General features: G+C 43.4%; 1 protein-coding gene across 1 annotated transcript; it reads right to left on the bottom strand.

Annotated features, from left to right (window-relative positions):
• Positions 1-14907: 14907 nt before the first annotated feature.
• On the bottom strand, positions 14908-58917 carry RAB38 (RAB38, member RAS oncogene family). Its single transcript, XM_034414885.3, has 3 exons — positions 58582-58917; positions 28532-28812; positions 14908-15175 (listed from the first exon to the last, which is right to left on the bottom strand). Exons 1-3 carry the CDS (start codon positions 58790-58792, stop codon positions 15023-15025), a joined length of 645 nt encoding a protein of 214 aa, XP_034270776.1. The 5' UTR covers positions 58793-58917; the 3' UTR covers positions 14908-15022.
• Between the last annotated feature and the right edge of the window lie 13172 nt (positions 58918-72089).

Consider the following 72089-nt stretch of genomic DNA (forward strand, 5'->3'; position numbering starts at 1 on the left):
GCTACAACGTCTTACCTGTCAATGACTTCCTCAGCTTCAACGTCAATAATACACGGGCAAACAATCGATACAAACTCAAGGTAAACCGCTCCAAACTCGATTGCAGAAAATACGACTTCAGCAACAGAGTGGTCAACGCCTGGAATGCTCTACCCGACTCCGTTGTTACATCCTCAAACCCCCATAGCTTCAGTCTCAAACTGTCTGCTGTGGACTTCATCCCATTCCTAAGAGGTCCGTAAAGGGGGCATGCATAAGTGACCAGCGTGCCTACCGTCCCTGTCCTACTGTCCCCATTTATCTGTATTTACTTCCTTTGTTCATGTTTATGTTCGTACTTATACGTGCTACCTTGTACATGTTTGACAAATAAATGAAGAGAAGAGAAGAGAAGAGAAGAGAAGAGAAGAGAAGAGAAGAGAAGAGAAGAGAAGAGAAGAGAAGAGAAGAGAGGCAGCATTGAAGCTTCCGGTTTTCTGGAACGCTGACAAAGAGAAGAGAAGCATTTTTCTTAACTCCAACAAGCATAAAGTTTCCCCCGACAGATTGCAAAGGGATTTTTCTACTCAGATGGCAGCTGGCTTTGAATCAACTTTCTAAGAAGCTCTACCTGTCTTCGTATAATTAATGAAAACTTGGCCGTGTCTTTTTCCCACCTTGCCTTCACTGCTCCATCTTCCTGAGCCAAAGACACAATAAGGAGTTTTCAACATGGTCTTGCTTTCCAGTACTGCCTGGTTTCTTCTTACAAGGGGCCTATTTTTAGCAGCTGGTTTCTGCCAAAGATCCGAATTCTAATTTACTGGAGCTTGTTGCAGAGTTGTTCAAATTAGCCCCAAGCATGGTTTGCTCCCTGTGGGATTAAACCTGGAGTTTTGTAGTTTAAAGAGAAACCTATACTCTGTGTTTTTGCTCCCTCCCCCAAAAAGGAGGCTCCAATACATGTTATAATTTTATAATACATGTTATAATTGTATGTTATATACATACAGGAGATGTGGTGGCTCAGTGGCTAAGACGCTAAGCTTGTCCATCCGAAGGTTGGCAGTTCAGCGGTTTGAATCCCTAGTGCCGCATAACGGGGTGAGCTCCCGTTACTTGTCCCAGCTTCTGCCAACCTAGCAGTTCGAAAGGACGTGAAAAATGCAAGTAGAAAAATAGGGACCGCTAAGATGTTCCCCAAAAGCTCATCAATATGTTGGAAATGGAACAAGATCTATGGAATATATTATCATATGGACTTATTTGGTGGACTTGTCCAGCTGCAAAAAAGTTTTGGGCTAAAATCAAGAAATAACAGAAAAAATAAAAGATCAACCTATTGCTGCGAAACCAGAGACATTTTTATTAGGAATATTCACTAGAAAATATACTAAAGAAATAAAATACTTGATTTTAGATATTATAACGGCCGCACAAATATCATATGCACAAAATTGGAAAAGAAAAAACACACCAACAGAGGAAGAATTGATTAAAAAAATCCTAGAATGTGCCGAGATGGACAAATTAACAAAAGAACTTAAAGAAAAGGAAGTTATGGAATATTATGTAATATGGAACCAATGGTACAATTGGCTGGAGACCAGAAATAGTGAACAATAAGGACAGGGGAGAAGCTATAAATGTTAAATGTTTATAGGACAATGTATAATATGTATAAAATGAATATTATGATTGTTAGGAATTATACTGTAAATAAGAATGAAAGGGACAAGAAGAAAATGAATCGAATAAAGGGAATTGGAGGGAAATGTAAATATTAGAAGATGACCGTTATGAAACAGTTGTAAAAAGGGAATATATATTATGTGTTTTGTGTTTGTTATGTTGTGTTGTGTTATAAATAAAAACAATTTTAAAAAAAGAAAAATAGGGACCACCTTTGGTGGGAAGGTAACAGCGTTCCGTGTGCCTTTGGCATTGAGTCATGCTGACCACATGACCATGGAGATGTCTTCGGACAGTGCTGGCTCTTCAGCTTTGAAACGGAGATGAGCACCACCCCCTAGATTCGGGAACGACTAGCACATATGTGCGAAGGGAACCTTTACCTTTACCAATACATGAGATGCCCAGGCCATGACTCTATCTATCTAGGCTCCAAAACTGAACTGAATGCAATTGGGAAGAGCTTTCTTTAAAAAAAAAAAAAAAAAACCTACCCAGAAGAGACAAACAGAAATGCATGACACCATTTGCAAGTCAGGGGAAAAGGAGGTGAGTATTAAAAGAAAAGCTCATCTGATTTTCCGATGAATGTGGCACCTATTGTTTTTTTTCAGATTGAGGAAACTCGTTCTCAATTTACGAGTCCAGATTTTCTGCTGCTAAGCGAGACAGTTGTTAAGTGAATATTGCCCCATTTTATCACCTTTCTTGCTGCGGTTGTTAAGTGAATAACTGCAGTGGTTAATTAACAGAGAATAGAATAATAATAATAATAATAATAATTTTATTTCTATACCGCCCTTCTCCCGAACGACTCAGGGCGGTGTACAGCCAATTTAAAAACAAGGACACAACAATGATTAAAAATTAAAATAATTAAATAAATTTGGCCGATTTAAAACCCCAAAAATTAAAATACCCCAATTTAAAAATTATCATGTCGATAGCCCGGCCTGGCGGAACAACAGGGTCTTCAGTGCGCAGTGAAACACCCGGAGGTCGGAGATCTTATGTATTTCCGGGGGCAGTTCATTCCACAGGGCAGGGGCTCCCACAGAGAAGGCCCTCCCCCTGGGTGTCGCCAGCCGACATAACTTGGCTGATCGCACCCTGAGGAGACCCTCTCTGTGGGAACGGACTGGTCGGTGGGAGGCTATTGGTGGCAGAAGACGGTCTCAAAGGTACCCGGGTCCTATGCCATGGAGCGCTTTAAAGGTGGGGACCAACACCTTGAATCGCACCCAGAAGACCACTGGGAGCCAGTGCAGTTCGCGCAGGAGGGGTGTCACGCGGGCACAACGAGTTGCGCCCATAACCACCCGTGCGGCCGCATTCTGGACCAGTTGGAGCCTCCGGGTGATCTTCAAGGGGAGCCCCATGTAGAGAGCATTACAATAGTCCAGCCGGGAGGTGACAAGGGCATGAGTGACTGTGCACAAGGCGTCCCAGTCCAGAAAGAATAGAATAGAATAGAATAGAATAGAATAGAATGGAATGGAATGGAACGGAACGGAACGGAACGGAACAGAACAGAACAGAACAGAACAGAACAGAACAGAACAGAACGGAATGGAACGGAACATAGAATGGAATGGAATGGAATGGAATGGAATGGAATGGAATAGAATAGAATAGAATAGAATAGAATAGAATAGAATAGAATAGAATAGAATAGAATAGAATAGAATAGAATAGATTTCTTTATTGGCCAAGTGTGATTGGACACACAAGGAATTTGTCCTTGGTGCATACGCTCTCTGTGTACATAAAAGAAAAGATACATTCGTCAAGGATCATAAGGTACAACACTTAATGATAGTCATAGGAAAACAGTCAATATAAGTCTTAAGGATACCAGCAACAAGTCATACAGTCATAAGTGGGAGGAGATGGCTGATAGGAACGATGAGAAGATTAATAGTAATGCAGAAGGATAGAATCAAGATCACGTGAAGTGTTAATATCACTTTATAATGCCTTGGTAAGGCCACACTTGGACTACTGCATCCAGTTTTGGTTGCCATGATGTAAAAAAGATGTGGAGACTCTGGGTAGAATGCAGAGAAGAGCAACCAAGATGATTAGGGGACTGGAGGCTAAAACATATGAAGAACGGTTGCAGGAACTGGGTATGTCTAGTTTAATGAAAAGAAGGACTAGGGGAGACATGATAGCAGTGTTCCAATATCTCAGAGGCTGCCACAAAGCAGAGGGAGTCAAGCTATTCTCCAAATACCCTGAGGGCAGGACAAGAAGCAATGGATGGAAACTAATCAAGGAGAGAAGCAACCTAGAACTAAGGAGAAATTTCCTGACAGTTAGAACAATTAATCAGTGGAACAACTTGCTTCCAGAAGTTGTGAATGCTCCAACACTGGACGTTTTTAAGAAGAGATAGGACAACCATTTGTCTCAAATGGTAGAGAGTTTTCTGCCTAAGCAGGGGGTTGGACTAGAAGACCTCCAAGATCCCTTCCAACTCTGTTATTCTATTTGTGATTCTGTTTGTGAGTTGTGAAAATGAAAGCGATTCTTCCGTGAGTTTCCTGCAAAAGGGAAGCTCAAACCCCTTCTCCACGTTTGCCGAGAAAAGTACTTAAACGCCTCCATCAATTCAGACTCTGAATATCGGTAAAACACTTGATTGAAGCGGCTTCCTGCATATGCTAAAACTGAGATTGATTAGGGAAAGTTGGATTCCCTTGCTCCTCTTTTGCAGAGAGTTAAAGCTTAATTAAATCCTTTGGAAGTAATTAATTCATCTGTAGCAGGGGGTTGATAATATTTTCAGGTAACAGCCCAGGGGCCTTCCCTCTTTAACTTAAATCACGCAAGCTCTTGCATTCTTTCATGGGGTTTCTCCTTCCCAAAATATATCGGGACATGCAGGCATCTGAACCAGTGTTGGGTTTCAAAATTTTTTATTACCGGTTCTGTGGGTGTGTCTTGCTGGGCAGGGGAAGGATACTGTAGAATCTCCATTCCCTCCCCACTCCAGGGGAAGGTTACTGCAAAATCCCCATTTCCTCCTGATCAGCTTGGACTTGGGAGGCAGAGAATAGATGGGGGCGGGGCCAGTCAGAGGTGGTATTTGCCAGTTCTCAGAATTACTCAAAATTTCCGCTACCGGTTCTCCAGAACTGGTCAGAACCTGCTGAAACCCACCACTGATCTGAACGCTCCCCTGGGGCAGAGTTGAAATTTTGTTTTGGGGTTGCTGTGGCGATGACAACTGGCTGCTACAAATTTCTTTAAACACAACCGCATTTATTACAATCTTGAAAAACGATGCAATAAGTACAGGTTACAACCATTCATTTAAAGACCGTTCAAAGCAGGGGTGAAATCCAGCAGGTTCTGACAGGTTCGGGAGAACCGGTAGCGGAAATTTTGAGCAGTTCGGAGAACCGGTAGAGGAAAAACTGGTGATCATTCGAAGTTACAATGGCACTGAAAAAATTCAGTTCAATTCAGAATAGAGCTGGAAGGGACCTTGAGGGTCATCTAGTCCAACCCCCGGCTCAAGCAAGAGACCCTGTACCATTTGAGACAAGTGATTGTCCAGGGTCTTCTTAAAAACTTCCAGCTCCTTCAGAACTCTGGGATGTAATCCATCAGGTCCCAGTGATTTATATTCATCAAGATCAGACAGGTAATCTATTGCCATTTTCTTATTTTAATTTTTATTTCTAGTATGTCTTTTATGGTTATGTTTTTGGTAATTGGGCTACAATTTCTTTTTGCGTGAAGATGGAATGAATTGCCAAGGGTCGGATTTTTTGATCACGTGACCATGGGGATGTTTCAGGGTCATAAGTGTGAAAAACGATCATGTCACTTCTTTCAGTGTCATTGTAACTTCGAGTATTCACTAAACGAACTGTTGTAAGTCGACGGCTACCTGTATCTGCTGCGAACTTTGCATAGGCATCAGGAAGGGCATCCAGCCAGTAAATGCTCAGCTCCATCCAGTCGCCCAGACTCTACCCCAAATGAAGGGATTACAGGGTCATAAAAAGGGTGTTTATTGTGGAGAAAATCTACGCAGTTGCCAAGAGCAACTAGAACTGGATAGCACATTGTCAGTCAGTCAGTCAGTCAGTCAATCAATCAATCAATCAGATGAATCCTGTCAAATGTTCTCCAAATATTCAGAGATAGGTTTTGTCCAAGTCCTGCCTGGAGACAGTCAGATCGAACCAAACATCTTTAATATGCAGAACAGGTGTGTGACCACTGCGCTATAGCATTTCCACAGCTCAGTGTGAAGTTATTAGGTGATATTTGCATAGAGACCAGTTCAGAAGAGTCTCAGCAGGCATTCGGTTTTTTCGGGTAACTCACAGTAAGTTTTGTGGATAGAAGAATACGCACATAATTCCTGCTTTCAACCTTACTACTCCCTTCACTTCTTTATTTTCCTATTCTGAGCTGGACAGAATTAGGGGGGCTTTGATAACTGCAGATGTTAGTAGCCAGCTCATGTGTTCTACACTTTGAGGAAGTTCTGATTAGCTACAACTCTCATTTATCTACACACACACACACTGGCATATATATAAAATTCCACATGGGAGTGCAATGGCTCAGCGGTTAAAGATGCTGAGCTTGTCAGCCAGAAAGCTGACAGCCTGGGTTCAAGACCCAACTGCCCGCCTGGCATGGGGAGCTCCCGTTCCTTGCCCCAGCTCCTGCCAACCTAGCAGTTCAAAAGCATGCAGATGCGAGTAGATAAATAGGTATCATTTTGGCGGGAAGGTAACAGCGTTCCATGCGCCTCAGTGAATAATCATGCCAGCCACATGACCCCGAAAGTGTCTTCAGACAACGCTGATTCTCTCAGCTAAGAAATGGATATGAGCATCGGGCCCTACAGTCAGATATGACTGGACAGGGGAAACCTTTACCTATACCTCCTTCACAGAGTCATGAATTGGTCTTCCATTTTGATTGTGCGCAACCTAAAAACAGAAATTGCTCCTTTGTTCCTTTGGATGTAGTTTAAAAACTTGAAACTAAGGATATTTGTGTTGTGACCTAGGCTTACTGAGTCATTACAATACACAATTAGTCCCAAAAAACCCCCTATTTTATTGTAACATCTGAGAATTACGTTCATTCCCAGCTGAGTCCCAGTTAGTTGCAAAAAAAGTCGTTTGGAAGAAGTCCTTTGGGATAATCACCAATCTTTATCTTCTTTGACACCCTGCCAAAGGCCCTACTTTGCAAAGCCCCACGAAGTTCAGAAACAAGCAAGAGATGCCAACTAGAAACAATGTTAGCAACGTTGCTTTCCTGCAAAAGGCCCAAGTGCCTTTGTTTCTCTTTTAAGCCTTATGGGAGGGGCCAATCAGCTCGTGGCCTTACTCCCAAGTTGTCCCTTTTGCTTTAGCTGCTCTTGCCTTCTGGCAGCTCTGTGCATGCATGCACTAGGAACAGGCTCCTCCTGTTCCTCTGCCTCTCTGCTGTCCAACTCGGGGGGCTCCGGAGTCTGTGCATTGCTCCCAGATGGCCCTGGCCCCATCTCTGGCTCTGACACAGAGCCCTCGTCCAGGCCTTCCCCAGACTCCAGGACTGGCCCATGCTCCTCCCCAACCTCCTCACTGTCCAACTCCGCTGCCAGCTCTGCAGGCTGCTGGTGGAGCACAACAATTTGTACCACCTCCTCATCATGAGTAGAGGTTGGAGTTATCTAATCTTTTCCCCCAATTTAACTTAGTAAAATATTGGAAGGTATGGAAGAAGAAGAAGAAGGAATACAATTAAGGGGAAACTGATTTATGGTTTTGAGTCCATTGAACAAACATCTCTATATGTACCAACTGGAGTGTATCATTTCAGCATAATAATATGAGTTAGAGGCAACGTACAATCAAATTATCAAACTGCGGTAGCTCTTCAGCTAAAATTGCATCCTTAAAAGCAGTAGTACATTTTTAGGAGAGCAAACAAAAAAATGAAACTAAACTGCCCCTCTGCATGTCCAGCTGAGATAAGCAGGTATTTTTCTCCTGATGAACAAGCAGGAAAAACCAAGGTGGAAAGCATTAAAGCTGCAATCTTCCCCAACTCTGAATATATTACAGTCAGGGGTAGGATTCTTGGGGTTTGCAGAGGTTTGGGAGAACCTCTAGTTAAGATTCTGTGCAAGTCAGAGAACCCCCAAATCCACTCCTGATTGGCCCTGCCCCTCCCAGGAGTCCCCACACGGCCTGTTTTGGATGCAGGTAAGTGCAGGGCATGCACGGAGGCTCAGGAAGGGCAAAAAACAGGCCTAGCAGAAGTTCAGGAAGGCCTCCAGAACCTGAGGAGGCTGTTTTCACCCTCCCGGAGGCTCAAGGAAAGCCTCCGGAGCCCGGGGAGGGCAAAAATGCCCCCCCCATGGTGCAGCTTTATCATCTAGGTGACCCTTATCCCCGCTCCTCCCCACACATTAATCATTGTTCCCTTAGATACTGCAATTAGGTGGAGGGGCGTGGCCAACGTCGCAGCAGCACAACGGACTCTTTGGGGGCTCCTAAAGAGTAGTCGATATCCCCGATGACCAGATTAGTCATTTATATAAATGGCTAATCTGGTCATTGGGGATATAGACTACTCTTTATAGAAATAAATGGCTTTATATAAATGGCTAATTTGGTCATCGGGGATATAGACTACTCTTTAGGAGCCCCCAAAGAGTCTGTTGTGCTGCTGCGACATTGGCCATGCCCCTCCACCTAATTGCAGTATCTAAGGGAACAATGATTAATGTGTGGGGAGGAGCAGGGATAAGGGTCACCTAGATGATAAAGCTTTATAAGGTGGTGGGGAGCACAAAGTATTAGCTCCAACAAAATTTTTCTGTGTTGATTTATGGATGTTAGTTCGTGCCGGTAAAGGATTCAAACCATCATTTATGTGTTTGGAGTTTTCCTTATACCTGACACTATGATGTGGGAACCGGAATTTCAGTCGGCTCCAGAATTGAACGGGGGCTTCTGGTTAGGACCTTTGTGGCTCTTTGAGTGCTTAAGGTTGCCGACCCCTGGTTTAGTCCACCACCACAACTCAAAAACATTAATTCTTCAGCACTCAGCCTCTCTTACGGTCCAGTCCTCACAGCCGTACATTCCTCCTGGTAAAAGCCCAGCTTTGGCAATACAAATTAAAGCATCCCAAACTGATGGGTTTACGGCCTTTATCTGAACGTACAGTATGAGCAGTCCTCAATCTTATGACCATTGGTTCAATGATGGCTTGAAGTTATGACGGTGCTGAAGAAAGTGACTCACCACCCGCTCTCGAAATTATGACCTTCACATCAACCGCGGATTCATGCGATCACAATCTGGGCACTTGGCAACTGGCTGGCTTTGACCACAGTTGCAGCATCCTGCAGTTACGTGAACACAATGTGTGACTTTCCCAGCTGGATTCTGACAAGCGAAGCCAATGGAGAAAGTCAGATTCAATTTCACGACCACAGGATTCACTTAACGACTGTGGCCACGAAAGGTTGTAATGGGGTGCAGTCGTGCGTTACCTCACTTAACAATGAATTTTCTGACTCCCATTATGGTTATAACTTGAGGACTAAGCATATTTGGTAAATGCTTCCACTTTGTTGCTTGTATCCTTACGATTTATATTGATATTGTTTCCTGATTGCTTATTTGTACCCTATGACTATCATTAAGTGTTGTACCTTATGATTCTTGATGAACGTATCTTTTCTTTTATGTACACTGAGAGCATATGCATCAAAGACAAATTCCTTGTTTGTTCCTTTACTTGGCCAATAAAGAATTCTATTCTATTCTATTCTATTCTATTCTATTCTATTCTATTCTATTCTATTCTATTCTATTCCATTCCATTCCATTCCATTCCATTCCATTCCATTCCATTCCATTCTATTCTTTTCTTTCAAATTGTTTTTATGGATAATGATGTTTTAATTTGCATGCCTTTCCAAAATTTAGATTTTTTTTTAAAGTTTTTTTTTAACCTCTGGGATAATAGATTACATATCTTGATTTTATTCTCTGTGACACGTTTTCAAATAATTTGAAGGATGCTATTTCTCCTTCCGTCGGCCCGCGAATACCAAAATGAGCCATCAAAATAGTGGACAATGCTACTGGAATATAGCATTCTTCACTGGGCTGCCATGCAAAATAGATATTCTACACCCTTCCTTAAAAAATCCCTAGAAAAATTATTGCAAACCACTCCATCATGCGTATCTCCAAATTGCCATGAAAATATTCAGTTCCATTATTGTTGTTGCTTTTTGTAGATAGCGTTGCATACAAAGGTTTAAGCAGCTCTGGTCAAATTGTATGCTTCATTGAATCCTTAAGTGAACAGAAGCTGACACTGCCTTTCTACACAGTGAGAGATAAGCGCAGCAACTTTCTGCAAATGCAGACTTATTATTTATGTGCAATTGCTTGCAGATTCAAAATAAGAAAACAGCGAATGTGGCAGGTGTAGAGATTTGGACATCCTTCCAGTTAATTCAGTATTTTTTTTTAAAAAAAACTCTTAAAACTATTAATAAGGCCCGCAAAGACTTAGTAAGTCTACCATGATCTAGGCGCAGACAATTTGGCAGAAGAAATAGTCAGATCCTTCCAACTTTTCAGAGTCTTAATATTGTTCTGTAGCAGGGGTGGGTTCTAAATTTTTTTACTACCGGTTCTGTGGGCGTGGCTTGTTTTGTGGGTGTGGCTTGGAGGTCATGTGACTAGGTGGGCGTGGCTAGCTGGTCAGAGTCATTTCTGGAAGGTCCTCACACTTACGACCAGTCCTCACACTTACGACCCGACTCATTTGTTTGCTTTTAACACTGATCAGCTGTAGGATGGCCCTTTGAAGCCCCACGGCAAGAGTTTAAACAGTTTTTTTTTCCCTCTAGTCATCAGCTGGGACTCAGGAGGCAGCAATAGATTGGGGGTGGGACCAAATAAAAGGTAAGAATAACGTGGGTGGGGGGGGAGGGAGGGCGGGGGGGGGAGAACTGGTTCGGTGACGTCATATCGTCACCACTACCAGCTCGGCCGAACCAGACCGAACCAGGAGGAACCCACCACTGTTCTGTAGGAAGTTAGCACCCACTCATCTCCTAGGAAAATGAGATATTTTAGGAAATATTAAAAGGGCAGAATATTTCCCCTAAAAGGGAGGCAGAAACTCAGTCCCCACACTGTTGTCAATGGGCCATTAAGGCCTGGGCCAGTCTATTCTACATAACAAAGATCTACCTCCTTCAGGCAGAGCCATAATAGGAATTGCCCAAAGCCCCTTTCATTATATCATCACCCAGCAAAAGTCAACCAAACTTGGGATTCAGGACAACCTACAGAGTTGCCCCCTGCATGGCCCCATGGGAGTCTGACAACCAATCAGAATGCAAGCTCAAAATCAAAAGCCCAGAGAGGGTATAAAACTCAGGCACTCTCAGCATCTCTTCCCTTTTTTTCTCTTCACCCAACTTCTTCAAGGCATGTGATCCTGTCCACCATTAAAACCATCTTTCCAAGCAGCCCCCATGTTTCCAGTGTCTTTTTCCTCACTTGGATCCGAACCCAGAAGGACATTTCTTCCAACAATTCTGTCTACATACAGCAGCTGTGGGTTTTCCTAAGCAGCTTCTGAAAATAAATATATTTCTTCCCTCTTACAGCATGAGAAAGCTATTCAAAAAAATATCTAAATGTTTCTGGCCATCAATTTAAAAAAACAGTGTTTGGGAATGGAAGTTCATGAAACTGTTGAAATCAGGAGCCAATCTGGAACACTAAGAATAATCTCTTAGTATGTATGTACTGATATTTAATATTACATGTTGTAACAGCAGAGAGGGTTATATTCGCACAGTACCGGGAAAATGAAGAAACACTGCAAGATGAAGAGATAATTAAGAAAACACTAGACCATTATACTGGACTTGTATAATGGCAAAGAAGGATTGGAGAAGGATTAGGAATTGGATTAAGGAAATTACTAATGTGGACCTCCAATGGAAACCTGAGATATATTTACTAGGTATTCGCCCAGAGGGGCTGAGTAAGAAAAAATGGTGTCTCACTCTACATATTTTAGCCGCATCTAGAATAGCGTTCGACCAACAGTGGAAAGAAAAAGAGATACCAGCTAGTGCCCAAATTATAAATAAAGTATTAGAGTGCGCTGAGGCGGATAGAATGACGTATACGTTGAAAGAAAAGGAGGATTCTGAATTTTTTCCAAAGTTGGGACAGTTGGTATCGGTGGTTGAATAAAAGGATTGAGATGAAGTGAGAGCCTAAGTCAATATGAGGAGAGATATATTTATCTAGATTGAAAGATAATTGTATGAAAACCATATTTGGAGATTATTTACTTTATTCTGTGTTGTGGGCATAATTATTTATTAATGAGAACAGGAACATTATTTGCCGGGATAGATGTGTTTGTATGTTTAGTGTTATGAATGGGGGAGGGAGGGAGGGAGGGGAATGTATCGTTTTTGTTGTTATGTATAATCAATGTTTTTGTCTTATATTGATTTTAAACTTGGAAAAATTAATAAAATTTATTTATTTTTTTTTAAAAAAAGAAAACACTAGACCAGTGATGGCTAACCTTTTTGTCATCGCGTGCCGAAAGCGTGCGCGTGCGACAGTGTGCGCATGTGTGCTGGTACCCATAATGCAATGTGCTCGCGATCCTCCCCGCACTACCCCCGCCCTCCCACACATGTGCACACAACCCCCCTGTGCTTCGTTTTGGGCCTACCAGGCCTCCCTGCAGTCTCCTGGGACCAAAAATGGGCTGCGAGGGGGCACACCGCACCCCTGCACTCCCCCTACCCCCACACCTGTGCCCGTGACCCCCCATCCCCTCACACATGCGCCCACAACTCCCGCATGGACCCCCCCCATGTGTGGCAGAGACCCAAAAATCAGCTGGCTGGCGGGAGGTGCACGTGCCTGTGTGGTGGAGCTGAGCTGGGGTGACGGCTCGCGTGCCCGCAGAGAGGGCTCTGCGTGCCACCTTCGCCATCACGGCACTAGACTGTGGAGAAATGGATATATTGACATTGAAAAATTAAGCAGAAAGAAGACACAGAATACTATCAAACATGGAATGTATTTTACCAGTGGTTGGAAAAAAGATTAAGAATATAATCAGAATTGTTAAGCAAATTAAATACCCAGACAACACAATGTTTATTAAGCACTAAGAAATGTAATTAATAAAAAAATCAATAAAATTTGAAAAAAAAAGAGAAGAAGAATTTCTGCTACAGCTGTCTCCCCCACCCCCCAAACTGATCGGGTTTTGGTAACGGTATGTGGGAATTACTTTGAGAGACCCTTGGCCCACGGCCATAGTTCCCCACTCCTGTTTTACAAGCAAGACTAGAAAGATTCTACGTTGACTGCAGGACACTTCTGGAAGCTGTTATTTCTGTGAAAGAGGTTGGCTGAAAGGATAGCCATACTTCTGTATTCACTATTTTCTTATTCCAAATCTGTGAATAAGGGCCCAGAATAATAGCAATAGCAATAGAACTTAGACTTATATACCGCTTTACAGTGCTTTTACAGCCCTCCCTAAGCGGTTTACAGAGTCAGCCTCTTGCCCCCAACAATCTGGGTCCTCATTTTACCCACCTCAGAAGGATGGGAGGCTGAGTCAACCTTGAGCCTGGTATGATTTGAACTGCTAAATTGCAGGCAACATATTGACCCCAACAATCTGGGTCCTCATTTTACGCACCTTGGAAGAAAGGAAGTCAACTTTGAGTTGGTCAGGATTAAACCAACCTTCCTTCCTTCCTTCCTTCCTTCCTTCCTTCCTTCCTTCCTTCCTTCCTTCCTTCCTTCCTTCCTTCCTTCCTTCCTCCCTCCCTCCCTCCCTCCCTCCCTCCCTTCCTTCCTTCCCAATAGCACTTAGACTTACATACCGCTTCACAGTGCTTTGCAGCCCTCTCTAAGTGGTTTACAGAGTCAGCCTATTGCCCCCAACAATTTGTCTCTTCATTTTACCCACCTCGGAAGGATGGGAGGCTGAGTCAACCTTGAGCCTGGTGTGATCTGAAATGTTAAATTGCAGGCAGCCGGCAGGCAGCGGAAGCATCCTGCAGTACTGCACTCTAACCACTGCGTCACCGCGGCTCAATATAGGTAAATCCTCAACTTATGATTGCAACTGAGCCCAAAATTTCTGTTGGTAAGGGAGATATTTGTGAAGAGAGCTTTGTCCCATTTTACGGCCTTTCTTGCCACAGTTGTTAAGTGAATCATCTCCGTTGTTAAGTTAGTAACACATTTGTTAAATGAATCAAGCTTCCCCATTGACTTTGCTTGTCAGAAAATCTCAAAAGCTGATTACATGACCCTGGGACACTGCAACTATCATAAATATAAGTAAAATGCCCAAATGTCCGAATTTTGATTATGTGGCCATGGGGATGCCACCACGATCCTAAGTATGAAAAGCGGTCATAAGTCACTTTTTTCAGTGCCGTTGTAACTTTGAATGGGTCATGAAACAAACGGTTGTAAATTGAGGGCTTACAATACATGCGTTCAGGAAGAATGTCAGGTTTAACTTTATACCATGTTGAGGTTATGTCAGTTTCTCTCCAGTTAGAGATTCATGGAAACATACCATTAAACCAAGATTTACAAGGACTGAGATGCACGATGAGAAAATCTTCAAGGTAGCCATCTTTAACAGGGATGAAATCTACTTACTTTCCCTACTGGTTCGGAAGTGTGTGCGCCACATCTTCACGTTAGATTTTGGACCCTCTGCGCATGCGCAAAGTCTTCTGCGCATGCACAGAGGGTCAAAAACAGGTTACTTCCTGGTTAAAACCAGGAAGTAACAATGTCCGGGCAGGTGGGCGGAGCCTTGCACTGCCGCCGCGACGGTTCACCGAATCACACACCGCCGCTACCAGTTCGCCCGAATTGGAGCAAATTGGTAGCATTTCACCCCTGATCTTCAAGAGAGTTAACTCTCACACCATGAAAGTGACAAACAATATGTTCAGACACCTTAGTTTTTTAAGGAAAGCACTTTGGCTGAGCAAGTATAATTAACATAAATTACCCAGGTACTAACCCCTATTTGCATAAGATTCTCGAAGAAACTACTCGAAGGAATAATAATAAAAAAATATTTGTTTTAAACATTTGGGCTTTTTTCTTTTTTCTTCCCAGCCATATGTTGAGGAAGGATACACATTTTCTAATCTTGGTTTCTGTTTGTTCAAGAGCAACTGCCTTGCATTGGAGAGATCCTGCTTCATGGGTTATTCATGAGTTCTTATGGGCTCAGTTCCAATGTCCATAAACAACTTGGAGATGGCTTAGGTTCTGAAACAAGCTGAGCAGGGATGGCGTTTGGAGGGATTCAGGTGAAGGTTAATGACATCTGGCTTGATAGGCTGCCCAGGTTCACTGTTGCTGGAAATTATGTGCTTCACCAAGCACCGAGCAGCTTCCTCAATGTTGATGTTGTCCTGAATGGGGGGGGGGGGCAAAAGACAAGAAAAGGAGAAGAATGAGTTATAGTAGCCGGTTCCTGATGTTTTCTGGACATCTTGGGGTTGCAATCCACAACATTCCTAGAAAACAATACAACCCCCAAGAACTTTTAGCCAACATTTGAATGCCCAGAACTCTTATGGCCAATAATACCCCAAGCAGATATTCTCAAATATCTAATGTGCTACAACACTCAGAATTCCTAGACTGCACAACCAAATTTCTGGACAATGTAAGTGACTAAATTAGAGAGTCTCCGTTGAATGAAGTCAATCTGAAACTCATTATCTTCTTCTTCTTCTTCTTCTTCTTCTTCTTCTTCTTCTTCTTCTTCTTCTTCTTCTCCTTCTTCTTCTTCTTCTTCTTCTTCTTCTTCTTCTTCTTCTTCTTCTTCTTCTTCTTCTTCTTCTTCTTCTTCTTCTTCTTCTTCTTCTTCTTCTTCTTCCTCCTCCTCCTCCTCTGCTCCTTCTCCTCCTCCTCCTCTTCCTCCTCCTCCTCCTCCTCCTCCTCCTCTCCCTCTTCCCTCCTTGTAAAAGATACTTATGTCAGTGGCAAGAAATCCATGCTAAATACAATTCTACTTCCAGTACCACCCCCAAGTTTAAACTTCAGGAAACTGCCAAGTAACGCAACATGATTTTCTACAATTGTGGAGCCAATAAATGAATAAAATATATGCTCTAAGCCTAAATTAATTTGATACCTATGGCAGTTCACCTCCAGGCTAAAAAATTATTTTCCATGCGGCTCTGAGCTACTTTATATATATTATATACAGAGAATTTAAAATGAGTTCTCAGGAAAAAAAAATACCCATGCTTACTTAAGGCTGAATTTGAAGTACATTGTTTGGTAATTCTGAATGATTTGGCTTTAAGTTCATTTCAGAATCAGTGGCACCAAGGAATCACAGTTGTTAAGTGAATCTGGCTTCCCCATTGACTTTGCTTGTCAAAAGGTCGCAAAAGATGATCACATGACCCGAGGACATTGCAACCGTCATAAATATGAACCAGTTGCCAAGCGAGCAAATTTTGATCACGTGACTATGGGGATGCTACAATGGTCGCAAGCGTGAAAAACAGTCATCAGTCACTTTTTCAGCGCCGTAGTAATTTTGAACAATCACTAAACAAATGGTTGTAAATCAAGGATTACCTGTACATCGTAATAATGGAGGCATGTACATCAGTGGTGGAACTCAATTTTTTTACTACCAGTTCTGTGGGTGTGGCTTAGTGGGCATGATATGGCTTGGTGGGTGTGGCAGGGGAAGGATACTGCAAAATCTCCATTCCCACCCCACTCCAGGGGAAGGATACTGCAAAATCCCCATTCCCTCTCCACTCCTGGAGAAAGGATATTGCAAAATCTCCATTCCCACCCCACTCTGGGCCCAGCCAGAGGTGGTATTTGCCGGGTCTCTGAACTACTCAAAATTTCCGCTACCGGTTCTCCAGAACCTGTCAGAATTTGCTGACTAGCACCCCTGATGTAGATTATAATGAAACAGTAATATTGATACAATATTATTTTAAATTGTCCTCATCCAGCCATCCATTTGGGAAGTTGTAGCACTGGATTTTTCCTGGACAAAGTATCTTGGAAGCTGCTTGCAATTCTATCTGTTTACACATTCTTGCAGGAGAACCTGGCTTATAAACTATGAAAATTTGTACATATCACAATCCAATGCTAGGTCTCAATTAGCCAGCGACTCAACTTTGGTATTTAACGATTTGCCAACTGATACTGAACAAACAAGAGGCACTAACCATTGGCAATCACAGACAACAAAAATTGATGGAGTGATTTTCTGAACAGACCTGGCAAATTCCACTGGTTGACATGTAGCTATTTTCAAGTTGCTGTGAAATGCCACGAGAAAAAGTCACATAAATTTAAAAACTGTTTTTCAAGTCCAGCTGAGAGTGCTAGAGAGAAAAGAGAATTTCACCAGAAGTCTGGATTTAATATCTGCTGCCAAAGATTCGGGCCAAGGTTAGAGAACCAATTCTGCATGGAAAAGATTTCAATTCAAATTCGCAGCATCGTTAGATACAACTGAAAGAACAAAAACTCTGTCAGAACCTCTGGAGAATTGCTACCATTATTAACAAGGCCATCTTCCTAAGAACAGTCAAATCTTTTACCTAGGTTTATAAACTAGAATCATAGAGCTGGAAGAGACCTTGGAGCAGTGGTGGGGTTCAGCTGGTTCGGGCCGGTTCGGGCGAGCCAGTAGTTAAATTGCTGCTGGCCCTGCCCCTTCCAGGAGTCCCCCCCATGGCCCATTTTTGCTCCCAGGAGGCTTCAGGGAGGCCTCCTAGGCCCAAAACGGGGCGAGGCTGGCCGATGCGCCCCCCCACAGCCCATTTTAGCTCCCAGGAGGCTTTGGGGAGGTCTACTAGGCCCAAAACAGGGTACAGGAGTGGTGGTGTGGGGCCCCCGTGTCCCATTTTTGCTCCCAGGAGGAAGGCGTACTAGGCCAAAAATGGGGTGCAGGGGCGCAGCGTGTCCCCCCCAGCAGCCCATTTTTGCTCCCAGTGGGGTGCAGGAGGCCAAGTGCTGCCTGTCACACCCTCTGGCCATGCCTACCATGGCCACACCCACCGAGCCGGTCATTAGGACAGAGACCCAGTTGTTAAATTATTTGAATCCCATCACTGCCCTGGAGGTCTTCTATCCAAACCCCTGCTCAAGGCAACAGGCCTTATATAAATTCCCAGGGGTTTTTAAGGGGAGTTTTAATGGTTTTTAACACTTAATATTGATTTTATCTGTTTTTATTGCTGTGAGCCACCCTGAGTCCTTTCCGGAGAGAGGGCGGCATATAAGCTTCATAAATAAATGAATGAATGAATGAATGAATGAATGAATGAATGAATGAATGAATGAATGAAATGAATAAATAAAGAAATAAATGGTTGTCCAATTCTTTCTTGAAAACCTTCAGTGATTGAGCATCCACAATTTTGGGAGGGAGGCTGTTCCATTGATTAATTGTTCTCACGGTCAGAAAATTTTTCCTTATTACTCTTTCACAAACTTCCACCCAATACTTCTTGTCCTGCCTTCTGGTGCTTTGGAGATTAAGTCCATCCCCTCTTCTCTGAAACAGCCCCTCAAGTATTGGAAGACAGTGATCAGGTCCCCACAATCCTTCCCTTCCATTGGCGAGACATACTTAGCTCTCTAAACCATTCATAGCAATAGCACTTAGACTTATATACCGCTTCACAGTACTTTTACAGCCCTCTCTAAGCGGTTTACAGAGTCAGCCTATTGCCCCCCAACAATCTGGGTCCTCATTTTACCCACCTCGGAAGGATGGAAGGCTGAGTCAACCTTGATCCTGATGAGATTTGAATTCATCATACAACTTAGCCTCCAGACCAGTGGTGAAATCCAATTTTTTTTACTACCAGTTCTGTGGGTGTGGCTTGGTGGGCATGGCAGGGGAAGGATACTGCAAAATCCCCATTCCTTCCTCACCCTGGCCCTGATTTGCCGGTCCTCCGAACTACTCAAAATTTCTGCTACCGGTTCTCCGAACTACTCAAAATTTCTGCTACCGGTTCTCCGAACTACTCAAAATTTCCGTTACCGGTTCTCCAGAACCTGTCAGAACCTGCTGGATTTCACCCCTGCTCCAGACCCTTTATTATCTTTGTTGATACAAAATCTTTGTTGATTTTGATTTTGTTTTCTGTTGGTCTAAAAAGGTTGTTGATACAACTACTGTAAGCAGGACTGAAAAGCAGGACAAATTAATATATTATCATATTACGTATGAACCACATTTGCTCATTGCTCCAAGTGGCTCAAAGCTACGTACAGAGGTGAACAATTATCAAATCCTTTCCAATTTGATGTACACTGTATGATTTGAATGAGATCTCTCAAAATTCCCAACATGGACTGTAATTTGTGAGAACACTTCCATAGGGCATGAGGTCACAGAAGACTGATACACAATGTGTAATTTTTAATTTTTTTTTTGCATAAATACTCTTTGTATCTTTGCTGCCAAAAAAACCCCCAAAATACTGATTAAACTTTGAGCCAGTGTGCAATTTATTTCTGGATAAGTGGGATATAGTTAATGTCCCAAAGATACTTTTTCCAAAAGGTAACTAGACTTTCTTGATTTTTTTTTCTTTGAAAACATTTTGTTAAATTTGCTATTTCCTAAACTTCTAAAATATGACTTCTGTCTCCATGGAATACAGCAATTCAGTAATTGAAAAACTCCTGGTTTATCTTCAGTCAGGTCTATGCTGTAGCTGGGATCTCATATGATCTTTGTGCTGCAGCTGCCAAAAAAGCCAACACCAGCTGCATTAACAGAGGGTTAGAATCAGTGGTGGGATTAATTTTTTTTTTACTACCGATTCTGTGGGTGTGGATTTGTGGGCGTGTGACAGGCAGCACTTAGCCTCCTGCACCCCACTGGGAGCAAAAACGGGCTGCGGGGAAGGAGGCGTGCCCCACATGCCATTTTGGGCCTAGGAGGCCTCCCTGGATTTACCTGAGAGCCAAAGTGGGGTGCGTGGGGACCCCTGGAAGGAGTGGGGCAGGAAGGAGTGGGACCAGCCATCAATTTAACTACTGGTTTGCCCAAACCATCCCGAACCGGCTGAATCCCACCACTGGTTAGAATCAAGATCACATGTAGGCCAGTTCCACTAAAGAAGCTTCTTGGATGAAAAGTGAAACATTTTCAAAGACAAAACTTAGAAAGTCCACTTGCCTTCAATAGAATTGAAGAAGCTTCTTTGATGAGAAGCAAAACATTTTCAAGGGGGGGGAAAAAACACCAAGAAAATTTGGAAAAAGCAACTTTGGGACAACCATGACCTGGATGACTGAGAAGCTCCATAGATATAGTTTATTATTTAAAATTATTTATTTATTTATTATTTAAATTTCTATACCGCCCTTCTCCAAAATAGGACGCAGGGCGGTGAACAGCCAGAATAAAAAACAATACATACAAAATTTAAAAACAATTTAAAATAATTAAATATTTTTGGCCGTAAATTAAAATAACCCAATTTAAAATCAATTTAAAATTAACTCAAGTCAGCCCCGCTAATTGAAATAAATGGGTTTTCAGGGCCCGACGAAAAATCCGGAGGTCTGTTATTGTACGTATCTCCGGGGGGAGGTTGTTCCAGAGGGTGGGCGCCGCCACAGAGAAGGCTCTCCCCCTGGGGGTCGTCAGCCAACATTGTCTGGTGGACGGCACCCTGAGGAGGCCCACTCTGTGCGAGCGTACTGGCCGGTGGGAGGCTATTGGTGGCAGAAGGCGGTCTCGTAAGTACCCCGGCCCTAAGCCATGGAGTGCTTTAAAGGTGGTCACCAACACCTTGAAGCGCACCCGGAAGACCACCGGGAGCCAGTGCAGCTCGCGCAGGAGAGGTGTTACGTGGGAGCGCCTCGTCGCCCCCATAATAGTTAATGGAAAGTTTTCTTGGCAAAAAATAAATAAATTTTAAAAAACTAAGATGACTGCTGTAAGTTACATATGTGGTGATTCGATCTGATTTCTATGTTTAATCCCTCTCCAGTCCCCCCAAATATAAATGATAAGACTCTTTGATTATTGATAATGTTGGAAGAAATATCCATCTGGTTCAGTTCCAAGCTGGGAGAAAGGCACTGGAGACAAAATGGAGGCTAGAGGCTGACTGGAAAAAGGGTCCATTTATTGATGAAGCAGTACCGCCAAGCACGTGTGAATCTGGGCGGCTGACCAAATGAAGTTGAGAGTGAGGGGTTTTTATACCTTCTCTTGGGCTTTGCACTTGAGCTTCCTGTTCCTGTGCAAGAACGTGTATTCTCTTGGTTGTTGTCAGACTCCCATGGTGCCATGTACAAATCCTAGGAGTTTGTCTGAGCTAGGTTTGGTTGAAGTTTGGGCTGATGCAATGAAGGGGCTTGTTGGGCAATTCCTATTGTGGCTGTGGGATAACCCTACTTTTCTTCAGACCTTACTGCAGGGAGTAATGGATTACCAAATCTGCATTTTAAAAATCTGGCTTCAGCTTAGTATCTGCTTGGGGACAGGGAGCTGGGGCTCTGAGTTTCTGTCTCCTTTAAGATTTTTAATTTCTCTTTTGCGGGAAATATTTTATTTTGCTTTTTTAAAATATTTCTCAATATTGTTCATTCTTCTAGGAGAGGGATGGTTGGGTGCTAACTTTCTACAGTAATAAAACTGACTGCGCAAGCAGCAAAGGTAAAAAAAAGATGGAGTGATTTTATGTTAACGTGAAATAAACACTTTATTGAATACACCCTCAAGCAATCTTAAAAGCAGTTTAGTGTTTGTCTTTGCATTGTTCTTCCTGCCTCTAGATCAGACCTTAAAAGTTCTCCGTTGTAATCCCTGAAATAAATTCCCTTAAATCCGAGTAGCTGGTTTTCTTTTACTTGACATAATGGGCCTTTATTAGTTTTTATGGGCCATTCTCTCTTCCAGATGAAATATTTTATGACTAGCCATGCAAATCTTTTATAGGATTTATGACGCTGCGATCCCAAGATATAAAACTATGCCTAGTTTCATACCGAACGGTAGTTTTACTTTACGATAGCAGGAAATTCTGTTGGTTTTGAAGCTCAAGAGGAAGCGTTATTTTAGGCAATCCGGGTTTTTGATATAGTACCTGTTTATAGAATGACATGCCTGGTGTTGCCTTCTAAATTTGAAGTTTTGGCACACACTATAAAAAACACAACACTATAAAAAAGATGTTGAGACACTAGAAAAAGTGCAGAGGAGAGCAACCAGGATGATTAGGGGACTGGAGACTAAAACATATGAAGAATCGTTACAAGAACTGGGTGTGACTAGTCTAGTGAAGAGAAGAAGGACCAGGGCAGACATGATAGCAGTCTTCCAATATTTGAGGGGCTGCCACAGAGAGGAGCAGGTCAAGCTGTTTTCCAAGGCACCTGAAGGCCAGACAAGGAATAATGGATGGGAACTGAACAAGGAGAGATTTAACCTAGAAATAAGGAGAATTTTTCTGACAGTGAGAGCAATCAACCAATGGAACAAAAGTTGCCTTCAGAAGTTGTGGGAGCTTCATCACTTGAGACTTTCAAGAAGAGATTGGACTGCCATTTGTCAGAAATGGTGTAGGGTCTCCTGCTTGAGTGGGGGGTTGGACTAGATGACCTATAAGGCCCCTTCCAACTCTGTTAATCTGTTATCTGTTATCCCTCTGAAGGAATCTGGTAGCACCTGTTCCAATTAGCAATTTTTATTACAAGGCATAAGCTTTGGTAAATCTCATGCATTTGAATTTCATGAGCTACAGTTAGTTTCCTGCTGAAGTGTTGTTGCTATAGAGCAGTGATGGCGAACCTTAGTGCCGGAAAGGTCGTGCGGAAATGTTGTGCGCACGTGCTCGTTGGGGCCTCACTCTGGAAGAGCCGAACTTCTGGGTTCTAGCGTGCATGCACAGCCAATGATCAGCTGGTTGGTGTGCATGCGCAGGCCAGTTTTTGGCACTGCCGCACACGCAAAGATATCACGCTCTGGAAAAGCTAAACTTCTGGGTTCTGGTGCACATGCGCACCTGACAATCAGCTGGCCGGCACTCACGCGCACACCAGTTTTTGGCACTGCCACGCATGAAGGACATCTGATCATCGCACACGCATGTGCGCCAGAAACCCGGAAGACAAACAGGCAAGGCCGTGCGTGCTGTGCGACATGGCTTCACGTGCCACTTTGGGCATGCGGCTATAGAGTGTAACCTTACTCGTCTCTCCTCTGAGCCTTCTGCTACAGTACAGATAATCCTTGATTTAAAATGATTATTCTGTCTGGCAGCATCCAAGTCTTCAATTTAAGACCACAATTAGGGCTGGAATTGGGGTCATTAAGTAGCTGGACCAGTGGTGGGTTGCTCCCGATTCGCACCGGTTCACAAGAACCGGTAGTAAAAAATTTTAGTAGTTCAGAGAACTGGTAATAACATTGGCTGGCCACGCCCCCGAACCAGTCCCCAGCCCAGTCGCCGCTTGCTTATCCCGCCCACCTCATCAGAGGCTTTTTAAAAAAAAACTTTTAAAAGCATTTTTTCTACAACCTCTTCGGCTGAAAAAATGCTTTTAAAAGTTAAAAAAAAAAGCCTCTGATGATTGCGCGGCTAAACTGGGATCTTCAGAGGCTTCTGAAAACATTTTTTCTGCAACCTCTTCAGCCGAGGAGGTTATAGGAAAAAAAAATCCCTTTAAAAGCCTCTGGCGATCCCAGCAGATTTGCCTGATCGTCAGAAGCTTCTAAAAGCATTTTTTTTCTGCAACCTCTTAAGGTTGTAGAAATAATGCTTTTAAAAGTAAAAAAAAAAAAAGAAGAAGTTGGCCACGCCCACCCAGTCACATTACCCCCCAAGCCATGCCCACAAAATAAGCCACGCCCACAGAACTGGTAGTAAAAAATTTTAGAACCCACCCCTGAGCCGAACCTAATTTTATTATCATGTTTACCACAGTCGTAAAATGGGGCAAAGCTCACTTAACAAGTGTTTCACTTAAGAACAGAAATTCTGGGCTCAATTATGGTCGTAAGTCAAGGACTACCTGTACTGTAAAGTTAGTTACAGAAGAAAATTTGCTGCCTCTTTTGAACTGATCAAAACTCAAGAAAAAAAAAAACTCAAATAAAGTGCAGGCGATCCCCAACGAGAATGGTCTTTCCATTTCACATGACTTCATGAGTAGTGCAGCAGCCATAACTTTGAAGATGGGTCGTAAACTTTTTCAAGTCCATCGTAATTTCAAACAGTCTTAAGCAACCAGTCATAAATCAAGAACTACCTGTACTTTGTCCCAAAGGTGCTTTTTCGAGAGGCAACTGGACTTTCTGGTTTTTCTTTGAAGACATTTCACATCAGAAGCTTCTTCACAGATGAGAAGCGAAACACTTTCAAAGAAAAAAAATCAGACAGTCTAGTTGCCTCTTGAAAAAGCACCTTTGAGATAACCATGACCTAGATGACTGAGAATCTCCATAGACATTTACCTGTACTTTGCTTTAGAAAGATTTGGTAAGGATGTTTGAATCGGTTAATAAATGACTAACAGATTTGTTTTCTCAAATTTCAAAGACGAGAGCAAAGAACATAATTTGGCTGTGAAAAATGAGCTATATATGGAAAAGTTCAAAAACACTTACTCACGTTAGATTGGATTGGATTGATATTCGGAAACAGAAATAATTTGAGAATTAGAGGCATTAGGAAACATGCAGTAAAGACTAATTAAATCGGGTATCTTATCTCAAAAATTTAATTACAAGCTACTAGGTTTAAAACTTCGAGGTAATGATGTGAAACTCACCCATAAATTCTTCCCTTCTGAGTTCAACCAAATGCCAAACCCAAAAGATATGCTAATAAGATTTCTAAAATAATCAAGCGAAAGAAGGGAAATCTGCAAAAAGCGCATGGAACGAAAGAGATAAATTGGGATGGAGATAAAGTTTCTTTTTTAAAAACACTAGTTGTGCCATGATACAAATTCTTCAAAGCAATGGGAGAAGAATGATTAAATGTTTCCCTGTCAGCCATATTCAACTCTAAAGGTCAGTGCCCATCTCCGTTTCTTGGCTGAGGGAGCCAGCATTGTCCAAAGACAATTTCCATGGTCATGTGGCCAGCATGACTATATTCTGAGGTGCATGGAATGTTGTTACCTAAAATGGTACCTATTTATCCAGGGCTAAATGCTCTGAAGTCTGCTACCATTTGCTTCGCTACTGGTTCGAAAGCAGGATTTCCTGCTTTCTAGCGAATATAAATCGCGCGGCACAGCTGATCGTCAGAAATATCGATTCATCTGAACTGGTAGCATTTTTTTTACTACCAGTTCACGCGAACTGGTAGCTTTTATTACTACCGGTTCAGGCGAACCGGTCCGAACCGGTAGCATTTCACCCTTGCTATTTATCTAGTTGCATTTGCATGCTTTCGAACTGCTAGATGGGCAAGAGCTGGAGCAAGGAACGTGCGCTCACCCTGTTGCGCAGAATTTGGGTCTCAAACTCGGGCGGTTAGCTTTCCAGCTGACAAGTTCCAGCGTCTTTAACCGATGGCCCACTGCACCCCTCAAAATGAAGCCTGTCAGAAGTGGGATACAAATTCACACCTCTATTCGGAGACTAGGAACAAATTAAAAGGAGCAAGATATAAATGGAGCTATCTTTTCAAGCTAATTATATTTCAACCACAAAGAAGAGAGGTCATCTTTTATGCTTTCTGATGATCTGGGAGGGGAGAAGTTAATGTTCGATGTAGCATTGCCTAAACTAGACCAATTAGAGTAGTGTTATACTTAAAGTATAACACTAGCAATGTCATAATTAAAGTAGAGGGATGCGGTGGCTCAGTGGCTAAGATGCTGAGCTTGTTGATCGAAAGATCGACAGTTCAGCAGTTCGAATCCCTAGTGCCGCGTAACGGGGTGAGCTCCCGTGACTTGTCCCAGCTTCTGCCAACCTAGCAGTTCGAAAGCATGTAAAAAATGCAAGTAGAAAGATAGGGACCACTTGGTGGGAAGGTAACAGTGTTCTGTGAGCCTTTGGCATTTAACCATGCTGGCCACATGACCATGGAGACATCTGGCTCTTCAGCTTTGAAACAGAGATGAGAACCGCCCCCTAGAGTTGGGAACAACTAGCACATATGTGCGAGCGGAACCTTTACCTTTTTATACTTAAAGTGTGGCTCAAGGACTCCTGAGCGTCTCAAACACCCTTTCAGGTGTCTGTGACATCAAAAGAATTTTCCAGGTACTAAAGGCATTTGCGAACATTTAAAACCATGCTGCTCTTCTCATTATTAAATTTAGTTTGTTAAAAAAAAGTAAAGAGCTTTCTCATGAAAATATATTCATGTTAATGCAGGGTAATCTTTGACTTGCAACAGTTCATTTAGCGACTGTTCAAAGTATGACTGTTTTTTGCACTTACGACCACTGCAACATCCCCATATCATGTGATCAAAAGTAAGATCCTGGGCAACTGGCATGTATTTATGACGGTTGCAGTGTCCCGGGGTCATGTGATCCCTTTTGCAACCTTCTGACAAGCAAAGTCAATGGGGAAGCCAGATTCACTTAACAACCGGGTTACTAACTTAACAACTGCACTGACTAGCCAGAAAGGCTGTAAAACTGGGCAAAAGTCACATGTCTCGCTTCGCAACAAAAATTTTGGGATCAATTGCTGTTGTACCTGTATCTAATGGGTTTAATATTGTTATTTTTACACGATTCAACAAAAGAATATTCTACAAATTCATCAAATTTAATGTTAAACATGGTGAATATTTATATGGTTGGTAGTTCAGCAGTTCGAATCCCTAGTGCCACGTAACGGGATGAGCTCACTTCTCTCTCATCCCAACCTATCTCTCAGGATTGTTGTTATGGGAAAAACAGGAAGAGGCAGGAGTATTAAATCTGTTCACTGCCTTGAGTTATTTATAAAGTAATAAAAGGGACATGGTGGCTTAGTGGCTAAAACGCTGAGCTTGCCGATTGAAAGGTCGGCAGTTCAGCGGTTCGAATCCCTAGTGCCGCGTAACGGGGTGAGCTCCCGTTACTTGTCCCAGCTTCTGCCAACCTAGCAGTTTGAAAGCACGTAAAAAATGCAAGTAGAAAAATAGGGACCAACTTTGGTGGGAAGGGAACAGTGTTCCATGTGCCTTTGGCATTTAGTCATGCCGGCCACATGACCACAGAGATGTCTTCAGACAGCGGTGGCTCTTCGGCTTTGAAACGGAGATGAGCACCGCCCCCTAGAGTCAGGAACGACTAGCACATGTGTGCAAGGGGAACCTTTACCTTTATGGTGAATATTAGTAAATATATCCCATATAAATGAAAGCACTTTTCGGATCCTCTATTATTTTTAAAAATGGGGCAGGGTCCTGAAAGCAAAATGTTTAATAATTGGTCTCACAGTGGACTTCCTATCAGAGCAGCCCTAGGTTAGCTCTTAAGCAAAACAAGCAGGTACTTAGGCCATCATGGGAAAGAGGAGACCACAGAGATTTCCCCCTCTAGCGATCGTACCCTTAATGCTTTCATTGTCATACTTGGCTGTAGTTTTCAGCCCTTGTTGAGTCTTAATGTCTTGTTAGATAAGCAATAGAAGGGATAAGGGGCTGTGCTTAGGGGATCCATTGGCCATAATCTGGCCCTTCAGTGGATAGTAGAATCTAATAACAGAATAACAGAGTTGGTAGGGACCTTGGAGGTCTTCTAGTCCAACCCCTTGCTCAGGCAGAAAACCCTATACCATTTCAGATAAATGGTTGTCCAATCTCTTCTTAAAACTTCCAGTATTGGGCAGTGGTGAAATTCAATTTTTTTTCTACCAGTTTTGTGGGTGTGGCGTGGCGGGCGTGGCTTGGTGGGCATGGCAGGGGAAGGATATTGGAAAATCTCCATTCCCACCCGACTCTGGGGCCAGCCAGAGGTGGTATTTGCCGGTTCTCCAAACTACTCAAAATTTCCGCTACCGGTTCTCCAGAACCTGTCAGAACCTGCTAGATTTCACCCCTGGTATTGCACCACCCACAACTTCTGGAGGCAAGTCACTGCACTGATTAATTGTTCTACCGAGAAATTTCTTTTTAGTTCTAGGTTGCTTCTCTCCTTGATTAGTTTCCATCCATTGCTTCTTGTTCTTCTACCCTCAGGTGCTTTGGAGAATAGCTTGACTCCCTCTTCTTTGTGGCAGCCCCTGAGATATTGGAACACTGCTATCATGTCACCCCTAGTCCTTCTTTTCATTAAACTAGACATACCCAATTCCAGCAACCGTTCTTCATATGTCCCCTCATCGTCTTTGTTGCTCTTCTCTGAATTCTTTCTAGAGTTTCAACATCTTTTTTACATATTTTTTATAATGAGTGATGACCAGGGGTGAAATCCAGCAGGTTCTTACAGATTCTGGAGAAGTGGCAGCAGAAATTTTGAGTAGTTCGGAGAACCGGCAAATACCACCTCCGGCTGGCCCCAGAGTGGGATGAGAATGGAGATTTTGCAATATCCTTCCCCCAGGAGTGGGGAGGGAATGGGGATTTTGCAGTATCCTTCCCCTGGAGTAGGGTGGGAATGGGGATTTTGCAGTATCCTTCCCCTGGAGTAGGGTGGGAATGGGGATTTTGCAGTATCCTTCCCCTGCCATGCCCACCAAGCCACGCCCACAGAACCAGTAGTAAAAAAATTTGGATTTCACCACTGACGATGACCAAGCCTAACTCAATGGGTCAATACTATTACCTGACACAGAAGGGAGTTACCTTAGCTGATGTTTCGAACCATCCCACAAAACCATTGTCCTTGCAGAACTGGTCCATCTTGAAGCCATTATTCACCAGTAACTCTTGGTCTTGATCACATTTGTTTGCTAATAGGACAGTTGGCACCACCTGGCCATTAGGGAGAGTCAATTTAGTGTCCAAATCCTGCTTCCACTTGGTTACGGCTTCAAAGGTAGCTGGCCTTGTAACATCGAAGACGATAAAAGCTCCCACGGCGTCTCGGTAATAGACTCGGGTCATGTTCCCAAACCTTTCTTGACCTATAAAGGATAAAAGGACACTTTTTAACATATCCACACCTATTACACTGTGAGAGATCTGTAGGGAAGCTGAAAAAGGAAGGGAAAGGAACACAGAAATAAGCAATCAAGAGGTAATGGATGAGTTTATCTTGGAGGTATTCTAGTCCAACTCCCTGCTTAAGCAGGAAACCGTACACCATTTCTTCATGGTAACCCTTCAAATATTGGAACAGCCATGAAGAAGAGAGGTTCAACCAGGGGTGGGCTTCAAAAATTTTAGCAAGGGGTTCTCTGCCCGGTTGCTGGGTGGGCATGGCCTAGTCGACCTCCTGAACCATGGGGGGGGCATTTTTGCCCTCCCCGGGCTCCGGAGGCTTTCTTCGAGCCTCCAGGAGGGTGAAAATGGTCTCCCAAGGCTCCGGAGGCCCTCTGGAGGCCAGAAATAGGCCCGTTTCTGGCCTTTCCGAACTTCCGGTAGGCCCGTTTTTCGCCCTCCCTGAGTCTCCACATGCATCCTGCACTTACCTACATTCACAATAGGCCGCGTGGGGATTCCTGGGAGGGGAAGGGAGGGGTAGGCGGGACCCGCCTGTACTGGGATTTGGGGGTTCTCCAAACTGCACAGAATCTTAGCTAGAGGTCCTTCCGAACCCCTGCAAAGCCCCAGCAGCCCACCCCTGGGTTCAAACCTATTTCCCAAAGCACCAGAAGACAAGACAAGAAATAGTAGATGAAAAGTAAACAAGGAGAGAAGCAATCTAGAACTAGGGAGACATTTCCTAACAGTGAGAACAATTAACCAGTGAAATGGCTTGCCTTCAGACATTGTAGCTTTTAAGAAGAGATTGGCCAGTCACTTGTTTGAAATGGTATAGAGCAGGGGTGTCAAACTCATGCCCCGCGGGCTGGATATGTCATGCGCTAGCCACCCCCACCCCCATTTTAGCAAAGGGAAAAAATTTGCGATATGTCACATGACGACAACGTGATGTTCAGAGGTGGGTTTCAGCAGGTTCTGACCAGTTCTGGAGAACTGGTAGCAGAAATTTTGAGTAGTTCAGAGAACTGGTAACTACCACCTCTGACTGGCCCCGCCCCCATCTATTCTCTGCCTCTCGAGTCTCAGCTGATCAGGAGGAAATGGGGATTTTGCAGTAACCTTCCCCTGGAGTGGGGAGGGAATGGAGAGTTTACAGTATCTTTCCCCTGGAGTTCGCTGGGAATGGAGATTTTACAGTATCCTTCCCCTGCCATGCCCACCAAGCCACGCCCACCAAGCCACGCCATGCCCACCAAGCCACACCCACAGAACCAGTAGTAACATTTTTTGAATCCCACCACTGGCAATGACATAAGTTTGACACCCCTGGTATAGAGACTCCTGCTTGAGCAGGAGGTTGGACGAGAAGACCTCCAAGGTCTCTTTTACCTCTACTATTCTCCATTCTATACAGTTTAACTTATAAGCAATTTAATCCCCATGAAAAAAAAAATCTGAGAAGACTTTTGAAGCATGAAACAGAATCTCACCTTACTTAACATAGACAAAAAGAGGCATCAACCATTGTGATACAGAAAACACTGTCTGAACGTTGCAAATTTGGCAAAGGGCAAAACAAACCGAGAAACTGTTTTGTAGAATTCTGAAAGAAAACCTTCCGAAGAAGACTCTTAACAGAGACAGATTTAGCATTTAGGTGAACATTTGAAATAGTTATCTCCATGGAAACAGTTGCTAGAAATACTATAAAGCTGCAATCAGTAGTGGAAACACAACTAAGCTTGCAATAGTATATGTTCAAAGAGTGACAGGCCCAAATGAACTGAGTTATTGTTGTGGCAGAGGTTCACACATGCTGGTTCAATGCAGATTTAAAGATGAAAGCTTCCAAAATGCAGGTATGATATCTTCAAACAGCTTGTTACACAGGGGAAAAAAATACCCCCCAACCATACCTCACGATAACAACCAAATCATGACTTTAAAATGGAATCCAGTTGTGCAAGAAGAAGAATTTGGTAAGCATTATAAAATAGGGATAACTAATTTTTAATTTTTTAAAAGTAATTTTTATTCTTAAACAACTTTTTTTTTTTTTTTGAAAAACAATGCATTGTCAGGGTGTACCATTTACAAATAAAAAAGACCAAAAAAGGAGAGTGGTGTTAAACATTGACATACATTCCATTGGCATCCTTCAGTCTCAAGAGACTATGGTATCGTGCTCTGGAAAAAGGTCCTAAAACAGCATCTAGTGTGACCAAAAAGGCCAATTCGAGAGTGGCAATCCCTTCCACACTGAGGGCAGATACATTCTGTCCCTGGCCCAGCCCCCAGATTTCGCTGGTTCCGGGACTGCCTCTTTGCCTCAGCCTGCCGAACAAGTGTCTCTTCGAATTGGAGAAGGCCATGCTGCGTCTTTAGCCTCCAAGCTGAATGATCGGAGGTCAAGGTTTCCCAGTTGTTGATGTCCATTCCCAGGGCCTTTAGGTCCCTCTTGCAGATATCCTTATATCGCAGCTGTGGTCTCCCTCTGAGGCACTTTCCCTGCACTAATTCTCCATACAGGAGATCTTTCGGAATCCGACCATCAGCCATTCTCACGACATGCCCAAACCAGCGAAGACGTCACTGTTTCAATAGTGTATACATGCTAGAAATTCCAGTACGTTCCAAGACTGCGCTATTTAGAATGTTGTCCTGCCAGGTGATGCCAAGAAAATGTCGGAGACAGTGCATATGAAAGGTGTTCAACTTTCTCTCCTGCCGTGCGTAAAGGGTCCAAGACTCACTGCAGTACAAGAGTGTGCTCAGGATGCAGGCTCTATAGATCTGGATCTCTGTAAGTTCCGTCAGCTTCTTATTAAGCCATACTCTCTTTGTAAGTCTGGAAAATGTGGTGGCTGCTTTACCAATACGTTTATTCAGCTCAATACCTAAAGAGAGAGTGTCAGAGATAGTTGAGCCGAAGTACACAAAGTCATGGATGACCTCCAGTTATTGTGCATACAAGCTAATAACAATATAATTGACAATACAATTGGCATGGTGAGTTGGGCATGGTGAGTTGGGCATGGTGAGTTGGCCACGGTGAGTTGGCCATGGTGAATTGGGTATGGTGAGTTGGCCACGGTGAGTTGGCCACGGTGAGTTGGCCACGGTGAGTTGGCCATGGTGAATTGGGCATGGTGAGTTGGCCATGGTGAATTGGGCATGGTGAATTGGCCACGGTAAGTTGGCCACGGTGAGTTGGGCATGGTGAATTAGCCATGGTGAGTTGGGCATGGTGAGTTGGCCATGGTGAATTGGGCATGGTGAGTTGTCCTTGACGAGTTGGCCGTGTTGAGTTGGTGTGGTGAATTATCATAGACTCGTTGAAGACAAGCTATATTGAGTGACAGTCCACCCAATTGTAGCCAGATAATTACCAACCTGAAAAAGAATGGACTCAGACCTATAACACCAACCCATATTTCAGTAGTGGCCAAAATTGTGGAAACCTTTTGGGAAAAGTGTTATTTTCTAAAAGTAGCTAATAACACCACTTTTTTGGGGAGTAGTGCCATAAAATTATATATCAGTGGAAAGATAATTTAATTGAGAATGTAATGCAATAACTTTTATGAAGGATTTGCTATTAGAATAGCAGTTACAGTATAAAGAAGAAAAGTGAAACACGTAGAAAAAATGTGATATACAAAAATTATCATCATAGAAAAAACGAGATATACAAAAATGATCACCATGTCAATGAATACTTAGTTGGGTAACCTTTAGCATGAATTATGGCCTTACAATGTCTTCCCATGGAGTGAGACAAGTCTTTTAGTTCTGCAGCTGGTATCATGTGAAACCAAGATTGAATGATTGCTTCTATTAACTGGGTTTGATTGCTGGGTTGCTTCTTCTTCTTCTTTTTTTTAATTTGATTTATATGCCGCCCTTCTCCGGAGACTCAGGGCGGCTTACAATGCGTTAAGCAATAGCCTTCATTCTTTTGTATATTTTATACAGTCAGCTTATTGCCCCCACAAACTGGGTCCTCATTTCACCTACCTTAGAAAGGATGGAAGGCTGAGTCAACCTTGAGCCTTGGAGAGATTCGAACCAGCAGAAATTGCAGGCAGCTGTGTTAATAACAGGGTGCACTAAACCACTGTACTATCAAGGCTTCTGACTAACAAGTTTCTTTAGTCGGCTCCATAGATTTTCAATTGGGTTAAGGTCTGGGCTATTCCCAGGCCATTCCAACAGTGGAATATGAGTATCTTGAAACTCCCCCCAAAAGTGATGTTATTAGACATCAAACCTCAAAAATACACTTTCCCCAAAAGGTTTTCACAATTTAGGCCACTACTGTATTCAGCTACAAATGGGCTGGCTGCAATGTTTGTTCAAAGTCTCAAGACTGCTTTGTCTAGAGAAAGGTTCACACTTGTGTCAAATACTTGCTATACTTTTATTTACCGATTGCAACACCCCACACAGACAATAATAATTCAAAGGCCAGCAGGCTTGTTCTTTGCTCTCACTTTATGTTCAAGGTTGGACCTTCTCAAATCTAATTTAAGCAGAGTTCAGAAAAACAGCTAACGCAACTGAGATAGATCCTTATCCAGAGCATCAGCATATTGTCCTGCTGAAGGAAACAAAACCACTAAAATAATTTAAGACTGATGCGGCTGAACTCAACTCTAAACTCTTGAATTACTAGCAGCTGCTCCTGAAACCAACTCAGAACCAGTGGCTTCTCCCTGATCACCACACGGTCCTCTACTTATGACCTATCCTCGCACTTACAGCCACACGGTTGCAGTTTCCCTACAGTTGTGTGATCAAAATTCAGGCACTTGCCTCCTCCCGACATGTATTTCTGTTAGGAAATGGTTATTTGTCTAACTAGTTGGTCAGGCAATATATAAACCAACAATGTATATCTGCAGTCAGAAAGGTATTATGTTGCTTTAAGACTGTATTGCATCATTCTGTATCCTGATTGGCTAAGCTCTGTAGCCAATGTATTTAAGGGAAGTCAGGATCATGGCTTGTGTGGATATTACACCATTTTACCTGCTTATTTGCTGTAACTCTCTACCTGATCTCTCTGCATGATCACTGTTTGATCATAGCTACATGTTGCTTTCTACTATTTATTGAATGTTTTATATTGAACTTGTTCCTGTTTTGGAACTCAAGAAGAACTGCTTTATTGTGTATGACTACAACTGGTAAGAAGACTTTGTACTTGAAATATCCCTGGATTGATCTTTTAACTCTCGTCTTATCTGTGTATGACTTGGATTGTTTTTGGACTTTGCTTTACTTTTTTCTAAAAGTAAAAGACTACAACAACTCAGTGTGTTTGTATGTTAACTGTGATTGTTCACAACCACTCCCAGTCGCTTTTCATGCGTTTACTCAAAGGGTACTCTGCTCAACAACCCACAACATCAGTTATGAGCCAAGAACATCCTTAACAATTTCCAACCCTTAAGAAGATATAGCTTCAAAAAGACGTATTGTCCAGCTATTTGAACGTCCTGGTTTTTGTGTTGATTTTCACCACAATAGTCACACAAGCTTTTTGTGTACTGTGTCCTTGTCAATTTCTCTTCCTTCCTCTCTTTCTTCTGCTGACAGGCGCCACAGTCTGGTTTTACACCATTCAATTTATTTCCTGATTCCACCAGTGGGCTTCGGTCCAGTTCCTTCAAATCTACGAACATTGTAGTGTGAAGATCTCATGACTTGTCACACATTTGTCTGGTGAAATCTGGAAAGTGTATTGTCGTCAGTTCTACATTATTGCTAGCATATGTTTTTGAAAATAAAAAAAAAATTGTTGGAACAATACTGCGGTTGAAAAAAACAACCAGACTTTCTGATTGATGGAGAAAGAAATTTCAAATAGATGTAGACATCAGAATGTGCATTTTGGGAGTTTTTCACTAATTTTAATCACAGATGCCAAGAAAGCACAAGTAGTCCTCGACTTAGGACCACAACTGAGCTCAGAATTTATGTTGCTAAACGAGACAGTGGTTAACAGTGAATTTTGGCCCATTTTACAACCTTTCTTGCCACAGTTGCAAAGCGAATCACCGCGGCTGTTTGGTTAGTAGCACCGTTGTTAAGTGAATCTGGTTTCCCCATTGATTTTGCTGGTCAGAAGATCGGAAAAGGGAATCACGTGACCCCGGGACATGGCAACCGTCATAAATACGAGCCAGTTGTCGAGCATCTGAATTTTGATCATGTGACCATGGAGGATACCGCAACTTGCTCATCACGCTACACCCACAGAACCGGTAGTAAAAATTTTTTGAATCCCACCACTGGTGGGAGGGCTTCATTTTCATAACCTGGTGGCTGTTTTTTGTCTCGATTTTTTTTTTCCTATCATTGTGCAGCTATTTTGGCTGCCTCGCTTTGTCATCTCAAAAAAAGATCTATTCTAAAAAAAAAAACACACCACACACCTCCTCCCGCCATAGACTGCTGGAGGAGACATGGTTGCATCACAAAATTCTCAATCCACAATTTTCCTTTCTGCAATTCTATAAGTTAATGCAAGGATTCTCTATTAGCCCCATGAGAAATCCATGGGACTCTTTTGACGGATTTTGAAAAAGTACCAACACTTGAGGAGTCCAGAAACACCACTACCCCTTCTGACAGCTGTATTTCTCTTTTCTTTCTTTCTTTCTTTCTTTCTTTCTTTCTTTCTTTCTTTCTTTCTTTCTTTCTTTCTTTCTTTCTTTCTTTCTTTCTTCCTTTCCTCTTTCCTCTTTCCTCTTTCCTCTTTCCTCTTTTCTCCCTTTCTTAAAAAATAACCTCCACAAAGCATAATAGGCCAAAAGCCAGTGCATCTGAGGACACAACAGTCTTTTCATTTACAGATCATATCACAGATTCTAGTATCATACTTTTATCTTCTTTTTTTAGCAGGGGAAAAAATTGTTTTCACATGATTTTGAAATTCCGTAATTAACATCTTGGCTTTAGATTTTTTCTGATATAACAATGCTGTCCTTTGATAAAGCTAAACTCAAGCTTTGCTTATGATTAGTCTCGATGGGATAATCTGAGGAGTACATATATCATGTGTTAGTCAATCATATCGTTGTAGCGATGGCTTCCTTGTGCCTTGAGGTTCCTCCATTGCGAAACCTCAATATGTCTGAGCTTCCAGCATCATTCCCTAAGAAAATTTTTGTCTTAGAAATCATTATGCTGGGAAAAAAAGGAGTAAAAGTTCTCTAAATATTTTGGAATGAAAAGAAATTTATTTTGTGCAAACAAGGTCCAAGACTCTAACAGTTCAGATTCATATGGAGTATATATGCAAGGCTATGAAACTGCAAAATATAAATGTCAAACAAGAATTGTAGGAAGAAGACAATAATTCAAATTATTATTTTTGGTTGGTAAATAAGGAACTAACCTGACTCGGAGGATATGCTATTTTTATTTATTTATTAGATGTTTATCCCCCTTTATTACTTTGTAAATAACTCAAGGTTGTGAACATACCTAATTCTCCTTCTTTCTTCTATTCTCTCCACAACAACCCTGTGAGTTGGGCTGGGCTGAGAGAGAATGACTGGGTCAATGTCACTCAGCCGGCTTTTGTGCATAAGGTGGGACTAGAACTCCCAGTCTCCTGATGATTAGGTCAAAGTCACTCAGCTGGCTTTTGTGCCTAAGGCGGGACTAAAACTCTCAGTCTCCTGGTGATTGGCCCAAAGTCACTCAGCCGGCTTTCGTGCCTAAGGTAGGACTAGAACTCACAGTCTCCTGGTGATTAGCCCAAAGTCATCCAGCCGGCTTTTGTGCCTAAGGTGGGACTAGATCTCACAATCTCCTAGTGGTTGACCTAAAGTCACTCAGCCGGCTTTCACACCTAAAACAGGACCAGAACTCACAGTTTCTTGGTTACTCTTGTCTGCTAGACAAATTGACTTTTTATTTCTTCATGATGTCAGAATGATCATCCATGTCCTTCCTTCATCTGTTTTGCTTACTATACAATCCTTTCGTTGTGGTCTGCAGGCAGCCTGCGGAGCTGGCAGAAAGTCGGACAGTGAGGAGGCGGGGGGTGGGGAACATGGGCCAATCCTGGAGTCTGGGGAAGGCTCGGATGAGGGCTCTGTGTCGGAGGCAGAGATGGGGCCAGGGCCATCTGGGAATTATGTGTGGACTCCGGAGCCTCCAGAGTCAGACATCAGAGAGGCAGAGGAACAGGGGGAGCCTGTTCCCAGTGCGCGCATGCGCAGAGCTGCCAGAAGGCACGAACAGTTAAAACAAAAGGGGCGACTCGGGAGTAAGGCCTGGAGATGATTGGCCCCTTCCATAAGGCTTAAAAGAGGAGCAAATGCACGTGGACCCTTTGCAGGAAAGCAACTGATGTTCGTGCTGGCCGGTTTCATGTCTGCAGTTCCGTGTTGACTCTGTGTTCTGTGTGGCCTTGCAAAGTTAATTGCCAATTAGGTCTTGGCAGTGTGTCAAGGGAGATAAAGGTGGGTGTTTATCAGCCTTATCAGAAGAACTGAGGCAGATTTCTGTCGGACTCTTTACAACTGTTTGGGACTCATCTGTGAATGAACAGATTGAGAATGAAGAGGCTCTGAATGAGCAGAATTCACAGCCGTTGAAATAAAAAGAGGGCGTTTTTGGGACTCATTGTGTGCTTTTATCAGGAAGCCTAGGTCAAAACACCTTTAAGGTTACCGCCCTTCTCTTTTTAATCATCTTTGGGACCTGTTGTGGCCCATCAGCAGCCTGTGCAGTTAGTAGCTGATTCCGACAGCGAGGAGGCTGGTGTTGTGTTGTGCCAGCAGCCTGTGCAGCTGGCGCTCAAGTCAGACAATGAGGAGGCTGGAGAAGAGGTGGTGCCAGAGGCGGGGATTCAGCCAGGGCCTTCAGAACCTCCAGAATCTCCCATAAGTGAAGAGGAAGAGCCTCTTCTCAATGCACGAGTGCACAGAGCTGTTAAAAGGCAGAAGTGGCTCCTCAGGAGGAGGTCTCCTTGAGAGTAAGGCTAGGGGCTAATTGGTCACTCCCCTAACCTATTTAAGGAAGGACGACGACTGATGTAATTTGCAGGAAACAACTTCATTCACATTCCTTCGCGTCTTGATTCCAGAAACGTTTGATTCGGCTCTTCTTTCTCTCTTGTCAGTTTTCCTGCAAATTGCTTCTGGACATTCTGCCAACCACAGTAAGATTACGGTTATCTGAAATACTGTGCCTCAGAATTGAGTTATTATTCTTTGGATTCTTGTCGGCTGTTAATGAAGTTAAATTAACAGCCCTTGTTCAGAAAAGACTGATTTAAACTGTACTTGTGTTCGAATAACTACTAAGAAAGCTCATTAGTAGTCCTTAATTAGTAAACTAAGGTTTGTACGGACTTTGTGTGTACTGCATTCTTTGGGGTCCATAGCTGGGGCAGAACAGGACCAGGACATGAAAGATGGAAGGAAATGGAAGGTTCTCCTTTATCAAGGACTCTCTAAACCAGGCATTTTTGATATGTGGCATCACTCTCTCGTCTAGCCAGTTTTATCACAATAGTTTTGTAGGAAGTTAGCACCCACCCCTCTCCCAGAAGAATGAAATATTCTAGGAAATATTAAAAAGGCAGAATATTATATTTCTCTGGATGAGAAATGGAGAAACATGTTTTTTAGGCAGGAAGCAGACTCACTCTTAATAGCCCCCACCCTTCTCAATAGCCCACAGCAGATGTCAGCACTTAAGAGATAAAGAGATAGCTAGGTCTATTCATAAGCAAATGCCCTCACCCAAGATCCAACAGAGGTAGGATTAGCCCTCAGCCAATAAACAAATCTTCAAAATAGAAAAATATTTAGCTGTGCCTTTGTTTCCCGTCCTGAGAAGATTCTTTACAAAACTGAGGTTGGACCAACTTGGAACAAATATGCTCTGGGGTAGATATAAGGGTATTCCAGTAAGGGAAAGGGTCTGTCTATGTGGGACGGGGGAAGTCGAAACAACGTCCCACGTAATTTTTGATTGCCCCCTATATTCAGACCTGAGGGAACATCAACTGGGCAGGATCTTTTATACCAGTACCCCTAAGTCTAAAGAGCACTTTTTGCGATATTGTTTGTTAGGTTCCAACTTGCAGTTGGTAAAATGGATTGCTAAATTTGTGGTAAAGTTGATGGGAAGGAGGACAAAGTTGGTGCAGCAAAATGCGGTAGATTGTAAGAATGATCACTTGATCTAACAATGTAATTTTAAGAGCAGTTAACACTGATTGGGTAGATGCAGGGGCGACATTACAATATAAATTTAATTATATTTAAATGGTACTTTAAATTATTGTATTTTATCCTGATTTTATTTTAGATCGTATTTTATTCTAATTGTATTTTAATTGCGAGTTATTCCAATCTTACTTAATTTGTTTTACCAAACCTTTGTAATGATTTGTCTTTGTAATTCTGCACTTGATATGGCCCAAAGGGCTAATCAATAAATAAAATTGAATTGATAACCACATGGCATCTGGGGAGATTGCATCACCCAGCAAGGCTCAACCAAGCCTGGGACTCAAAAGACAACCTACAAAGTTACCCCGCATGGCCCCGTGGACGAGTCTAATAACCAATCAGGATAGAAGCTCAAATTCAAAGCTGAACAGAGGGTATAAATCTATCTCTCTCTCTCTTATCCATGTGCTTTTTTGCCCAGGACCTCAAACCATGTGGTCCTGTCCACCATTAAAAACCATCTTTCCAATCAGCCACCATGTTTCCAGTGTCTTTCTCCCCACTTGGAACTGAACCAGATGGCTATTTCTTCCAACAGCTTGTTTTATCCTTTTATCCTTGGGCCACGATAGCTCAGTGGTTAAAGATACTGAGCTTCTCAGCTCAAAAGCTGATAGTCTGGGATTCGAGACCTGAGCTCCATACAATGGTGAAATCCAGCAGGTTCTGACAGGTCTGGAGAACCGGTAGCAGAAATTTTGAGTAGTTTGGAGAACCGGCAAATACCACCTCTGGCTGGCCCCAGAGTGGGGTGGGAATGGAGATTTTGCAATATCCTTCCCCCAGGATTGGGGTGGGAATGGGGATTTTGCAGTATCCTTCCCCTGCCACACCTACCAAGCCACGCCCACAGAACGGGTAGTAAAAAAAAATTGGATTTCACCACTGAACTGACCCCAAATGGACGTTTCTTCCAACAGTTTATTCTACTAAATACAAGCCAGCATCTCATACTGTCTGCTCTCGCTTGAGCTAAACCCACTATTTCTTTCAGCCTCTCATCACAATTCACACTTTCCATATCACTTTCTTCACTGACCACCTTGAAACTGATTCTAATTTTCCAATCTTTTAAAGCAAGGTTCTGAAAATTAAGACGCAGTGATCTGCGTTAGAGATTCTCTGTTACACGCGTTAAAATTTGGCTTCACTTTTTGGGACCGTTTTGCAACAAGCCTTGCTTTTCCCTCCAGTCAGATTTCAGAAAGAAAAACTGTCCATTTTCCAGAAATGCGATGTATTATTAAGGGAATGTAACTGAGATAGCATTATGGCTGTCTCCTTGTGCTGAATTTGCATTCCGAATGCATTTTTTTAAAAAGAATATCCTCCAACATACTTAGCCCAACTCCTATTTTTAAATACCTCTTTGAGGGTTTGTATAGGATCTTGGGCTTTGTGAAGACCTCTATTTCTAAAGAAAGAACTACCAGGCATGGAAAATGAGTCTATTCAGTCATTACAGCTGCTGTTTTCAATGTGAGCCTCAGAAATTAGAATACATAGGCATTTTTTTTTTTAAAGGACAAATGCAATCAAAATGCAGCCAAGAACCCTAGGCTAAAAATATGGGCCCATTCTTTAACTTACTTACTTAAGGGTAAAGGTTCCCCTCGCACGTATGTGCTAGTCATTCCCGACTCTAGGGGCCGGTGCTCATCTCCGTTTCAAAGCTGGAGAGCCAGCGCTGTCCGAAGACGTCTCCGTGGTCATGTGGCATGATTAAACACCAAAGGCGCAGGGAACGCTGTTACCTTCCCACCAAAGGTGGTCCCTATTTTACTACTTGCATTTTTTACGTGCTTTCGAACTGCTAGGTTGGCAGAAGCTGGGACAAGGAACGGAAGCTCACCCCATTACGCAGCACTAGGGATTCGAACCTTACTTACTTACTTACTTAACTTATTTGATTCCGCCTTTAATTGTTTTTACAAGTAATGCAAGCTGGCAGACATACCCTTCACACCTAACTTCAATTATTATTTTTGGTTAGTAAACATGGAACTGACCTGACTCAAAGAGGAGCTATATTATTTTTATTTATTAGATGTTTATCCCTCTTTATTACTTTGTAAATAACTCAAGATGGTGAACATACCTAATCCTCCTTCCTCCTCCTATTTTCCCCAGAACAACAACCCTGTGAGATGAATTGGGCTGAGAGAGGGGGACTGGCCCAAAGTCACCCAGTTGGCTCTTGTGTCTAAAACAGGACTAGAACTCACCATCTCCTGGTGATTGGCTCAAAGTCATCCAGTTGGTTTTCATGCCTAAGGAAGGACTAGAACTCACTGTCTCCTGGTGATTGGCTCAAAGTCATCCAGTGGCTTTCATGCCTAAGGAGGGACTAGAACTCACTGTCTCCTGGTGATTGGCTCAAAGTCATCCAGTGGCTTTCATGCCTAAGGAGGGACTAGAACTCACTGTCTCCTGGTGATTGGCTCAAAGTCATCCAGTGGCTTTCATGCCTAAGGAGGGACTAGAACTCACTGTCTCCTGGTGATTGGCTCAAAGTCATTCAGTTGGTTTTCATGCCTAAGGAAGGACTAGAACTCACCGTCTCCTGGTGATTGACTCAAAGTCATCCAGTGGCTTTCATGCCTAAGGAGGGACTAGAACTCACTGTCTCCTGGTGATTGGCCCAAAGTCATTCAGTTGGTTTTCATGCCTAAGGAAGGACTAGAACTCACCGTCTCCTGGTGATTGACTCAAAGTCATCCAGTGGCTTTCATGCCTAAGGAGGGACTAGAACTCACTGTCTCCTGGTGATTGGTCCAAAGTCATCCAGATGGCTTTCATGGCCAAGCTGGGACTTGAACTCACAGTCTCTTGCTTTCTAAACTGGTGCCTTAACCAGTTTAGAAATTGGCTCTCTAGTTCAAAAACAGGTAGTGAGATTCTGGATTGCAACTCCTACTTGGATCACCCAAATTAATCTATGAATTAGTTCAGTTGTCTGATTCCTGTTTGCCAGCCAGTCCTTCAACCGTGACAAATTTACCCTGGCACTTTTCCAACCCTTAATTTTTAAAAAGACAGTCATCTCCAAACTTGCTCCTGTTTATGTAGTCAACAACCAGCAACATTTGGGGGAAAACAAAGTACAACGCCAAAGTAAAATCAAATAGATAAGATAAAATAGAGCCTGGTGGCGCAGCAGACTAAAGCACTGTTATTAACATCAGCTGCCTGCAATTACTGCAAGTTCAAATCTCACCAGGCTCAAGGTTGACTCAGCCTTCCATCCTTTCAAAGGTAGGTAAATTGAGGACCCAGTTTGTGGGGGCAATAAGCTGACTTTGTATAAATATATACAAAAGTATGAAGGCTATTGCTTAACGCATTGTAAGCCACCCTGAGTCTCCGGAGAAGGGCGACATATAAATCAAATAAAAAAAAAAACTAGCAAAACAGAGATCAAATAACAGAAAAGAACATAACATGCACTGCTAAAATTTAGTGTCCATCACCTGTGCAAGTGTAATTCTAAAATATTTCCCTCTATGACGCTATGTGTACATATAGATAGATACCTCTTAAAATGAGATAGTTAGCATTGTTGAATCTAAAAGGATAAATAAAGCAGAAGTGGTTATTTCTGTGACAGTTACACCTTATCTTCATTGCGGCAACGGAGAATTCGGCTGCAGCACAAGTGATAAAAGAGTTTTGAATGTTCCAGAAGAAATGGTTCACTTTATAAATCATCTGGCCTTACTGGAAATGCACATGTTGCAAGCAGAATATAAGCAGACCCGATGTCCCTGTATAATTTACAATAAAATAATACGTGAAATGCGAATTTTGGTTTTCTTGTCACCACAGTGCAAACTTAACCTTCTTTATAGATTAAAAGCAAGAAGCCGCAGCCATTACACAAATCACTATAAGTGCGGAGGTACCCCAAATTCTCTTTGCTCCTATGCCTTCCCCAAAAAGGGGAAGATGATTGAATAAACAGTGTAGATTCTTACTTCATGTTATACAGGTAGTCCTCAATTTATGTCCATTCATTCGGTGACTGTCCAAACTTGTGATGGTGTTAAAAGACAGGGCTTCCCACAAGCCAATTCAGTGTGGAAGCAAATAGGAAGTCGGAAGTGTGTGTGGGGGGGTCATGTGAGGCCCTCACTTAATGACCCAGGCTGTCCTTGCTTAACAATGGTAACCAGGACTACCAGAACTGCTATCTCTAACCAGCATGATCACATGACATTGTGCATTATGACCATGTCGCTTGGCAATGGCAATTCCAGGTCAAACTGTTGTCATAAACTGAGGACTATATGCTTTTTTTAAGATGGAAGGAAGGAAGGGAGGGAGGAAGGAAGAAAGGAAGGAAAGTTGGAGGGAAGGAGGGAAGGAAGGAAACAGGGAGGGAGAGAAGGAGGGAGGGAGGGAGGAAGGAAAAAAGAAAAGAGGGAGGATGGGAGGGAGGGAGGGAGGAAAGAAAGAAAGAGTGAGTGAGTGAATGAAGGAAGGAAGGAAAAGGAAAGAGGGACGACGGGAGGGAGGGAGGGAGGAAGGAAGGAAAGGAAGAGTGAGTGAGTGAAGGAAGGAAGAGTGAGTGAAGGGAGAGAGGGAGGGAGGAAGGAAGGAAAGAAGGAAGGAAGGAAAGTTGGAGGGAAGGAGGGAAGGAAGGAAACAGGGAGGGAGAGAAGGAGGAAGGGAGGGAGGAAGGAAGAAAAGAGGGAGAAGGGAGGAAGAAAAGAGGGAGGATCGGAGAGAGGAAGGGAGGAAGGAAAGAAAGAGTGAGTGAGTGAGTGAATGAGGGAAGGAAGGAAAAGGAAAGAGGGAGGACGGGAGGGAGGGAGGGAGAGAGGAAGGAAGGAAAGGAGGAAGGAAGGAAGGAAGGAAGGGAAGAGTGAGTGAGTGAGTGAGTGAAGGAAGGAAGAAAAGAAGAAAGAGTGAGTGGAGGGAGGGAGGGAGGGAGGAAGGAAGGAGAGAAGGAAGGAAGGAAGGAAAGTTGGAGGGAAGGAGGGAAGGAAGGAAACAGGGAGGGAGAGAAGGAGGAAGGGAGGGAGGAAGGAAGGAAGGAAGAAAAGAGGGAGAAGGGAGGAAGGAAGGAAGAAAAGAGGAAGGATGGGAGGGAGGAAGGGAGGAAGAAAAGAAAGAGTGAGTGAGTGAATGAGAGAAGGAAGGAAAAGGAAAAAGGGAGGACGGGAGGGAGGGAGAGAGGAAGGAAGGAAGGAAAGAAAGAAGGAAGGAAGGAAGGGAAGAGTGAGTGAGTGAGCGAGTGAAGGAAGGAAGAAAAAAGAATGAATGAGTGAAGGGAGGGAGGGAGGGAGGGAGGAAGGAAGGAAGGAAGGAAGGAAGGAAGGAAGGAAGGAAGGAAGGAAGGAAGGAAGGAAGGAAGGAAGGAAGGAAGGGGTTCTTATATCAGGGGAGCTGAAACCTTGTCAAGTCACTCTTCCACTTAATGGGGTGGCAGGGATTTTTACCAATGAGGGAACAGCCTCCTCATAGAAACTTCAAAGAAAAGGTTCTTTGGATTGCAGTTTTCAATATGCCACAGCTAAGCCAAAAGAAATTTGTCTTAGCTCTTGAACCCCAATGACACCACAGGATTGCAAGAACTAACTCTGTGTTCAAACTGGTGCAGAGTCTGCACGCAGATTAGTTATCAGAGAGCTACTGACCCAGGAAACAAATGTTTCTCCGTGTTTTACATATATCAGTTCGTATTCTTGCCCTCTGGAAGCATATCGATCCCTAGCAAAGCTCAAGACACTAAAAGATAAGAGGATTTGCTAAAAACCAATATAGGAAGCAGAACTAACCCGATTTGGAGAAATATTTTGAGATTTGATTTTTAACCTTTATGGATTGCGTCATAGGGGTTGTGCCACTTTGGGATTATTATATTTTAATTCTGCCCAACTACGTTAGTCTGATACAAAGTGGGGGTACAATTCATAGTTTCCCAGGAAGATGCTGAGATTTGAACCTGGGAATGGATGCAAATAAGCAATGATTACCACATGAGGATATTAATCAGTGGTGAAATGTAAAAGTTGTTACTACCGGTTCTGTGGGCGTGGCTTGGTGGGGGGTAATGTGACTGAGTGGGCATGGCCAACTTTTTTTTTTTAAACTTTTAAAAGCATTTTTTCTACAGCCTCTTAGAAAAAAATGCTTTTAAAAGCCTCTGACGATCAGGCAACTCAGCTGGGATCGTCAGAGGCTTTTAAGAGGTTGTAGAAAAAATGCTTTTAAAAGGCTCTGACGATCCCAGCTGAGCCGCGCGATCATCAGAGGCTTTTTTTTACTTTTAAAAGCATTTTTTCGGGCCGAAGAGGTTGTAGAAAAAAATGCTTTTAAAAGTTAAAAAAAAAAGGCTCTGATGATCGCGCGGCTCAGCTGGGCATGGGGGGGGGCAGGGATTTTTTTTCTACCGGTTCTCCAAACCACCCACCACCATCGCTACCGGATCGGGTGATTTGGTCCGAACCGGGAGCATTTCACCCCTGATATTAATCCCCAAACTACCTGAAATGAATAATTCTCAAAAGATGATATTATAATGGGCTGTGAGAAAAACCTTGAGAAACAGGAAGAAAAATCGCAATCAAGACAAAAAAGAAACCTGAGACCAAAGCAAAAATGTAATTTGAGAAAACTCAAACTTGATCCTCCTTGTTCTCTTTATTGATAAAGGCTATTGATGGGAAAGACACTGTTACTGTAATCTTACAATATAAATAGTACAGCTAGTCCTCGATTTACAACAGTTCATTTAGTGACCGTTTGGAGTTTCAAAAAGTGACATGACCATTTTTCACACTTATTTCTGTTTCAGCATGCCTATGGTCACATGATCAAAATTTAGATTGCTTGGCAACTGGCATGTACTTATGACAGTTGTAGTATCCCGGGGGGGGGTGTCACGTGATCCCCTTTTGCGACCTTCCGACAAGCAAAGTCAAAGGAGAAACCAGAGTCACTTAACAACCCTGTTACTAACTTAACAAAACTGCAGTGATTCGCTTAACAATTGCGGCAAGAAAGGTTGCAAAATGCTGCAAAACTCACTTAACAACTGTCTCACTTAGCAAAGGAAATGGGCTCCAAATGTAGTCATAAGTCAAGGACTACCTGTAACAAACATCCATTGCACTTGCATTGCTCTCCTGTGGTCTTCTGAGATAAGTCCACAGCTATATTTTAGATGTCTATGGAAATTCTCAGCCGTCCAGGTCATGGTTGTCCCAAAGGTGCTTTTTCAAGAGGCAATTGGACTTTCTGGTTTTTCTTTGAAGACATCTCCAGTCTACAACACAGTCCAGTCAACAGTTCCAAGAAGGCTCCACACCCATTTACACTACTCAGGTGACTCTGAGGACACAGAGAAACCTCCAAGTGGCCTCAATGACCCTCTAAAAAGAATGCAAATGACCAGCTGTCTGCAAGGAGTATAAAGCCTTCCGTTCCCCACCATCCAGTCAGAGCTGAAGAAGCTTCTCGGATGAGAAGCGAAACATCTTCCAAGAAAAACCCAAAAGTCCAGTTTGCCTCTTGAAAAAAGCATGGCTAAGAAGCTGAGCTTGTCGATCGAAAGGTCGGCAGTTCAGCGATTCGAATCCCTAGTGCCGCGTAACGGGGTGAGCTCCCATTACTCGTCCCAGCTTCTGCCAACCTAGCAGTTCGAAAGCACGTTAAAAAATGCAAGTAGAAAAATAGGGACCACCTTTGGTGGGAAGATAACAGCGTTCCGTGCGCCTTTCGGGTTTAGTCATGCTGGCCACGTGACGACGGAGACATCTTCGGACAGTGCTGGCTCTTCGGAAATGGATATGAGCACCGCCCCCTAGAGCCGGGAACGACTAGCACATATGTGCGAGGGGAACCTTTACATTTACCTTTATAGAAGCCTAACAGAGTGGTGCGGTGGCCTAGAGGTGGAGCTCTTGCCTCACATTCAGGAGGCTGGGAGTTCGATCCTAAGTAGAGGCAGATATTTCTCTCTTTGGGCACGTTGAGATTATATATGCTGAATATAACTCCGCATTGGTGACAGGAAGGGCATCTGGCCAGTAAACACTCAGCTCCATTCAGTTGCCCAGACTCCATCCCGCAAGAGATTATGGGGTCATTAAAAGATGATGATAAATGACGATGTATAGAATCTTAACAAAAATTTTGGGCTCAGTTGTGGCCATAAGTCAAGGACTACCCATATCAGAATTCATAATTTTATTGCGATGACCCAGGGCGTGACACAAAGGCAAAAGAGCCAGAGAACCGGTATGAGTCCCTTTATTATCACCAACTGTGCCCCCAATATCCCTTTCAACTCTCCGGTCTGGAGAGAGCTCTTCCACCAACCTGTAATAGTCTTTGGGTGGCAATACTTCAGTCCCAAATGCCGTAAGCAGAAAATGTCCAACTGTAAATCCAACAAGGCAAGCTAAGGTAATTAATCTGGCAGGGCAGCAAGATAAGGAGTTCCAGAAGTGAAGTAGCACAGCAGTGAATCAAACCAGTTGGGAGGATGCCAGGAACTCAGATAAACAATGTATGCGATGAACTCAGTGTTTGTTCCCGACAACCACCTTTCCCATTTGCTTCTCCTTTAAACTCCATCCCCAGGTGTGCCTTGTGAAGGGAATCAGGGCCCTTTCCTCCCTCGTAAGCCACGCAACACACATTGCTCTCTTCTCCATTCTTCCCTGCGCTGCCTAGGATTAGGAGGGGGTGGGCCTCATCTGAACCCCCTCTCCCTTGTTCTACCTCTCCCCTGCTCTGCCCAGCCTGACTTTGCCCTTCCCCAGTTTCTTCCCCAGCCAACGGGGCCACTCTCTCTCTCTCTCTGTCAGCTGTTCGTCTTCCCCTTTGGATTCAGACTCCGACAGGGGCATGGCATTTATTTTCTGAGTCTGGTCTACCTCGAAGGATTGACAAATATTCCCAAGAGGCAGCTCTGTGCAGACTTCCATGCTATTTCTTTTAGAAGGATCTTGCTTCTTGAAAGAAACCCAATTTTATCTCCGATTTCTGAACATCGCTTTTCTCATACCATACAAACAAATTTGTATACTGTACATACAAATACAATACTATAATTCTTTCTTCCCTCGTGGCATAATTCAGCAGTTGTGCTACTCATTAAAACCTACTGCTTTTTTTGGCAATTACTTGCAAAGCCTTGATGGTTGGCTTCAAAGTCTCATCTTATGATTTTTGTAGCACGGGATTCGCCACAGAATTCTTTTCTGTGCGCACGGAGAGAAGTTAGTAAAAACTTGGCACCCTTACAAATTCCAGACATTCCCCTCAGCTTCAATTCTTTCCAGTGCTAATTATTCAACGTTATTATGAATTTATGGTTTCCAAATAATACTCCAATCCGGGGCAAAGAAAGGCTACGAGGCTGCCCTTTGACCAGTGGGGGATGCATTTGTCTTTCTATCTAGGCCCACAATTCATCCTAGATATAATTATTAATAGAGGTAGTCCTTGACTTACAACAGTTCATTTAGTGACCGTCCAAAGTTACAACAGCCCCGGAAAAAGGGACCAGTTTTTCGCAGTTAGAACATTTGCGGCATCCTCAGGGTCATATCCAGATCCAAATTCAGATGCTTGGTTCATATTTACAGCTGTTGCTGTGTCCCGGGGTCATGTGATCCCATTTTGCAACCTTCTGACAAGCAAAGTCGAAGGGGAAGCCAGATTTGCTAAACAACCGCCTTGCTAACTTATTGACTGCAGTGATTCACTTAACCACCGTGGCAAGAAAGGTCGTAAAATGGGGCTGTTGTGGCTCCGTCCTCCGAGCCTATTTTATCGGAGGAAGAAGGCTCCGAACATGAAGGAGAGGAGACGGCCAGGCCTCCCTCTCCAGGACCCTCCTCTCTGGCAATGCCTCAGGTGTCTCCCGAAGGAGAAGAGATTGGCCAGGAGCCAGGTGTTTCCGAGCTGTCGGATAGTGACAAAGAAACATCGTGGTTGGACCCACGCCAGCGTCGGAGAGACAAGTGGGCGCAGCAGAAAAGGAGGCGTGCCAGAGATTAAGCTAAGTCACTGGACCACACTCCACAGGCTATAAAAGGGAGTATGGTGGCCATTCGGACTCTGTGACGGACAAAGCTAATCTCTGGCGAGGCACTTTGCACCTTCGGACACAACACCTATTTGCTGTGGATTTAATTACAAACTGGACTATTCAAACTGTGTGTATTTTTGTCTGTGTTATCGGAGTAAAACTTCTTGGCAGGCAGCCATGGAGTTGCTGCCAAGTTCCTTATCACTGACGATTGAGTGTTTGAAGAGTTTATTTAACCCTCGGCTGGCTGGTTGGGTGTGTGCGTGATACGGGGACAGAACAGGGGCAAAGCTCACTTAACCAATGTCTCACTGAGCAACATAATTTTTCGGCACAGTTTTGGTCGTAAGTCGAGGACTACCTGTAGTTGTGCTTCAGAAATGATACCAAAAAAAAAAAAAAAAAAATCCTAGATCTGTACTCTAGATTTTTTGCAAATGTCCATCCATATACAGGTAGTCCTTGACTTACCACCGTTCGCTTAGTGACCGTTTGAAGTTACAACGCCACTGAAAAAAGTGGCTTATGACCATTTTTCATTTCACTTATGACCATTGCAACATTGTCACACCATTCTATAAAGCCTTGGTAAGACCATACTTAGAGTACTGCATCCAATTTTGGTCACCACACTATAAAAAAGATGCTGAGACTCTAGAAAGAGTGCAGAGAAGAGCAACAAAGATGATTAGGGGACTGGAGGCTAAAACATACGACGAACGGTTGCAGGAACGGGGCATGGCTAGTCTGGTGAAGAGAAGGACCAGGGGAGACATGATAGCAGTCTTCCAATATTTGAGGGGCTGCCACAGAGAGGAAGAAGTCAAGCTATTTTCCAAGGCACCTGAAGGCCAGACAAGGAATAACAGATGGAAACTGGACAAGGAGAGATTCAACCTGGAAATAAGGAGAAATTTTCTGACAGTGAAAACAATCAACCAATGATTGTTTGCCTTCAGAAGTTGTGGGAGCTTCATCACTGGAGGCTTTCAAGAAGAGATTGGACTGCCATTTGTTGGAAATGGTGTAGGGTCTCCTGCTTGGGCTGGGGGTTGGACTAGATGACCTACAAGGTCCCTTCCAATCTGTTAATCTGTTACTGTTACACGATTTCCATTTGGATGCTCGACAACTGACTCACATTTATAACTTTTGCGGCTTTCCGACCAGCAAAGTCAATGGGGAAACCAGATCCGCTTAACAACCGGGTTACTAGTTTAACAGCTGCAGTGATTCACTTAACAACGGCGGCAAGACAAGTCGTAAAATGGGGCAAAAAATTCACTGAACAAATTAGCAACAGAAACGTTGGGCTCAGTTGTGGTCGTAAGTTGAGGTCTACCTGTAAATTTATCCTGATCTTTTCTAAAACTAAGGTGTCCGCATACCAAGTCCTCGTTGTGTACATTTGCCTATGTTTAATTTCTTTCTTGCTTGCTTTTGATTGTTTGCATTCTACCTATATTATCTTGGTGAGGTTGGCACTGAAAGTTTTTGGAGGTTGCCCGTTCCTTCCACGAGCAAAGTATAACCTTGGCTTTCTCTCTTTCACCCAGTGATTTAAGAAGAGGTCCTGGTACAATGGGGTGGCATGCTCTTGGTGGAACTCAAGAAGAGGATAAAAAAATTACATCCGCTTTCTGCGTTACGCCGCGCCAGATTCCGAGCTTAAGGAGTCACAGAGTTCAAACAATGCCGAATGTATGAAATACAAAAGCAGGGGCTGCAGAAGTGCAGCTGAAATCACCAAGGCCAAAAAAACAAAACAACAACAACAACAAAAAAAAAAATACCCAGCACAAACATCTAAAATCCCTTAATTCAAAAAAAAAAAAAAAACATTTGGAATTCGTTCTCCGAGTCTCACTTTACTCTTATATGAAGTCTGGAGAAAGAAAACAAGAGAAATAAAAAATTGGACATGATGACATCCGGGCGGGTAGGTGGAACCTCCCACAGCCGCTATTACCGGTTTGCCCGAACCGGATAAAACTGGCTGAATACCACCACTGGCCGTTCCACATGGACACCGCTTCTGAACTTTGTGCTTGAAGTGGAAAAGAATGAAACTTTGATTTTGGGTTTCCAGCGTTTCTCAACCTTGGAAGCTTGAAGATGGGTGGACTTCAACTCCCAGAATTCCACCCATCTTCAAGGATTCTGGGAGTTGAAGTCCACCCATCTTCAAGCTACCAAGGTTGAGAAACACTGGATTAGACTGATAGATCTTTCTAGAAATGGCTAGTTTATATTATTATGAAAAAAAAGCAAAAAGTTGCAATTTGGCGTTAATGCCTTATTTTACTGCAACAGGGACAGTCGGAAACCAATGCATCTTTTTCTTTTTCTTAATCCTTCCTCATTTTTCTTCCCTCCCCCTTCTTCCCCATTGTTTTCCTATTTTCTTTTGTATTTTGTATCTTATTTTATCTTATAACTCAAAATCTTCTGTGTCGTTTAATGACCCCGTAATCCGGGGGTGGGTTCTAAATATTTTTACTACCGGTTCTGTAGGTGTGGCTTATTTTGTGGGTGTGGCTTGGAGGTCATGTGATTAGGTGGGCGTGGCTAACTGGTCAGAATCATTTCTGGAAGGTCCTCGCACTTATGACCAGTCCTCGCACTTACGACCCGACTCATTTGCTTGCTTTTAACACTGATCAGCTGTAGGGCGGCCCTTTGAAGCCCCCTGGCAAGAGTTTAAACAGTTTTTTTCCTCTAGTCATCAGCTGGGACTCAGGAGGCAGCAATAGATTGGGGGTGGGACCAAATAAAAGGTAAAAATAACGTGGGTGGGTGGGAGGGCGGGGGGGAGAACTGGTTCGGTGACATCATATCGTCACCGCTACCGGCTCGGCCGAACCGGACCGAACCGGGAGGAACCCACCACTGCTGTAATCCCTTGCGGGGTGGAGTCTGGGCAACTGAATGGAGCTGAGTGTTTACTGGTCGGATGCCCTTCCTGTTGCCAATGTGGAGTTATATTCAGCAGATATATTCTCATTGTGCCCAGAGAAAGAAATATCTGCCTCTACCTAGGATCGAACTCACAGCCTCCTGATTGTGAGGCAAGAGCTCCACCTCTAGACCACCACACCTATCTTATAATTCAAAATGGCAATGGAAAAATATAGTGGCCGTGTGTGTGTGCACGTGGGCCTTCAAGTCTTTATCGAATCCTGGTTATTTCCCGAACCAGTCCCTGTGTCAACTTGCAAAGCTTTCAAGTTGCCATGAGCAGGAGGGAGGGAGAACTGATAGAGCTGATTGATTTCCCTAACTGAAGCTGCATTCCATACATTCTTCCTGACCGCAATCAGAAGGAGGGTGTTGGATTTCACAGCAAGACAAAGTGGTTAATTGGAGAATGTGATTTATGACATGGCCAGAGAGGAGGGGAGAGACAGGGTCATAGAGGAACGTAAATCTACGTGGGATCAGTCCTGACTGCATCCGAGTATTGCCGGAATGTTGCTCCTAATAAATGACTATATTTCCTTTGAAATTTGGATCATGGCTCATGAATTAATTAGGGCATCTTTCGGAAACTTCACAACCTGCAGTTTTCTTAGCAAGGTTTTGGAAGTGGCTTGCCATTGTCTGCCTCCTGGATCTTAGAGACAGTGACTCTGACAGGAGACGTGGTAGCACAGTGGTTAGAATCCAGTACAGGTAGTCCTCGGCTTACAACAGTTCGTTTAGTGACCGTTCAAAGCTACAACGTCACTGAAAAAAGTGACTTAGGATCGTTATTCACACTTACAGGTTATTGGTCTCTAATACTGATCCCGTGTGGATGGGTGAATACATTTTCAGCCTTTCTGGTCTAGGGATGAGAATTAGCGACTACCTCAAAGTCCCCCAGCCAAACTAGCACTTTTTACTGAGTTTTGCCCCATTTTACGACCAAAAGATGATCGCATGACCCCAGGACACTGCATCCGTCATAAATAGGAGTCAGTTGCCAAGCAGCTGAATTTTGATCATGCAACATACGGGGATGCTACAACAATGTGAAAAATAGCACTAGTGTGGTCCGCCAACAGCCTGCGGAGCTGGCAGCAGAGTCGGACGGTGAGGAGACTGGGGAGGAACATGGGCCAGTCCTGGAGATGAGGGCTCTGTGTCGGAGGCAGAGAGGGGGCCAGGGCCATCTGGGAGTTATGTGCGGACTCCGGAGCCTCCAGAGTCGGACATCAGAGAGGCAGAGGAACAGGAGGAGCCTGTTTCTAGTGCGCGCATGCGTAGAGCTGCCAGAAGGCAAGAACAGTTAAAACAAAAGGGACAACTCAGGAGTAAGGCTTGGAGATGATTAGCTCCTCCCATAAGACATAAAGGAAGAGCAAAGGCACGTGGGCCTTTGCAGGAAGCAACATTGTGGATGGTGTCGGTTGGTACTTTGAAGCTCCATTTTTGACTCTGTGTTTCCATGTGGCCTTGCCAAGATAATTGCCAATTAGGTCTTTGGCAGCGTGTCAAAGAAGATAAAGAAAGCCTAAGTCAGAACAACAACAATGGGAGCTGTGGTGGCACAGTGATTAGAATGCAGTATTGCAGTATCCTTCTTCCTTCCTTCCTTCCTTCCTTCCTTCCTTCCTTCCTTCCTTCCTTCCTTCCTTCCTTCCTTCCTTCCTTCCCAATAATACCTAGACTTATATACCGCTTCATAGTGCTTTACAGCGCTCTCTAGGTGGTTTATTGCCCCCAACAATCTGGGTCCTCATTTTACTGACCTCAGAAGGATGGAAGGCTGAGTCAACCATGAGCCAGTCAGGATCGAACTGCTGACAGTCCGCAGAGTTAGCCTGCAATACTACATTCTAACCACTGCGCCACCACAGCTCATTTAAATACATTTTGTATTTTAAACTTTTGAATAAAATAAAGAATTGTAAAAAAAAAAAAAAAGAAAGAAATGAAGACAACAGGAAGGCTGCAGAGAGAGGAAAATTTACACAACAGGAAAAAGAGGAAAGCAACACAGTGCTGTGGCTCTATAAGCTCTGCCTCCTTTGGTGTGATGTCACAAGGCACGTGCAAAAATAGTGTGGCTAACTGCACAACCTTTTTCACTTTCCGTCTCTTGCAGATGCCACCAAGAGTGACATAAATATGTATCGATCTCACTAGTGTGAGCCGTAAACCACTAAAAGAAAATAAACAAAAACAGGAGCTAGAAACAGGGAAATATATGGAAGGACCAGTGATATAAGGAAGGTATGTTAAATTGGTTAAACAAATATTATTATTGCTATTATTAGTAGTAATTTATTTATTTATTTTTATTTATTTAATATAATTTATATGCCTGTTGGGACTCCGACCCCCGAGCCTGTCTTATCGGAGGGAGAAGGCTCCGAAAGTGAAAGAGAGGAGTTGGCCAGGCCTCCCTCTCCAGGACCCTCCTCTCTGGCAATGCCTCAGGTGTCTCCCAAAGGAGAAGAGATTGGCCAAGAGCCAGGTATCGCCGAGCAGTCGCAGTCGGACAGTGACGAAGATAAGTCTTGGCTGGATCCACGCCAGCATCAGAGAGACAAGCGCACGCAGCAGAAAAGGAGGTGTGCCAGAGATTAAGCTGAGTCACTGGACCACACCCCACAGGGGATAAAAGGGGGTGTGGTGGCCATTCAGGCTCTGTGGCGGACAAAACTAAACAACTAGCGAGTCGCATTATGAAACTACGTTATCTGCCTACCTTGGATTTAATACAGACTGGACTTGACAATTCTGTGGCTTTGTGTATTTGTTTTGGTTTATCTGACAGAGGAGGAGCACCTCCCTCTGTGAGTAAAGTTCTTGGCAAGCAGCTACTGGGTTGCTGCCAATCGTGTTATCGAAGGAATTTATTTTCTGCAAGTTTTATTTAACCCCTGGCTGACTGTTTGTGTGCGTGTGTGAGACGGGGACAGAACAATGCCGCCCTATCTCCATAGGACTCAGGGCGGCTCACAACAAGTAAAAACAAAGCCAATAAAAGACATAAAATATATAAATATAAATATATAGTTTAAACATATATTAAAACTCATTAAAATAATCAAAAAACCCCTCAGTCCAGGCTGGGCGATGTGAACAGCCATGTTTTTAATTCGCGGCGGAAGGTGTGAAGGTCAGGTTATTAATACTATTATAACTGATACTAATGCAATGAGGACTGTTGTAAACACTTGGACTATTATTTCCTAAAATGATTTGTACCCAGACAACACACTGTTCAATTGAAACTGGAATTTTTGTATGTGATAAAGTCAAATACAAACTTATAAAAAAAGAAAAAAATAAGAAAATAAGAACTTCAAAACCATCGTGAGAAAGAAGTAGGGAGGAGGTCTTTTTGAAGCAAGAAATTGGAAGTCAAATTTCACCTTTACAGCAGAGTACTTGTAAGTCAGAGTTGAATTCTGAAATCGAGCGTGCTCTCTTGAGCTTTGGTTGTTTGCTTGCAGATGTTTTGTTACCAAACTAGCCCTGATGGTGTTACCTAGTTTGGTAATGAAACGTCTGTAAGAAAACAGCCAAACCCAGAGAGCAGCAAGGACCCCAAAATTTCACCTTCATGTGACCTTCTGACAAGCAAAGTCAATGGGGAAGCCGGATTCCCTTAACCACAGTGTCACTAACTTAACAATTGCAGTGATTCATTTAATGATGGTGGTAAGTAAGGTCGTAAAATGAGGCAAAACTCACTTAAATGTCTCACTTAGCAACAGAAATTTTGGACTCAGTTGTGGTCGCAAGTCAAGGACTACCTGTCCTGACTTACAATGCTTTCCACTGAAGCTGAGAAGATGTCAGGAAAAAAAAAGGTTGTAAAATGAGGCAAAACTCACTTAAATGTCTCACTTAGCAACAGAAATTTTGGGCTCAGTTGTGGTCGCAAGTCAAGGACTACCTGTCCTGACTTACAATGCTTTCCACTGAAGCTGAGAAGATGTCAGGAAAAAAAAAGGTTGTAAAATGAGGCAAAACTCACTTAAATGTCTCACTTAGCAACAGAAATTTTGGGCTCAGTTGTGGTCGCAAGGCAAGGACTACCTGTCCTGACTTACAATGCTTTCCACTGAAGCATGGAAGATGTCAAAAAAAACACTTTGCCATATTATGTTCGCTTGTTTAGAAGTCAAGCCCAAACTTTTTCAACTTTTGGATCAACTTGGATGAGATGACGCTGGATTTCTGAGTTTTATCCAGAGCTTAAAAACGTGGCTTCAAATGCATAAAAAGTATGACGGTTTATTTGGGCATAAGACTCAGTGGATTCAGTGGGTCACAGAGAGGGTTACACAATTCAGTGGATCACAGAGAGAGTTACACAATTCTTTCATATCATGCTTCCTTACTTAGGAGAAAGGCTCAGAGAACTGGGCGGGGTTGATCTGTCCAATTCAACCTTAATACTAGTTTAACAGGCCATTTGCTGTGCTCACACACCTGCAATGCTACAGCAAACAAACAGGGTTTTATTTATGCGACTTGTGACCAAACTATGTTTAAGGTCAGACTGAACTATAGCATATTGTGTGAAATCTTTTTTTTTTTTTTTTAAAAGAACTGAAGTTGATGGCCCATTTGGAATATTGTACTTGCTGCTCTATATTTAATTGAGTATCCTATGGACTTTGGTTGAATTGTCACATACAAATGCTGCCATCTTCATCATAATCATCAATCATCATCATCCTCTGCTTGAGTCAACCTATCCTCCAAAGCCCCTGAGGGCAGGACAAGAAGCAATGGGTGGAAACTAATCAAGGAGAGAAGCAACCTAGAACTAAGGAGAAATTTCCTGACAGTGAGAACAATTAACCAGGGGAACAACTTGCCTCAAGGAGTTGTGAATTCTCCAACACTGGAAGTTTTTAAGAAGAGATTGGACACCCATTAGTCTGAAACGGCATAGGGTCTCTTGCTTGAGCAGATGGTTGGACTAGAAGACCTCCAAGGTCCCTTCCAACTCTACTATTCTCTTATTCACCCTCGTTTAAAAAAAGGAAACCCACCCATTTTGGTCCCTGTACATCTGTTCTCCCAGCTTCCCTGTTCCACTAACGGATTTCAACCTGGCCTAACCTGGCCCAGGCCTGGCTGACCTGTCAGACTACACCTCCCACCATGGCCTGCCAGGAGACTGGGTTGGTGGGAACAGTAGTCCATCATCCGGGGGAGGAGAAGGAGAAGGAGAAGGAGGAGGAGGAGGAGGAGGAGGAGGAGAAGAAAGGAAGAAGGAGGTAGAAGAAGGAGAAGGAGAAAAAAGGGAGGAAGGAGGAGGAGGAGGAGGAGGAGGAGGAAGAAGAAGAAGGAGGAGGAGGAGGAGGAGGAGGAGGAGGAGGAGGAGGAGGAGGAGGAGGAGAAGGAGGAGGGGAGGAGGAGGAAGAGGAGGAGAAGGAGAAGGAGAAAGAAGGAAGGAGGAGGAAGGAGGAAGGAGGAAGGAGGAGGAAGGAAGAGGAGGAGAAGGAGAAAGAAGGAAGAAGGAAGAGGAGGGAGAGGAGGAGAAGAAGGAGGGGGAGGAGGAGGAGAAGGAGAAAGAAGGAAGAAGGAAGAGGAGGAGGAGGCGGAGGAGGAGACGGAGAAGGAAGGGAGGGAGGAGGAGGAGAAGAAAGGAAGAAGGAGGAAGGAGAAGAAGAAGAAGGAGAAGGAGAAGGAGAAGAAGAAGAAGAAGAAGAAAGAAGGAAGGAAGGAGGAGGAGGAGGAAGAGGAGGAGGAGGAGGAGAAGGAGAAGGAGAAAGAAGGAAGAGGAGGGGGAGGAGGAGGAGAAGGAAGGGTGGGAGGAGGAGGAGGAGAAGAAGAAAGGGGGAAGGAGGAGAAAGAAGGAAGGAGGAGGAAGGAGAAGGAGAAAGAAGGAAGGAGGAGAAAGGAGGAAGAAGGAGAAAGAAGGAAGAAGGAAGAGGAGGGGGAGGAGGAGGAGAAGGAAAAGGAGAAGGAAGGTAGGAGGAGGAGGAGGAGAAAGGAGGAGAAGGAGAAAGAAGGAAGGAGAAGGGAGGAGGAGGAGGAGAAAGAAGGAAGAGGAGGGGGAGGAGGAGGAGGAGAAGGAAGGGAGGAAGGAGGAGGAGGAGGAGGAGGAAGAAGAAGAAGAAGGAGGAGGAGGAGGAGGAGAAGAAGGAGGAGGGGAGGAGGAGGAAGAGGAGGAGAAGGAGAAGGAGAAAGAAGGAAGGAGGAGGAAGGAGGAAGGAGGAGGAAGGAAGAGGAGGAGAAGGAGAAAGAAGGAAGAAGGAAGAGGAGGGGGAGGAGGAGGAGAAGGAAAAGGAAAAGGAGAAGGAAGGTAGAAGGAGGAAGAAGGAGAAAGAAGGAAGGAAGGAGGAGGAAGGAGGAGGAGAAAGAAGGAGGAAGGAAGAGGAGGGGGGAGGAGGAAGGAGAAAGAAGGAAGAAGGAAGAGAAGGAGAAGAGCAACAGCCGAGGAGCAAAGTTGGCTCTGGCGCTCCGGGCCGGGCGGGGAAACTCACCGGCGATATCCCAAAGCTGGAGGCGCACCAGCGCGTCCGAGTCCCAGCGGAGGACTTTGAGGGCGAAGTCCACGCCGATGGTGGCGCGGTAGTGCGGGGAGAAGTGGTGGTGGACGTAGCGCTTGATAACGCTGGTCTTGCCCACGCCCAGGTCGCCGATCACCAGCACCTTGTAGAGATGCTCTCGTGGGCCCCGCGGCTGCTGGCGCATCTTCCCCGCCGCGGCTCCTCTGTCCGCTGGGGACGAGGCAAGGGTCGGAGCGAGCCGCAGCGGCAGCAACGAAGGCAGGGAAGGCGAGCGAGCGAGCGCTCCCTCTCTCTCTCTCTCTCTCGGGATCTGGCACCGCCAAGGAATCCCCGCCTCTCCGGCCCCTCTGGGAGAGATCACGTTTCACCCTTCCGAAGGGAATTCCAACCTGAGGGCTTCCTTCCTTCCTTCCTTCCTTCCTCCCTCCCTCCCTCCCTTCCTTCCTTCCTTCCTTCCTCCCTTCCTCCCTTCTTTACTTCCTTCCTTCCTTCTTTACTTCCTTCCTTCCTTCCTTCTTTACTTACTTACTTACTTACTTCCCTCCCTCCATCCTTCCTTCCTTCCTCCTTCCTTCCTTTTCCTCCATCCCCCTTCCTCCTTCCTTCCCTCCCTCCCTCCCTCCTCCCTTCCTCCTCCCTCCCTCCCGCCCTCCTTCCTTCCTTCTTCCTTCTTTACTTCCTTCCTTCCCTCCCTCCCTCCCTCCGTCCTTCCTTCCTTCCTTCCTTCCCTCCCTCCCTCCTCCCTTCCTTCTTTCTTCCCTTCTTTACTTCTTTACTTACTTACTTACTTCCCTCCCTCCCGCCCTCCCGCCCTCCTTCCTTCCTTCTTTCCTTCCTTCCTTCCTTCCTTCCCTCCCTCCCTCCCTCCCTCCCTCCCTCCCTCCCTCCCTCCTTCCTTCCTTCCTTCCTTCCTTCCTTCCTTCCTTCCTTCCTTCCTTCCTTCCTAGAAGACTTGGGCTGCCCGGGCTCTGCACCCATTTTTTAAAAGGTTTTTCAGAAGGATAACAGAATAACAAAGTTGGAAGGGACCTTGGAGGTCTTCTAGTCCAACCCCCTGCTCAAGTAGGAGACCCTCTACCATTTCAGACAAATGGATGTGCAATCTCTTCTTGAAAACTTCCAGTGTTGGAGCATTCACAATTTCTGGAGGCCAGTTGTTCCACTGGTTAATTGTTCTCACTGTCAGGAAATTCCTCCTTTAGTTCTTGGTTGCTTCTCTCCTTGATTAGTTTCCATCCGTTGCTTCTTGTCCTGCTTTCAGGTGCTTTGGAGAACAGGTTGACTCCCTCTTCTTTGCAGCAACCTCTCAAACACTGGAAGACTGCTATCTTGTCACCCCTACTCATCTAAGTGGTGACACATTGAATGGGGCAGAATGTTACCTGAGAGAGTTCTATTTGGTTAATTTTATTTCAATTCATTTCAATTAAATTCACGGGTCTGTTTTAGGACTTTGAGGGAGTTTTCAAGAGTGTAAGAGTTAGTTTTCGATGTTTGCCTGTGTGAATAGTTTTGTGCAAGGAGGGAAGTTTGGAGAAGGCTGTTTCTTTCCCCATAGAATGATCTCGTTAGATTTTTGCGTTTTGAAGGACTAGAGGAGAAAGGATGGCAGTGTTCCAATATTTAAAATTCCTTATACCACCAGGCTTGAAATTTTAGGCCTGGATAACCTTGAATTAAGCCATCTACGTTACGACCTAAGCTTAGTACACAAGATTATCTAGCATAATGTCCTACCTGTTAATGACTACTTTAACTTCAACCGTAGTAACACAAGGGCTATTAATAGATTCAAACTAAATGTAATCCGCTCTAATCTTGATTGTAGAAAATACGACTTCAGCAATAGAGTAGTAAATGTCTGGAATACTCTATACCTGATCCTGTTGTTAGTTTCTCTAATCCCCCATACCTTTTACCTTAAACTGTCTACCGTGGACCTTACACGTTTCTTAAGAGGTCCGTAAAGGGGGTGTGCATAAGCGCACTAGCGTGCCTACCGTCCCTGTCCTACTGCCCCCATTTGTATGTACTCATTTTATGTGTTTATGGCTATGTTTTGCTTATTTATATCCATTTATTTGTACCATTTTTCAAGTGCCCATGTTTCCCCTTTTTAAATGAAAATTTTAAATTTGGTTTTAAATTATTGGGGTTTTAAATTTGTTCAGCCAAATTATTTAATTCATTTTATCTTATTTTAAATTTTGTATTTATATGTTTTATTCTATGGCTGTTCACCGCCCTGAGTCCTTCGGGAGTAGGGCGGTATATAAATTCAATAAAATAAATAAATAAATAAAATAAATAAATAAATATCTCAGGGGCTGCCACAAAGAAGAAGGGGGTCAACCTATTCTCCAGGACACCTGAGGGCAGGACAAGAAGCAACGGATGGAAACTAATCAATGAGAGAGGCAACCTGTTAAGGAAAAACTTCTTAACAGTGAGGACAATTAATCGGTGGATCAACTTGCTTCCAGAAATTGTGAGCGCTTCAACACTGGAGGTTTTTAAGAAGAGATTGGACAATGATTTGTCTGAAATAATATAGGGCTTCCTGCCCAAGCACGGGGTCAGACTAGAAGACCTCCAAGGTCCCTGCCAACTCTGTTATTCTATTATTCTGAATTGATTTGAGGTTCTACTTCCCTCATGCTTGTATTAAAGCAGGATTAAGTGACTGATTAACCCGCGACTGGCACCTGCTGCTTGGAACATTGTGTATTTAAGTGCATATGACTGGACGTCCTTGTCTTACAACAGTTAGTTTAGGGACTGTTCAAAGTTACAATGGCACTGAAAAAAAGTGACTTATGACCACTTTTCGCACTTGCAGCATCCCCATCGTCATGTGTTCAGAATTCGGATGCTTAGCAACCGACTCATATATATGACGATTGCAATGTCCTGGGGTCATGTGATGACCATTGGGACCTTCTGTCAAGCAAAGTCAACGGGGAAGCCAGATTCACTTTACAACCGAGTGGTTACTAACAAGAACTGCAGGGATTCACTTAACAACGGTGGTAAGAAAGGTCGTAAAACGGGGCAAAATTCACTGGGCAACTGCCTTGCTCATCAATAGAAATGTTGGGCTCAGTTGTGGTCGTAAGTTGAGGACTATCTGTGGAAGGTCTCCTGCCTGAGCCCACTGAAGTCCCTTCCAACCCTGTTATTCTATGATTTGACATCTGATATCTGGATATTATTATTATTAATATGGACACGGTAGCTCAGTGACGCTGAGCTTGTGGATCGAAAGGTCGGCAGTTCAGCGGTTCGAATCCCTGGTGCCGCGTAATGGGGTGAGCTCCTGTTACTTGTCCCAGCTTCTGCCAACCTAGCAGTTCGAAAGCACGTAAAAAATGCAAGTAGAAAAATAGGGACCACCTTTGGTGGGAAGGTAACAGTGTTCCGTGATCCTTTGGCATTTAGTCATGCTGGCCACATGACCACGGAGACATCTTCGGACAGCACTGGCCCTTTGGCTTTGAAACGGAGATGAGCACCGCCCCTTAGAGTCGGGAACGACTAGCACATATGTGCGGGGGAACATTTATCTTTTATCTGGATATTTCTCTGAATTTTTCAGGCTGACCCTTTCCCATAATTCCTGCCCCGTGGCAGATGCTTTTGAGATGCATATTGTGGCCCCGTTACTATGTACTCATTTATAATGGAGCAAGCCATACTTATCAGTCAATATTGCTAATACAAACATTGCCCTAGCAACCTATTGTATAGGTACTAAATCCCAGAGTCAATAGTACTGATAATGTTACCTATTTGGTAACGAAAAACCTGCAGCCAACACCCAAGTTTAGAGAGCACCAAGGAGCTAACAGAGATCAGTAAGTTGATGCTCCACCCTTGCCCCTTGCCCACCTGCCATATTTCAGCCACGGTGGCGCAGTGGTTAGAGTGCAGGCGACTTCTACTGTTTGTCAGCTGCCTGCAATTTGGCAGTTCGAATCCCACCAGGGTCAAGGTTGACTCAGCCTTCCATCCTTCCGAGGTGGGTAAAATGAGGACCCAGATTGTTGGGGGCAATATGGTGACTCTGTAAACTGCTTAGAGAGGGCTATAAAGGACTGTGAAGTAGTATATAAGTCTAAGTGCTATTGCGAAGGAAGGAAGGAAGGAAGGAAGGAAGGAAGGAAGGAAAGAAGGAAGGAAGGAGTGGTGGGTTCCTCACGGTTCTCCCAAGCCGGTAGCGGTGACCATGTGACGTCACCGAACCAGTTCTGCCCCCGCCGCCGCCCCGTGCCCCCCCACCCGAGAAGATTGTGAATGGTGATCACATGACCCCAGGATCAGTGGTGGGTTGCTCCTGGTTCTGTCCGGTTCTTGAAAACCAGTAGTAAAAGAGGCAGGAGGCTCCGCCCACCCTCCCAGATTTCATAAGGTACCATCTGCACATGCGCGGAAGCTTGTCTCTCCTGTTGCGGACCGGTAGTAAAAGTAAGTAGAACCCACCCCTGCCCATTATGCTGCAATCAGGAAATACATTGGTTGCCAAGTGTCCACGTTTTTCTCAGATGGGAATGCTGCACTTAAAGATAGATAGAATAAGATCGATTCAGAATAATAGAAAACAGAGCTGGAAGGGACCTTGGAGGTCTTCTAGTCCAACCCCCTGCTTAGGCAGGAAACCCTACACCACTTCAGACAAATGGTTATCCAACATCTTCTTAAAAGCTTCCAGTGTTGGAGCATTTACAACTTCTGGAAGCAAGTTGTTCCACTGATTAATTGTTCTGTCAGGAAATTTCTCCTTAGTTCTAAGTTGCTTCTCTCCTTGGTTAGTTTCCACCCATTGCTTCTTGTCCTGCCCTCAGGGGCTTTGGAGAATAGCTTGACTCCCTCTTCTTTGGGGCAGCCCCTGAGATATTGGAAGACTGCTATCATGTCTCCCCTAGTCCTTCTTTTCACTAGACTAGCCATGCCCAGTTCTTGCAACCTTTCTTCATATGTTTTAGTCTCCAGTCCCCTAATTCTCTTGGTTGCTCTTCTCTGCACTCTTTCTAGAGTCTCCACATCTTTGTTTACATTGTGGTGACCAGTGGTGGGTTCCTCCCGGTTCGGTACAGTTTTGGCCGAGCCGGTAGCGGTGACGATATGACGTCACCAAACCGGTTCTGCCCCCCCCCGCCCTCCCACGTTATTCTTACCTTTTATTTGGTCCCACCCCCAATTTAATGCTGCCTCCTGAGGCCCAGCTGATGACTAGAGGGGAAAAAACTGTTTAAACTCTTGCTGGGGCTTCAAAGGGCCGTCCTACAGCTGATCATTGTTAAAAGCAAACAAATGAGTCGGGTCGTAAGTGCGAGGACTGGTCGTAAGTGCGAGGACCTTCCAGAAATGACTGACCAGCTAGCCATGCCCACCTAGTCACATGACCTCCAAGCCACACCCACAAAATAAGCCACGCCCACAGAACCAGTAGCAAAAAAATTTAGAACCCACCCCTGGTGGTGACCAAAACTGGATGCTTTTGTATTCCAAGTGTGGCCTTATAAAGTGGTATTTACACTTCACGTGATCTTGATTCTATCCCTCTGTTTATGCAGCCTAGAACTGTGTTGGTTTTTTTGGCAGCTGCTTCACACTGCTGGCTCATATTTGGTGATGATTCTAATATTTTCTTAATTACATTCCCCTCAGACGAAATCTCATCATTTTTCCATTATTGCGCAAATACAATTCTAGTTGCGGTTAATACATGCAAGATCAGATATACAATCTTTTTATCATATTTTTCCGGTAGAACACCCAACAAAAATATCTCTGGTTTCAAGTCTATATGTTGTTTTGTCATTTTTTCCAACCAAGTATATATTTTTGTCCAATATTTTTTAGCTTTTGGGCATGTCCCCAATGAGACCTTTGACAGCTTCCTTCAAATAAGAAAACAAAACAAAACAGAAAAAGAATGAAAAGTTATATCTCCCTGGCCTCTTTATTTAAGTGCATCTCTTGATCTGGTTCCTGTATAAAATCGTTCATTTTATTTATTACTGCAAGTCTTCTAACAGCTTATGAAATTGGACATACCAAAAAAAAAAGAAAGAAAAGGCACCAGCCATGAAATTTCTGTAAGCGGATTATTTATGCTTCCTGCTTTACGTTATTGTATTTGATATTCTGGTGGCGATAGCAGCCCTTTCAGAGATCAGAGGTCACAGTTCTATGTCTGCGTTTTGACTCAGTGGATCACAAGTTATGTCAGCTTGTTACAATGATTTCATGAACGCTGACTTTGAGGCTTTAGCACTGAAGAATTCAGGCACGTACCAGAAAATAATCAAGGAACTAATCGAGGAGAGAAGCAACTTAGAACTAAGGAGAAATTTCCTGATAGTTAGAACAATTAATCAGTGGAACAACTTGCCTGCAGAAGTTGTGAACACTGGAAGTTGTTTTTTTTTTATTTACACTTTATTGATTTTTTTTTTACATAGATAAAATATAATAACAATTCTATTTGACATCGGTTTCGCAGTGTTTGTACATATATATATGAAAAATATCTGGTGTCATTTATACTATACATTTCTAATTAATTTCTACACCTTTTACTCCTTCCTTGATTCTATCATTTATCCATTCGTACCATCTTCCCCACACAGTATCATAATCTGAATTTTCATCATTATTTATCTCGTGCGTTAATTTACTTATCTCTGCACAATCTAATATTTTGCTAATTATAAGGTCGTCTGGTGGTAGGTCTTTCTTTTTCCAGTATTGGGCGTACGCCAGTCTGGCAGCTGTAGTTATGTGTATTAGGAGGTGGACCTTTTCCTTTCCATACCCTTTCTTTACCATTCCCAGGAGAAATATTTCTGGATTCAAATCGATTTCTTCTTTGATTATGTCTTTCAACCATCTCCAAATTTTGCTCCAGTATCTTTTTGCTTCGGGGCATGTCCACCACATATGAAAGAAGGTGCCCTGACCATGGCCACATTTCCAATAATTTGGGTGCACATTGGGGAACATCTTTGCTAATCTTGCAGGTGCTAAATGCCACCTATGGAGCATTTTGTAATGGTTTTCCTTGTACATGGCTGCTCTAGTTAATTTATAGTTTTTGTTCCACGCCTCTTCCCATTCGTTAAAGTTTAAGCTGTGCCCAATATTTCTCTCCCATACTCTCAATTGGTTTCTGATTGTGTCCTCATCCCTGTCTTCATCTAATAAGTAATTATATAGCTTAGCCAAAGCTTTTTTCCCTGGTCCCATCAAAATTTTGTCTAATCCGTTGTATCCTAATTCTAAGCCATACTCATCCTTATCTTTCTGGTATCTTGATTTTATTTGCAGATAGGTCCACCAATCTAGGGTTATACCTTGGGGGGGGGGGAACACTGGAAGTTTTTAAGAAGAGGTTGGATAACCATTTGTCTGAAGTGGTGTAGGGTTTCCTGCCTAAGCAGGGGCTTGGACCAGGGGTGAAATCCAACAGGTTTTGACAGGTTCTGGAGAACCGGTAGCGGAAATTTTGAGTAGTTCGGAAAACCAGTAAATACCAGAGGTGGGTTTCAAATTTTTTTACTACCGGTTCTGTGAGTGTGGCTTGGTGGACGTGGCATGGCTTGGTGGGTGTGGCTTGGTGGGCATTGCAGGGTAAGGATACCGTAAAATCTCCATTCCCACCCCACTCCAGGAGAAGGTTACTGCAGAATCCCCATTTTCCCCCAATCAGCTGGGATTTGAGAGGCAGAGAATAGACCGGTTCTCCGAACTACTCAAAATTTCCTCTACCGGTTCTCCAGAACTGGTCAGAACCTGCTGAAACCCACCTCTGGGCTAGCCCCAGAGTGGGGTGGGAATGGAGATTTTGCAATATCCTTCCCCCAGGAGTGGGGAGGGAATGGAGATTTTGCAATATCCTTCCCCCAGGAGTGAGGAGGGAATGGGGATTTTGCAGTATCCTTCCCCCAGGAATGGGGTAGGAAGAGATTTTGCAGTATCCTTCCCCTGACACACCCACCAATGCATGTCCACCAAGGCACACCATGCTCACCAAGCCACACCCACAGAACCAGTAGTAAAAAAATTTGAATTTCACCACTGGGTTGGACTAGAAGACCTCCAAGGTCCCTTCCAACTCTGTTATTCTAAATGTAGAGTTAGAAAAAGTTTTTTTCCCTCCAGTGGACAAGATAGATGTAATCAGCCAGTTCAGTTAAAAGTTTTATCTTCTTCCGTCCTTTTTTTCTTTATCAAGACATTCATCATAGGGTAATGACTGCAAATTCATCAAACATATCTATTTGATTAAACAGCTCTTGAGTCACTAAATAGGCCTGATGCTAACTGGCTGAAAGTTAAAGGAATTTGCATTCATAAATATACAGTGGATTTCTTTGTTCAATTCAAATTTAATTTGTATTCTTTTTCAACTTGCTTTCCCGACGGAAAATGCTCCTAACCCAACCCACGATAGAAGGATAGCCTTATTAATATTGTATTTTTAGTTTTCAAATAATAATCACTTTCTTAAAAAGAGGAAGAAGAGTTGAGCAGAAAATAAAGTCAAATAAAAGACAGAGGTTTTCTTTTCTTTTTTTTTACTGCCAGCTTGGAAAAGTTGGTCTTTGTACGGAGAGAGGATTATGTTGGAGTAGAGTAATTTTAACTCAATCCTGTTTTTATAATCTTTGAAAAGAAATATTTTTGGTGGGTTTATGGATAGAGGGGGGGGGAAGCAGCACTGTTTTACAATAAACTGACTTTGTGGATAATAATGATTCTCATTGCGTGCCCTTGGATGTATAGATAAGGCCAAAAATTAATCCTATCTAAGCTACGATTTTCCCGTAATGATGTATGGCTGATTTGATCTCCTTGCGGTCCAAGGAGAGTTGGATCACGAGGAAGGCTGAGCACAGAAGAATGGATGCTTCCGGAATTGTGGTGTTGGAGAAGACTCTTGAAAGTCCCTTTGACTGTAAGGAGATTCAATCAATCAATCCTCAAGGAAATAAGTCCTGAATGTTGAATAGAATAGAGTAGAGTGGGGTGGAGTGGAGTGGAGTGGAGTAGAGTAGAGTAGAGTAGAGTAGAGTAGAGTAGGATAGGGTAGGGTAGGGTAGGGTAGGGTAGGGTAGGGTAGGGTAGGATAACAGAGTTGGAAGGGACCTTGGAGGTCTTCTAGTCCAACCCTCTGCTCAGGCAGAAAATATTATACCATTTCAGACAAATGGTTGTCCAATCTCTTCTTAAAAACTTTCAGTGTTGGAGCACCTACAACTTCTGGAGGCAAATTGTTCCACTGATTAATTGTTCTAACTGTCAGGAAATTGCTCCTCAGTTTTAGGTTGCTTCTCGCCTTGATTTTTTTCCATTCATTGCTTCTTGTCTTGCTTTCGGGTGCTTTGGAGAATAGCTTGACTCCCCTCTTCTTTTTGGCCGCCCCTGAGCTGAAGCTGAAGCTGAAGCTCAAATACTTTGGCCACCACGTGAGAAGCGAGGACTTTTTCAAAAAGACCCCGATATTGGGAAAGATTGAAGGCAAAAGGCAAAAGGGGACAGCAGAGGATGAGATGGTTAGATAGCATCATCATCGCAATGAAAATGAATTTGGACAAACTCTGGGACACGGTGGAAGGCAGGGGGCCTGGCGTGCTGTGGTCCATGGGGACACAAAGAGTCAGACCTGACTTAGCAACTGAACAACAAGAGCAACCAACAATTTAATTAGCTTGTAGGTTAAGCTATGGCTTGCTTAGTACATGAGCGTATCAGCAGATCCAGCAGCTTAACATCAGATGCTTTGACTGGAGGCCACTGTACTAGGGGTGGAGGAAAAAGATATTCTTTGAAACATCTACTATCTTCATCATGTGTTAAATGTCTTCAGTCTTTTGCCAAATTTCTGCCTGACATTTGCGCTGGACCAAAGCCAACCTCAATGCAGCGAAGAATCATGAGAAGGAATCATAAGTTAGAAGACAAAAGTCAGAGCCATCCAAGGGTGAAGACGTACAGGATGATCCGTTCGGAATAATTTCTATGTTAATGACTTGTGTTCTCGTCGCTGTAGGGTTTATTAATTGATTGATCGATCCAGCTTCCATAGCTGCCCATCTCAAGCAGAAAGGCGCAGCGGCTCAGTGGTTAAGACACTGAGCTTGTCAGTTGGAAAACCAGCAGCCCAGGTTCGAGAACCGAGGGCCACGCGACGGGGTGAGCTCCCTGTGCTTGCTCGAGCTCCTGCCAACCTAGTAGTTCGAAAGCATACAAATGCAAGTAGATAAATAGGTATCATTTCGGTGGGAAGGTAACAGCCCTCCGTGACATCGTGCTGGCCACATGAGCACAGCAATGTTTTCAGACAGCACTGTCTTTCTGTCTGTCATCTATCTATCTATCTATCTATTTATCTATCTATCTATCATCTATCTATCTATCATCTATCTACCAGTATCTCTCTCTCCCTACCTACCAGTATCTATCTATCTGTCTGTCTGTGTCTTTTTCTTTCTTTCTTTCTTTCTTTCTTTCTTTCTTTCTTTCTTTCTTTCTTTCTTTCTTTCTTTCTTTCTTTCTTTCTTTCTTTCTTTCTTTCTTCCTTTCTTCCTTCCTTCCTCTTTCTTTCTTTCTTTCTTTCTTCCTTCCTTCCTTCCTTCCTTCCTTCCTTCCTTCCTTCCTTCCTTCCTTCCTTCCTTCCTTCCTTCCTCTTTCTTTCTTTCTTTCTTTCTTTCTTTCTTTCTTTCTTTCTTTCTTTCTTTCTTTCTTTCTTTCTTTCTTTCTTTCTTTCTTTCCAGTATCTCTCTCTTTCCCTCCCTATCAGTATCTATCTATCTATCTATCTATCTATCTATCTATCTATCTATCTATCTATCTATCTATCTATCTATCTACCTACTTACCTACCTACCTACCTACCATCTAATCTCTCTCTCTCTCTTATGTGTCTCTTGCTAGCTCATCTCTCCCTCTCCCTCTCTGTATCTTTCTCTGTCACACACATCTATCATGTGTGTGTGTGTGTGTGTGTGTGTGTGTGTGTGTGTGTGTGTGTGCGCGCGCACTTACCACATTTTGTGGACACCCCTGGCAACCATCTACATTTTCAAAATAAAGAAATAAACAACTTCCGATCCTTCCATTTTTTTCTGAAGTTGGTGAAAACTGTCCTATTCTATTGTGGTCCAAGCTGACTGAGATACCATTAGAGATTTAACAGGAATGTGTTCAACATCAGCTGGGATTTCTTTTACATTCTTCAGAAGCATAAAACAATGGTTTTTAAAAAAAACATATATCTTATTTCGTGCTCTTAAAATATCAAAAGACTGTGCAATGAAAAACCAGGTCGGTCTTGGCAACAGCACTGAAGAGATTTGTCATTGTCTTCTTCAAAGATACTTTTTTTTCAACTTTCCAGCTGGGTTTCCCCCAAAGTTTCCTGTCAAAGGCCTAACTGATTATCTTCCTGGTTGCCCAGAGTGATATCTTATAAAAACAACATCAGCATCCCATAAATAATAAGTTGTTTTTTTTTAATGGAAAGCATGAAATAGCTGCTGCATTCTCTAGTCCTTCGGAGAATGAACTGGGCCATTTAAGACTGTGACTGTTAGGGAATGGCTATCGCCTAACTGGTTGGGTTGGCAATATATATAAACCATCAATGCATGTTTGCAGTCATAATGTATTGTATAGCTTTAAGACTGTAATGCTGTATTGCATCATACTGTATTCTGATTGGCTAGCTCTGTAGCTAATGTCCTTAAGAGGAAGCTTGAATCATGGCTTATTGTTCCTATTACATTATTATTGCTATCTCTGTTCCTTTCTGCCTGTTATCTCTGCATGATCGCTGCTTGATCATTGCTACTTGTTGTTTTCTACTGTTTTACTGATTGTTTTACTGCTGTACTTGTTCCTGTATGCAACTCTAAAAAGAACTGTTTTATTGCATATTACTACAACAACTGGTAAGAAGACTGGATTGACATTTTAACTATCTTTATCTCTGTATGACCTGGATTGCTTATTGGACTTTGCTTTTCCCTAAAAGTAAAAGAATATCACAACTCATTGTGTCTGTGTATTGAGAATGATTATTCACAATCACTCTCAGCCGTTTCTTATGTGCATACCCTTGCTACTCAAGAGTTACTCTACGCATATTCCTCAACAGTGACCATTAGGAAAATGAAGCCAAAAAGTAATTGTTATTCACACAATTGAACTGTCTGATTCAAGAGTGGGCAAATGTCTCTTTTCTTAGAAATCCACTAAAATATATATCCCTAACAATACTGTTTGGTCATAACTCCAAGTAGAGCTTGCTCTAACCCTAACCCTCTTTTCATTCTGACTACCAATGGGATTTCCCCCGTGTATTTCACTGTTGTCTAAATACAGCCGCAAACGAAAATCTGTCATTGTCGCTTTCCTTAGAAAACATTTGCCTCTCCACAAAAACCACATTTAAGGTCTTCTGCAGCATTGTATTACAGCTAAGAGGGCTGCGGGCTGTGGTTGTGTGTGCTCCGTCACTAGAGATGGGACAATTGTTTGTCTGAAATGATGTAGGCAGTGGTGGGATTCTACCGGTTCGCACTGGTTCGGTAGAACTGGTTGTTAAGTAGTTAAGCAGTTCGGAGAACCGGTTGTTAAAAGAAATCTCCTTTTGTTTTTTTCCATTTTATTATTATTATTATTATTATTATTATTATTATTATTATTATTATTATTATTATTATTATTATTATTATTATTATTATTATTATTATTATTATTTTATTTCTATACCGCCCTTCTCCTGCGGGACTCAGGGCGGTGTACAGCCAAGATAAAACATTGCATATAAAATTTAAAAACAATTTAAAAAAACAATTAAATAATTTCGGCCCAAGATATTAAAAACAATCCAATTAAAACCAAATTCAATTAAAACTGAGAGGATGGGATCAAGCCAGCCCAGCTAGATGGAATAGGTGTGTTTTCAGGGCCCGACGAAAAGTCCGGAGGTCTGATATCGTGCGTATCTCAGGGGGTAGGTCATTCCAGAGGGCGGGTGCTGCCACAGAGAAGGCTCTCCCCCTGGGGGTCGCCAGCCGAGGGTTAATCCTGTAAGGAATTACAACATTTGGTGTTGTTTCCTAGCCTAATCTGTATTGCCCTGCTTACAGACAATGCCTCTCCGGCAGTATGCCTAGACTTACTGTCACTTCCAGTTCCGGAGGTTCTGTGAAGAGAAGCAGTTGTGAAATGAGTGACATGGTTGTTAAGAATGCTGCAACGGGCATAAATGTGAGGATGGTCATAAGTGTGAGGACCAGTCAAAAGTGCAAGGACCGGTCAGAAATGACTTTTTTCAGCCCTCGGAGTAGTCCCTATACACATAGCCACGGCCACCCAGTCACATGATCAGCTAGCCACACCCACCCGGTCACATGACCTCCAAGCCACGTCCACCCAAATAAGCCATACCCACAGAACCGGTTGTTAAAAAA

The sequence above is a fragment of the Pantherophis guttatus genome, chromosome 5 (assembly GCF_059756535.1).
Source record: "Pantherophis guttatus breed Tessera chromosome 5, ASM5975653v1, whole genome shotgun sequence".
Taxonomy (NCBI): domain Eukaryota; kingdom Metazoa; phylum Chordata; class Lepidosauria; order Squamata; family Colubridae; genus Pantherophis; species Pantherophis guttatus.

Coding starts and splice junctions, on each gene's coding strand:
- RAB38 (XM_034414885.3), bottom strand. CDS start 58,792: ATGCGCCAGCAGCCGCGGGGCCCACGAGAGCATCTCTACAAGGTGCTG. Junction 28,813..58,581: donor CCAGCTTTGGGATATCGCCG/GTGAGTTTCCCC, acceptor TATCCTTTATAG/GTCAAGAAAGGTTTGGGAAC. Junction 15,176..28,531: donor GGTTCGAAACATCAGCTAAG/GTAACTCCCTTC, acceptor CCCCCCATTCAG/GACAACATCAACATTGAGGA.